The 57,856-nt window shown below is 58.0% G+C and overlaps 1 protein-coding gene across 1 annotated transcript; it reads left to right on the top strand.

The window, feature by feature from the left end:
* Positions 1-13,177: 13,177 nt before the first annotated feature.
* Positions 13,178-47,119, top strand: COTL1 (coactosin like F-actin binding protein 1). Its single transcript, XM_081274868.1, has 4 exons — positions 13,178-13,631; positions 13,884-13,966; positions 31,283-31,440; positions 45,991-47,119. Exons 1-4 carry the CDS (start codon positions 13,555-13,557, stop codon positions 46,099-46,101), a joined length of 429 nt encoding a protein of 142 aa, XP_081130994.1. The 5' UTR covers positions 13,178-13,554; the 3' UTR covers positions 46,102-47,119.
* Positions 47,120-57,856: the final 10,737 nt, after the last annotated feature.

The following is a 57,856-nucleotide window of genomic DNA, read 5'->3' as shown; positions in this document are numbered from 1 at the left end:
GACTCACATAAAGTTATAATTCGGTTTCTCAGCTGCACGAGCCGTGTGTCCTCGGCAGCCACACAGGGCCATGTTGGGTGGTGGAGAACGTAGAGTGTTTTTCTCAGCACAGAACGTTGCGCTGGGCCCCTGCCCTAGGGCAGCTCTAACTAGCCACGTGGCCACGAGCAAGCTACCCACTACTGTGGGCCTCAGTTTCCTCATCTGCAAGATTGGAGTTCAATCAACTCATCAGCAAATGCTGATGAACATGGGCCACGGCCTTGTCCCCTCTCAGAAGTCGAGGACACAACACTGAACGACACGGATTTCAAAACACGGTCCTCGAGGAGCTGACCTTCTAGAGAAAGGATAAGAGCATTTACCTCTGAGGGTGCTTTCCAGGATTGAGTGAGATGGAGCAGGAAAGGCATTCACCACGCCTGGCACATTCGAAGTGCTCAATAAGGAGCAGCTGCTATGGTGACAGCTACTCTGCCCAGCTTCTGAAGACGGAAAACACCTAACATGCGTGCTGCCACTTTCATCCTGGACCCTGGCGGAGATGGCTAATTGGCCACTGCACACTCCCCCTGAGCTCAGAGTCACTATAGCGTTCTAAGGCCAGATCACAGCAGCGTGGGCCAGCAGCACCAACAGACATGTACTCTCAGAGCTCAGTCACGCTTCTCAGCCTCACCTCCCCTGTCCCTGACGAGCTGCGTCCTGCATGATCCCAGAGGCAGGACCCTTAGAGCCTGTCTGGGGGTGCAGCTTAGACTCCTGCCAGAGCGTGCTCAGTACCTGCCACAGCTGAGCAGCTGCTCCTGCAGGAACTGGCTTCTTGCTTGGCTGCCTCCGAAGGGGACTCTGGCCGGGTTCTCACCAGGGCTCCTGCTGCCTCGCGAGTCCTGTCCTCCTCTTTTATTCAGGAAAAACAGGTTGTTTCTAGGCAGACAGCTTTGGCCCAAAAGGTCTGAGTGGAGCCCAGCCCCTGGTCTGAAGTGGGAGAGACATACTCTGAGCCCGTGATTGCAATAGAGTCAGATAAAGAGGGGGCAGAGGCTGGCCTCCAGTGTGGGAACCCAAGGGAGGAAGGAACACAGGGTCCTGGGAGTCTGCTTCCCACGGAGGTGTCCGTCCTGGACCAGGGTCCCTGCCACCCACAGCCAGACCCTTTGAACTGCCTGTCCTAGCCCCTGATTACCCCCACAGAGGGACTGACGCAGAAGTGTCCTCTCTGCATCTTGAATCAACTGGGTTTTGCTTGTTTCGTTCCATCGATCCTTCAGTACAGTGCGCTGAGACAATGCTTGCTGCAAGAACAGTCTGAGTGCAACTCTTGCTTCTGTCACTTATCAGCTGTGCAACTTTGTGTAACTTACATATCCTCTCTGTGCCTCCCTTTCCTCTCTGTGAAAGGAAGGTCACAGTGGAGCCACCCTTAGAGGGAGCGGGGCACCTGACAGAGGCTTACAGCTGCTATCAGCTTCATACACATTTCTGCCTCCCCAGAGGTTTTACTTTTACTCCGTGGGTGTGGCAAATTCCAAGCACTTTGTCTTTTCAAGTGCCTTGGCCCCCTGGGATAAAGCATATTTGCTCATGACACACAACTAGAGGGAGAGGCATTTGGAAGGATGAGTGGGAGCCTGCCAGGCAGGGGAGGGAGGAGAGGAGACTGGGTAGGGAGAACAGTGTGTTCAGGGGCTGGAGGAGGGAGGCTTCGGAGTTCAGGCAGAGCAGGGCTGGCTGGAACGCAGGGTGCCCCAGGGAACAGCAGAGAGGGGGTGGGGGAGACCGAGGACTCCAGGAAGCAGATCCCTTTCCCTGGCTGGGTATCTGGTGTGGGGTGGTGGAAGTAGCGATGTTTTGAATTCCACAAGGAAATCCTTTGTGAAGGTGAAGCTCCGAGCTCCTAACCCTCACCCTCCATGTGACGCTATCGGCCTCGAAGGTTGCTAGAGCTTTCCAGCCCCTTTCCCGTAAGCTGCAGCTCCCTTGAGATGAGGCTGAGCTGGACCCTAGCGGCTTTCCCCGGCCCTGCTCTCCCCTCCTCTCCTTACAGGGGTCCCCTGAGGGTCCTCCCTGAATAAACCACAGTGCGGGGTCCCCATCTCAGACCCTAGGTCTTGGAACCTGACGTCCAAGGCTCTATGGGAGCAAGGAAGTGAATGGGAGGACGGTGGCTGACCGTGGTGGTCTTGGCCTGCAGTGACCCCTGCCCCCACCAAGCCTTCTTTCCTTAGTCTGTGTTACCCCCAAAGCGGATCCTGAGGCGAGGATTCAAGTTCAAGAAGTTAATTTGGGAAGTGCAGGAAGCACTGAGAGGCAGTGGGGCCTACACCTCAGAGCACCCCACGCAAGGCTGGGAGAGTTGGGGTACTGAGCTGTGAACCTGTCGGGGGTTGATTAGTCTCTCTCAGGGTTAATCAGCCTGGACGTCCAGCCCTGGAGCCGACTTCTGTGGGTCTGGGGAGAAGCCCTCAGGCCCAGAGTTCACACGGTTGAGCACCCCAGGTCCAGAGGCCCTGGCCCTGGGAGCTCTTCCTCCCCAGCGTCCTTCCAGAGCTTCTGCCGGCGAAGATGCCCATGTGAACGGAAGGGGGCACGTCTGTGTACTGGCTCCCACCCCTCCGCTGGTCAAGCGTGGCCTGTGGGTGCTACCCCACACTGCCATCCTCTGGGCTGTGCAGAGGGGGGTCCCTAGAGGGCACATCACGGAGTCTGGTGCCCTTCACCAAGCCACCGCCGGAGCGGACTGAAGACCACAGTCCCACCACATATGCACTGCCTCGAATCTGGATCCCTGGAGAGCCGTCCCTCTTCTGGCCTAGATGTCACCTTCTGGACAGTGAGAGAGCTGGCCTGCCCTGGCCTGGGAATGGGCTCCCTGACCCTTCCCTGTCCTTCTGATCATCTTGGCAGGCTGGCACCAGTACCGCCCTGCCATGCCCTCTCCCTGCCCAAGCACACCCTCCCGGGTCAGTCTCAGAGATTCATTTCCTTCTCTTTTCTTTCTTCCTGTTAGAAACTGACCCCAGGGCCCGTGCGTGCTAAGCAGGCGCCCTGCAACAGAGCTACACCTCACCTCCATGAGTTCTTAACATTTTAAAGTAAGGAATAATTCTCACGATGCGATCCTGAATCTGGAGTGTCCCCCAAGGCTCATGTGTTGAAGGTTTGTCCCCAGTGCAGCAGGGGAATTGGGGGAGTGACTGGATTAATCCATCGAGTGGTCCAGGATCACCAGGACTAGCGCCAGGTGGAGGAAACTGCAGGAGGTGGGGCCTGTCCTGTTGGTTTCAGCCAATGGGGGCACCATCAGCAGATGGGGGCGTGGCATTGCCCACGGTATCCCCCTCTCCCTGCCTTGGGCTGAGGTTCTCCAGGTGGCCGGGTCATGCGCGTCCTTCCCTGGCCACAGCTCCTGCTGGGCCGACCTGTAACACAGAAATTATTCTCTAATTAGAGAATAAAGCTGACCCTTCACTCAAGACAATGCAGTAGAGCAGAGAGGCTGAGCTCAGCTCCAAACAGCAGACCAGCCGGGCTTTATAGCTGCAGGCCGAGAGGGGGCTCCCTGGATGGGAAGTTGCTAGGAGGGGAGGCCAAGGGTGGGACTCAAGGCGGCCTTCCCAGGATCCTCTGCTAAATAAAGCTGCCTCAGCAGGCAGAAGCCCAGCCAGGGGCGGAGGTCAAGAGGAAGGCTCAGTGGCCTGAGTGCCCTCTGGCCTGGGGAGGAGACCCTGATGAGGCTCCAGCGGCCTCCTGCCTTCTCAGGCCTGGCGTCCTACCGGTTCCCACCCTTGCTAGCCCCTGGGGGTTCGGTAGCCAGTGGTGACTTCCCAACTCATCCCTCTAAATTAGCCCTGATCTCAATTCCCTTCAGAGTCCCCCTGATGTGCCTCCTCTGTGCTGTCAGTGCCCCCACTCAGACTTCCACTCCATTTATCTGTCATTCTCCCGTCTGCCCGCCGGCTGCTGCTTTGTACCCCCGCCCTGCACTGGAGAGCCTGCTCCCCTGAGGAGCCACCAGTCCCAACCCCAGAGCGCTGCGCAGTAGAGGGCAGGGAGGGTCTACCGTCCGGAGGTCTGGGTCTGAGGCCTGGCTCTCTTGCTTCCCAATGGACACCTGGCTGAGCCTTGGACTCTCCATTCATAAAATGGGCACACTGATACTGGCCCTGCCAATCAACCCGTGTGTGCACTGTGTCTAATTATGACGTGGCTGAAAGAAGGACTGCTGAATGAGAGAGTGAACGGACGACTGGATGAAATCAGGGAATACGTGAAGGAGCTCCCTGACTTCTGGTGTCTAAGCGCGTTTTAATCTTGAAGCACTTCTTTCTTCAGTGCCCTTTAAATGGACCTCCCTTTCATTGGTCGGCTAGGTTAGCAGATTTGTTGGGTCTTGTGTGCGACTCCAGCCAGCCGAGCCCTCTTCTGCACACAGCTGCAGGTGTACCTAGAGTTGTTTACTCCCGGTGCCATTTGTGGCCACTGGGCTTATCACTGTCATTCACTGATTTAATTAATGGCACATACATTGTGTAACATGAGGTTGCAAAGAGAGAGAACATTGTCTTTATGAGGCTCAGAGGAAACGAGAGGGCTTAAAGATGTTTCCTAGACACGCCCCGACGTGGGACTAAGTGGGAACTGGGTGCGAGGTGGGGCTCGAGAATCCTGGGAAGATTCCGTCTTCCTTCACTTGTCCAGCTACTGTAAAGCCTAGGAAAAGAGAGGCAGAGGGTGGTGGGTGTGATCTCTTGGAGAAAAAAGCTAGAAAGCCTGTTTCAGCCAGCCACGCTGTGGGAGGAGTGGACCCTCGGGCACATCAGGGAAAGGGAACAGGTAACCTGTGGAGCAGAGTCGCCTTACGCAGCCACAGACTTAAGCCTTATTATAGTCATTGGATGAACTGGGCGTGTCTTTCAATTAAGGATATTCCTTTATCTACTGTGTACTGCTGTCACAAGCCGCTTAAAGCCCTGGGGTCGTTCACTGGAGCAAAGGTGGCAGGTGGGCGTGGCTCTTTATTTGCATATCGTCCGTATTGATTTCTTTCCCTTCTCTACTAGATAATAGACATTTCAGAGAAAATTATACGTGTCTGAAATTATATTTAAAATGTTCTAGAGAAAATTACTGCTTAAAGGGCTTCTGCAGTAGGTTTTGTTTTTTTGCTTTTCGTTTTTTTTTTTTTTTTTTGGCGGGGGAGTTGTTTGTTGTTGCTTTTTATTTGGTTTTGATAAAAAAAATAAAAACCCAGATTTTCATAGATTGTCTGCTTAAATTCAGGCAGATACACCAACATGTTTCTGCCTGTGAGGAATTCGCAGCCTGTTAAGAGTAAAAGTACAACGGGTGACACAAAACCCTTTGTGTTCCTGGACCTTCTTTGTCACTACCAAAGCAGAAGCTGGTTCAGAATGGCAGCAGACTCTAGGTCAAGAATGGACTCTGCCTCAGAGAGCTTACTGCCTCCCAGTGGAGCCCACGCTCTGGTCACTTGGGAGAACTTTGTACTGAGCCCAGCACATGGCTAGTAGCTGCCACCATCTGTGGAGGCCCCCGTAGGATCACCATCTGCTGCTGCAAGATGGCTCCCTCTGGAATGGAGCAGAAGTTCCCATGACTCAGGTCCCTCTGAAGCCTCTGTCCTGAGCACGGCTGGGCCCAGGGCTTCCTGTCCCCTCCTGGTTTCCTTGGGACGGTGGAGCTCCCAGTTCTCCAGGTAAGAACATACTTTTTATTCCCTTGTTCTGGGTGACCGTCCCCTGGAACCTGCTAGAGCTGTCCCTCCCCTTGCTGTGCCTACTCGGAATTGTGGGGGGCTGGGGTGGGGAGGGGGCTGTGAGGAAAGGCCTGGCCCCTGCAGGCTGCATTTTCCGGGGCTCCCTTCAATGGGAGACCCTGGTGGAGACTTGTGGGAAGGAGGAAGGAAAGGCCAGGGTCTCTACCCTTTTCTGGAGTCAACCTCCATCAGCCACACCTCTGTGCCCAAGCTTCCTCAGGTGACCCAGCCCTGGACTGTGGTGTCCCCTCCTCTTTCCTCCCAGCCGGGCACTGGTGGCTAATCTCTGTGCTGTGGTCCACATGGGGGCAGCTTTCATCAAGCTGCTCTGCTCCTCACCCTCCCACCCTGGGCGGCCAGTGTTCTGCCTTCTGTGCACCCGAATGCCTATCAGTAGCTTGCTTTGCCGTGTGCAGCTCACGCGGGGCGCCACGTCTAGCAGCGCAGTTTCAGGTTGTGCGCAGACATGCGGAGTTGGGGGTCTGGGCTTTTAAAATACCAGTTGCCTGTGTAACTGCCACACGGTCTCCACAGGCGATCCTGAACGCGCTCTCCGTGGGCATGCCGTTCAGAGCAGAGGACAAGCTCAGGAAGGCACAGCAGAGCCAGGGCCTGCCGGGCCCTGGACCATGCTGCCCGTGCGGCCTCTCCTGGCAGCTGGGTCCCAGGTCAGGTGCCAGGGAGCGCCGTCCTGGAGCCCTTCCCCGCCCCGGGTCCAATGCCCACAGCTTTGTCTTTCAAGGAGTCTCCTCGGAGGTGGGCTCTGATTCCACATCAGAGTTTCTATAAATACCCACTCCAGAGGGACACCTGCTCCGGGTGACAGCCACCTTGCTGAGAAAGCGAGTTTCAGGTTATGTTTATTCTATCTCTATTTATAGCTGAGCTGGGATTTTGTTTTGTTTTGTTTTGTTTTTAATTTGTAGCTGCAAGGAAAAGCCAGGAGCCAGGCCAAACCCCTGAGGTGGGCCAGCTGGGCTCAATGGCATCTCCAAGGCGTCCAGCCCCCTGCCTCAGCTCCCTGGTCTGTGTGGTCAGGTGCAGGCTGCCCAGCCGATGCGAGCGTTGATGGCAGTGCTGTACAGAGTGACGAGGCCTTGCTCGATGACACGGTTGTTGCGTGACCCACGCGAGTAGAACAGGCGGCTGCTCTTCATGCCGGGTGGTGTGCCTTGTCCACAGGGGCCATGGGGGCTCCGAGGAGGAGGGCAGTGAGGGGCTCCTGCAAGCTGCCGTCCCGGTCCCTGCTCACTCTTCACTTCCTGGCTCCATAGCAGGTCTAAAAATCCTGGGGGGCTGGGGTGTAGCTCTGGGGTACAGTGTGCCTCGCATCCACAGGGCCTGGGTTCCTCCCCACCATCTCTGTGTCTGTCTCTCTCTCACACACTCTCACACACACTCACTCACACACACATGTAGGCACCATCTTTCACCCCCCAGGCCACTCCCCAGCCCCTCCTCCTCCCGTCCTACCATTGCAGGTCTGGGTCACATTTGACCAATGCTGATGGCTTTCTGGCTTGTCCACTTTCTGTTGCTATAACAACAAATACCTGAGACTGGGCTGTTTACAAAGGAAAGAGGCTCACATAACGGAGCTGGGGGCCAGGAAGTCCAGAGCAGGGCACTGGCACCTGCTCAGCTTCCGCCAGGGCCAGGGCCCAGGGCCTGGAGCTTCAGGTGGTGAGCAGAGGGCAGTGGGCTGGCCGGGAAGAGGCGGGACACTAGGGGCCGCCTTGCCTTATTGTGGCTGCCCTGGTGAGAACTAATCCTGTCCCAGGGGAAGGAGCCTCCTCCTGCCAGCAAGGCCTTAATCCTCTTAGTGACCTAATCACCTCTTAGAGACCCGGCCACCCGGCACCATTATGCTGGGGGCCACATTTCAGCACCAGCCTTGAGGGGGGCAAACCATGTTCAGTCAAAGCAGGGCCCCTCCTGGGTTCCTTCCTCCCTCCCCCTCCTTCACCCAGCAGCCTCTCAGCTGTGCCCATGGCCTGGTCCCACTGCAGACCCTGGCCTCCAACTCGGTCCCTGGGCACAGTCTCTGTCCTGGGTCTCAACCTGCAGGGCTGCTGGACAGGACCACTTCCAGGTCCCCGGAGTGGCTCAAATGCCACCTGTTCACTCTCCGCCTTGCCTCCCTCCCACTCACCAGGTGTTCCGGCCCCCACCCCGGAGCGTGCCTTGATTTTTTTTTCTTTTTAGGTTGAACATTGGTTTTCCAGAGTGCGAAGGAGCATGTTCACAAGGTCACGCAACCAGCACCTCCTCTAACCGCAGGAGGTCCGCATCGACCCAGGGAAACTCCACACTCATCAGAAGTCACTCTGAACCTTCTCCCAGGCAGTGGCAGTGGCCTTCTGTCCCCACAGACCTGCTGGTTTTGGACGTTTCAGATCAACAGACGCACACCGTGGTTTTTGTGTCTGGCTTTAGGTTTTCAAGTTCCTCGGGCCGTAGCCCGGGTCTGCACGTCTTTCCTTTGTGGCCCAATAATACTCCCCTGTGTGGGTGTGTCCCGTTTGGAGTACCTGCTCTTAGCAGATGGCATTGGAGCTTCCCCTGGGGACTCTTATGAGCAGTGTCACTATGAATATTTACATGTGAGACCTTAGTGGATGTGTTTCTGCTTTTCTCGGGTACAAGCCTGGGAATGAACTCATGAGGCACGGGCAGCTCTGATGTTTAATATTCTGAGAAACCTTCAGTCTGTTTCCTCTCTGTCTTTTTTCTCTCTCCTGGGGATCGGACCCAGGCACCTTCCCGTTTGTAAACAGGTTGCTTGCGCCTTCCTGGTTGGGCTCTGCATGGATATGGACAGCGACGCTAGTCAGACACAGGATCTGCCCACTCGGTCCCCGGTCTGAGTGGCCTTTTGACTTTCTTGTGGTGTCCTTCGGATCACACACCTTTTTAACGCTGATGGAGCTCAGTGCCTCTGATTCTTTCGCCGCTTCAGTTTTGGGGTAGAATCTAAATCCTTTCTCAGTCCACAGTGGGGAAGATTCACGCCAGTGTGTCCACAGAAGAGTCACCCCCACATCCGAGCCAGGGCCCGTGACCCGTCTGGATTAACTGGTCTGTGGTGAGAGGGAGGGAGTCCGCCCTCCTCCTTCCCTTGTGACATTCATTTTTCTTGTCAACATTTGTGACGATTCTCGTCCACTGCACTGTCTCGGCACCTCTCTGCTGAAGACCAACTGATCATAAATGTGGGGATCTACCTTGGGCTCCACCCGTTGCTCTCTGCTTTTCACCTCCTTGACTCTTCCTCCTCGTGCTGCATCCAGCTGTTCCACAACAGAGAACTGGGTCTGTGTGGGGTTTGTGTGGCTCATGGAGCCGTGGAGATCAAGAGGGACACTGTCCCTGTCCCCGGGGACCTGATGTTCTTCCAGGAATGGACAGGCAAAGTGCAGAGCAGACGCGTACTAAGAGGTGATTTCAGGTAGTGGTTAGTGGGTGCAGGAAGACAAGACACTATGTGGCAGAGAGGGGCTGGTGGAGAATTACAGGGGGGTCTTTTTCCACAGCGGAGTGCCGAGGAAGGCCACTCTGAGGAGCTAACATTTGAGAAGGAGAAGTCAGCCACACAGATTTGGGGGTAAGGTGTGCCAGGCAGAGGGGCAGAATATGACTGAAGATGAAACTGATCCACTAAGGAGGGCAAACAGAGGCATGCAGAACTGTCAAGCCACAGCCTTGATTAAACTGTGCCTGAATTCCACCTTGGACTTTTTATTCCTTGGGCCTTTGTTTCTCTTATTGCTCAGCAGGTTAGAATTGACTTTTCTGTCCACACTGAAGCACACATTAGACCATAAGCTGTGTGAAGGTTGGGGAATAATTGTCTGGTTCAACTTTGCATGCGCTCAGCTCTTGTAGGTCACATTTTAAGAGGACCACCTCTTTTGCTTTTCGTAAACCACTGGAAGGCTTGGTGCTATTGTGCACAGCAGCCAAGACGGAACTGAATCAGGGTCCCCCTTTGGGTGTGGACGCTGCTCTGAAGAGGAACTGTCCCACGAGGAAGGCAGAACCGAGAGGACCACTTTTTCCAGGAAAATCTTTCTTAGAGCCTGTGTGGCGGGTTCATTTACTTACATGCCTGTCCCTACAGGCGGGTGAGCCTGTGAGGTGTCCTGGACCATCACAGGCCCAGTGCCAGGAAGACAGAAATGAAGGACTGAGTCCACAGATGAGTGTGTTGCCTATTAATTCTCTCTTTTTGAGGTACTAGGGATTGAATATGGGGCCTCATGCATGGTAAGGAAGTGCTCTGCCCCAGACCTTCAAAACTTTTCTAAATTTTGAAAGGGTCTTGCTAAGTTGAGGCTGGACTTGAACTTGTGATCCTCCTCCTGCCTCAGCCTCCCGAGTAGCTGGGGTTACAGGCAAGCGCCACCACGCGCGGCCACAGTATTTATTGCTAGTGTGCGGTTCTTTCCTGACTTCCTTCCTTCCTCCCTCCCTCTCTTGTCCCCTCCCTCCTTCCTTCTCTCTCTCTTCTCTTTCTCTTCTGCCTTAGCTGGGCAAATTGACAGCAAGGTGCTCCAAAGCAGGGTTCCCTTTAAAGTCAATGCTTCTGCGAGACTTGAGAGGCTGAGGCAGGAGGATCACGAGTTTGAGGCCAGCATTGACAACTTAGTGAGGCCCTAAGCAATACCCTGCCTCAAAATTTAAAAAGTAAAATAAAATAAAAAGGGCTGAGGATATAGCTCAGTGGGAAAGCACCCCTGGGTTCCATCCCCAGGACCATTCCTCCCAAACAAAAAATTGATGCTGTTACATCTTGAGTCCAGTAGAGGGCGCCCACAACAACGAGTAGAAAGAACAAGGGACGGTGGGGCAGGAGCAGACTTCCCAGTTGTCCACTGGTCACAGTGCTCTTCCGGGGAAGCTGACCTGCCCAGATACAGGGGGTGTCAAATTCATGATGCCATCCCCTTCTTTTTGGTGGCAACTTAATATTCTTAATAGATAATGCATTCACAAGGTTCCAAATAAAATAAAAAGATAAATAGTAACATTTCTGCCCCCTCCGTGGGCTTTTTGCTTTGCCTCCTCAGCAAGTGCCATTGTGATTGTTCTCTTGAGTGCTTTTTGAGAAGGTTTAATGCACATATCAACAGGTACGAATGTCTATTTACCCGTGCTCCATTTTACCCCAAAGTAGCAGTGTTCTGAACACGCTGTTCTGTACCTGGCATGGTTTATGTGCCAGATCTTGTGGAACATTCCATATTGGCATACGGAGAGGGTCCTTGTTTTTCTTTCACAGCTGCATACTCCTCGTGTCGCACCAGTCTCACCATCCACTCACCCGTCCACCACTGATGGGCAGTTGGGCTATTCCTGTCCTTCTGCTGTTAGAAAGGAACCAATACAAAACCTTGAGTATATATTTTTTAAAATATTTATTTTTTAGTTGTAGTTAGACACAAATACTTTTATTTGTTTTGTTTTTATGCGGTGCTGAGGATCAAATCCAGGGCTTCGGACGTGCTAGGTGAGCACACTACCCCCTGAGCCACAACTCCAGCCCTTGAATATATTTTACATGCGCCCAAAGGTATTTACAGCAGGACTCTCAGCTTCAAGTGTGCGTGAGAATCACCCTTGGGGTTTTCAGAAGTTCCACCACCCAGGGCGTGGCTCAGACCCATGGTCAGAAGCTCTGAGCGTGAGACCAAAGCATCCTGGGGATCCCAGTGTCCAGTCAAGACTGGGTAGCCTGACCCCCCAAGGCCATAGAGATTTAAAGATGTACCAGATATTGCCAAATGGCCTCCACAGGAGGAGGCTTGAGGGGGTGGAGTTTTGTTAACTCACGCTCCTACCAGCAGGGTCCACCAGGGCTGGGTCTTCACAGCCTCTCCTGCTAATGAGACTAGCCAGAGTTTGGTTTTTGCCAACCTTCGTATGATTGATTATTATTTTTATAACTGGGGCTGGAGTTCAGGGCCTCACACATGGAAGGCAAGGGCTTTGAGCTTTTTTTTTTTTTTTTGTGGTGCTGGGGATTGAATCCAGGGCCTTGTGCATGTGAGGCAAGCACTCTACCAACTGAGCCAAATCCCCAGAAGGCAAGTACTCTCCACTGAGCTGCACCCCCAGCCCTAGAATTATCTTCCAGGTATCTCAGTCTTGCTTACTTTTTATTTCTCTTATCAGGGATGAAGCTGAGTATCTTTTCATGTGTTTAAGAGTTGTTTGATCTGCCTGGTCACATCTGGTGCTCATTTTCCTTTTTTAGGTTGATCTCTCTAGATGATAAAAGACCAATAGTGGTGAGCATTTTGCTGCTTTGTCTCCCTCCCTCCCTCTCTTCTCATGGTGTTGGGTAGGCAGGTGATCCACTCCTAGGCTACACCTCCAGTCCTAACAATTCCAATATTAATTTGCATGTTGTCCCTAACCTTCTGGGTTTCTGTTTGGGATTTATTTTAATTACTTAGTAACAATGATTTTTAAATGAATTATAATATATATTCTCCCTGTGTCACTCCACCTAACCCTAAGACTCACCAGTGACAGTGTTCTGCTCTTTTCCCTGTTCCATGAAGGTGCTCAGAGGTCTCAAGCTGGCCCAGTGGCCAGAGTGGGAAAGTGGCAGCACCAGAGCAGTCCAAGAGCCTGGGCTCCAGGTCCAGCCTTTTACCTGCCTGCAGGCTGTGAGTGGACTTCATGGAAGGGCTGGATGAAGGAGGGCATGAAGAGTCCGTGAAGGAACAGCAAGAGAGGATGAGTCAGCTCTTGCTCCCAGGGGGAGGTAAGTCATGAATGCAAATGACCAGAAGACAAAGTCAACAGTGATCCCACCAGCATTTTGGAAGCCGTCCACTTTCTCCCCCACTTTCTCCTATTTAAAATGCTCAATTCTTTCCAATTCCTCCCCACCCAGAATCCACAGCACCAAACACTGGGGTGGGGGCAGCGGCCAGCCTGTCTCCTCTGGTTTGCGGCATTATGTCATCCACTTGGAGGTGTTGGGGGGGGGCGCTCTAAGGCCCTGCAGCCTTGGGGGCAGGGGGTGGGGAGAGGGAGGGAGGAGAGAGCTAGGGAGGAGAGGGCTGGGGAGGAGGGAGGTGAGGGGCGGCCGAGGGGGCGTAGGGTGGGATGAGCTAGGAGGGGAAGGCGGAGAATAAGCGAGGAGGGGCTGCGGAGGAGAAGGGAAGGGAGGAAGAAGGGGAGAGCGAGGGGGGGGAGTAGGAGGAGAGAGAAGGCAGGAGGAGGGAGAAGGGTGAGGGAGGCCGAGAGGTTGGGAGTCGGAAACGGGGAGGAAAAGGAGTCGAGGGAGAGGGAGCTTCGAGGAGTGGTTGGGAGGAAAGGAGGAGAGTGGCGCAGGGGAGGGGAAGAGCCGCGGGAGGGGAGAGGAGAGCGGGTGGGGGAGGACCGGCCGTCGAGAGGCCCCCGCTCCACCCCGCCGCGGGGTTGCGCCACCCACCGTGGCTGGGATTGGCCGCTGAAGACTGAAGGCGCCCCGCCCCTTGGCCGGAAGACCAATGGAGACAAGGGACGGGGCGAGCCGCCGCCCGAGGGGCCAATAGCCAGGGAGGGGCGGGGCGACCGCGGCCGGCGCTCCCAGCGCCCTCACGGTAGGCAGTCCGAGCCGCCTCAGTGCTCGGAGCTCGCAGGCGCTGCGCTGCTGTCGCCGTCGCCGCTGCATCCCTCCAGCCCGCCCTCGGCGCGTTCCCGCCGCGCTCCGATCCCTGCAGCGGGCCCGGGGCGCGCTCGGTCGCTCCGGGCAGTGTTCTGGTTGCAGCCCCGCTGCGATGGCCACCAAGATCGACAAGGAGGCTTGCCGGGCGGCGTATAATCTGGTGCGCGACGACAACTCGGCAGTCATCTGGTGAGGAACTTTTCATTGATCTCCAAGCCCCGCTCCCCGAGCTCTCGAGGGGCCTGGTGCGTCGAACCGTTTTCCAAACGGGACGGATTAAGGGTCATCCCTGGCTGTCTTCTGCATCCTTATTCCAGGACAGCGTGGAAAGCCAGCGCTGGCCCCTTGGCCAGAGCATCTCTTAGATTGGCCTGCTGGAAGCGCTGCACCCTGCAACCGCCAGCGCTGATGTGTGTGTTTTTTTCTTCTCCCAACCCAAAGGGTGACTTTTAAATATGAAGGCTCAACCATCGTCCCCGGGGAGCAGGGAGCCGAGTACCAGCACTTCATCCAACAGTGCACAGGTAGGGAAGCGATTCGCGATCTTTGGGGAGATTGTCAGTTCCTGGGGGAGGATCCGCAAAGGCCCAACTGGGAGGAGCAGGTGGGGGTCCTGGGCGCCTCTGGGGATCTGTTGGAGGCACCGGATCTGAGCTTTTTAAAGCCTCATAAAACCTCTCCCTCTTTGGACCCCGCAGCAGTATGAGTGACCTGCTGGGTATCCTGACTCGGCAGCACCCTCTCCAGGCAGCTCCTCTCCTCTGGAGCAGCTCCTTTGCCCCCTGTGGTTCACTGGTTTTCCAGGGTCAGCTCACACAGTTCCAGACTCCAGTGTCCAACCCAACCCACCATCCTCTTTGTAGGGTTAGTGATCCAAACTCGAAGCCTTCCTGGGGTTTCATGCGCGAGAGAGGAAAGCTACATTGTCCTTTCTCCTACAACCATGTGTCCTGGTTATGTATGAGCTTCTTAACTTGAAGAATATAAAGCCACATTGGAAAGAATGTATGCTATTTGCTTCCATTTATGTAAAATTCTAGAAGAGGTAAATCTAACCCACAGTGGGAAGAATCCAAATAGCCATTACCTTTAGGGTGCAGAGCTACTGAATGGGGCAGGGAGTGGCATGGAGGAGGTGCTGGTAGCTGGAAATGTTTTATATTTTGATCTGGAGGGGGTTACACAGGTGTATACTTAAGTGAACGATCATTAAATCGTATACTTAGGATTTGTGGGTGCCATGTGCTCCCTGTGTGAACCGGGAAAGCAAAGAATAGGTGGTGTGGCTCGCCACAAGCCCCTCAGTAGAGGCGAGAGGCTCAGCCTCACTGGTAATAGGATCCTGAAGGAGCTGGGGGATGTGATTCCCTCCCAGTCATTGGTCTTAAGGTTGGAAACAGGCTTCAGACAAAGGCAGCACAGCCTGGAGGTTGGTTAGGGCCTGGAGGTTGGGACATGAGCTCTGGACCTCGGGGTGTGGGTTTGAATCCCAGAGCTGCTACTTCCTAGCTGTGTAGGTTAGGCAGGTACGTGACCTCTGGGGACCTGGGTTTCCTTATCTGTCATGGGACTGTCATCCAGATGGAGTCAGTGTGTGTGAGATGCTCAGGATGGTGCCTCTGCAAAACTGTAGGGTCATTTGGGAAATAGAGGAAAGTAGCAAATGGTGCCAGGGATCATGTGGCTTCTTCTTTCCTTAGCTACTTTCCTAATTGAAATATTTTGCATTTACTCCAATTCAAAGGGTATTTATGAAGTGTCTACTATGGACAGGGCTTTACTAAGAGTGTGTGTGTGTGTGTGTGTGTGTGTGTGTGTGTGTGGGTGTAACTAAATGTACTGTTTTCTAAAATTTCTCCTTGAGCGTTGTCTCTAGACATTCATTCATTGCTTTTGTAAATAATTTGCTTAAAATATCTGAAGCACAAAGTGCTCACTTGGAGAGAGGGCGGAGCAGGACCAAGGCAGGCCTTTGACTCTCTCCTGTCTCCTTGGTGAATGCTTTCGAAAGTGGACTAAGGGCGAACTCCTTTTCCTCTGCCCTGTGCACTGTCAGCAACTGTTCTGGCCTTTCCTGCTCTGAGGCTGCGTTTTGCTGGCCTCGTCCTAAATCCAGTGGCTTTCCTCCAGCTGCACACCCACCGTCCCCTCTGCCATCGGAGTCCTGCCTCTGAGGATACTGTTTTCTCCACTGAAAGGGAGAAGGTGATAGAGGAAGAAAGCACCTCATCCTGCCCGTGGGTCCCCCGCAGCTGCTCCTGGCCGCTGGGCACCCGGCTTACTCTAGTGGTCAAGGACACTTCCTTCCTCCAGCCGCCTGTGGCTTTCTACTGAGCCCTCTGCTCACACTCTGCAGGGATGGGAGTGGGGAGTGTCTGTCTGGGAGCTAAAAATGCTTTTCCTGCTGCTTGTTGATCCTTGTGAATGGGCTGCAGGATCTGAAGGCTCATCTGCTTCAGCTGGAGTCTGCTCACTCCCCAGCCATCTGTTGGACACAACATAGGCAAGTCCTGGTTGTCCTGTCTACTTTTGTTCCTCTTGAAAAAGCACGTTCCTTCCTGCCACATCCTCATGACCCACTGACTGTGGACTTAGAACTCCAACTGGTAACCTCCCTGGCCCTTGCTATATGCCAGCCACTGCACTTAACTACCTTATCTTGGTTATGCCTCAGATTGGCTCTGTGTGGCCGGTACTACCATAGTTCTCCTTCTCCAGATGCAGGAACTGAGATCACACAGCTAGAAAGTGGCAGGGTTTGGACTTGAATCCGGCTGGGCTGGCTCTGGAACCCATGCTCTTAGCCTTTAGGGAAGAGGCTTAGGTTCTCACCTCTTGAGAGACTGTGATTTACGAAGGACACATTTGCTCCCTTGTGATGCATGGGGAGCCCCACATCCCTGCCAGGTGTCTGGCAGGCCTGAGAAGAAGCGTCCCTCCTGGCACAGGCTCCTGTTTCCCAACACCTCTCCCCAGGTGTGCAGCGGCTGGAGGCTCAGAAGCAGCTTCCCTGGCTTCTCCCTGCTTGAACTGGGCAGGGGCTCTCGGGCTCCCTCCTTCACCAGAAGTATCCTCCCCGGGCTCTTTTCTGGCCTTGGAAGCCAGCGCCCTGCCCTCACCCTCCCGTTTCTTCCTGTAGCAGGACTGGGGGCCTTTTGCCCTGCCGCCTTGACCCTGGTCCAGGGCTGGCCTGGCCCCTCCTTCTGTGCTCTCACCTCCTCTGCCATAGCTCTGTGCCCCAGCCCAGTGCCCGGGAGCCACTGGAAGCCTTGCCAGGGCAGTAGGAGCCTGGCAGAGGAGCGCGGCAGGACGCCCAGCTCTAGCTTTAGCGCTGGGAGCTGCCGGGCACAGGCCGCCTTGGTGAGCCTGCCTCCTCCATCCCTGCAGTCCTCTTTCTTTGTCCCCCTTCCTGGGGGCCACTGGGGTGGGTTCTCCTCGAGTGGTGACACAGATGGCCACCAGCTGCTCCAGCCTCCGCCCCTCGGGCAGAGCCATTGTGGTGGAGCATTAGCGAGCCCTTGCCTGAGTTCAGGGTTCCGGAGGGCCTGTCCTTGGCCTGGCTGAGGTCGTGGCATCCCAACCCACTCCCTGGGACAGCAAGTGGCCACTTGCATCATAAGCCCACCCCTGGGAGGAGCAGCCTCACCCAAACCAGGGGACAGTGGGCGGTGGCTTCAAAGGCAAGAGCAGGCAAACCCCAGCAGGCGCCTGGGCCGGCCCTCCCCCTTCTTCCTCTTTCCTTGCAGCTCTGAACCCTTGACCTTCCGGGACTTGCAGCTCCTCCACCCCATCCCCCCATCGCTGGAGTGAATCTCCCGACAGCACATCCCTGTCAACTCACTCGGTCCTAGACCCCGAGACCCCCTTCTGCCCTCCAGCCTTCTGCCCCGTCCCCAGCAGCACCTCCTGCCCACAGCGCGGCACCCGCCCTGTGCACTTGCACCTGGGCTCCGGACCCCAGCCTGGCTGCCTTGGATCAGGGGGGCTCCTCTGGGTGGAACTCCTCTGCCCTCCCAGCCCATGGATTTAGCCCCACCCCCTTGTGGAGGCCACACCTTTTTTATGTCCAATGCCGACCCAGGTTGGCTCTGCCTCTCCCTTGCTGTGTGGCCTTGGGCAGGTGCATCCTTCCCTGTGCCTCAGGGTTTGTGAGTGAAATGGGGACCCTGAGGGGGACTTCTAACTGTCCTGTGCCATGTGTCAGTTGTCCTTACTGCTGCTTCCTAGAAGTATTTTACTCTGTGGTGCTGTGATGCGTTGTGCTTTCCATCCTGAGGGTTTTGGCCAGTGCCCCCCTCAGTGCACAGGAGGCTGGCATGCCATGGGCCTTTGGCCCCACATGGACAAACTTGGACCCTCAGCCTGGGGCTGTGCAGGCTCTGGGGGAGCAGTTTGCGGGTGGTGATGGTTCCGCTGCACCCGGTACCCTGGAGCAGGTGACTTGTTTACCTTCAGCACTGGGGTTCAGCAGGAGGATCGAGGCAGCAGGTCCACTCCACAAGTGTCACCTACTGTGGTTGTGATCGTATTTGTGGACTTTCAGTGATGTGGAGTAGAGCACAGGGTCAGCGGAACCCAGAAGCAGGGAGGCGAGGAGGTGCTGGGTGGGGCTGGGGGTTCCTGCTGTCAGCAGGCAGGGGGTGAGGGCAGGGCCAGGTGTGGGCTGAGCTGGGCTGGCTGGACGTGGGCTCTGTCAGACTGTCCTGGGAAGGGCTCCCAGGTCATGCCTGGTGGCGAGGTGAGGCTCGGGCTCTGTCTCCGCACTGTCTAGTGCATGTCCCTGTAGAATGCTCAGGGTGAAAACTGCACACAAAGAAGAGAACAACACCAAGATCGGCCCAGCTACGGTTTTGCCACTCAGGTATTTGCGGGCTTGTTCCCTTGCTCCAGGATCCATTCAGTGTGCATCAGTGGCTGCTGGGAGGGGGATCCCTCTAGGCCCCCAGGGTATAGACAGGAGCCCAGAAGAAATGTCCTCAGGAAGCTGAGGGAACTGTGGGTCCCATTTTTATCTATAGTCTTGATATATTTTTCTACATGCATTTTCTGTTACAAAACAGGATCATGGACCTAGGGTCTGGGCCAGTTTCCCTCCCCTGTTAACCCTCCTGTCTTCCTGTGCTCTTCCTTGGAGCCCTCTACAAAGGCTACAAAACGTTCTCTGATCAGTGCAACATTGTTTAACCAGTCCTCTGATGAGGGACCCCGGAAGCCTTTGTTGCAAGCAGTTTTATTTTGGAAAGAAGCCAGGCACCTGGGAAGGAGTCCAGTTTTCTGGTGTAGATTTTGGAGCTGGTTGGTGAAGAGCACCAGTGAAGGAGCCAAAGTGTCGTCCTGGAACTATAGCTTGGCTGTGCTGGGTGACCTTGGCCGGGTCTCCTGCTTCTGTTTCTGCCTCTGTCATAGGGAGGAAGCTTGTGGAGCTCCTCCTGGCTCAAAGGCTCCATAAATGTGGCTTTGAGTGAACGTGGCATCATCAGTGGGTGGGCTGGAGTGAGCTGGAGGAAGGGGGATCCCTGGAAAAGGTTCATCCATCGTGGGTCTTGTCATCAGTGAAGCTCCATCTGGGTAGGTGTCCTGTGGTGGCTGGATGATATCTGGGTGCAGGTGATATTCCCAAGATGCTCTGTTCAGCCAGGAGTGTTCATTCAGCCCAGAGCATCACTTGCGGGGGTGGAGGGATTGAGAGTTTTGTTCACGCAGCATCCTGTCCTTTGGTGGGGGAGGGGGGAGCCTTCCTTCATGTCAAAGCTATCCTGCTCAGCCAAAGTCATTCCAGAGGGCTGAGGCTGCTCCTCTCCTTGGGGAGCATGTGACCTAGACCTGACCAATCAGCAAGCCACACCTCTGCTAACTGTAGTTCAAGGTTGGGCTCAAGTGATTCAAGGCCAGGGGATCATGTTTGGTCCTGGGACTTTGTACAGGATTTTGTCTTTCTCTGGGATATAAACTGGTGAGAATAATGAAGGCTTGGAGCTTACAGGGCCCATCTGTATAGAGAAACTGGCAACTCAGGACACATAGAGCCAAAGGTTGCAGACGGAGACCAGATGACATGGTGACACCCCTGGATTCAGCCACACCTGAAGCTCTTTCTGAACTCTACCTGAAGTAGACTGTTCACTTTCATCAGCCAATGATTATTTTTATTTTAAATCATCCAGCTCGGGTCGGTTCTCTGTTATTTCCATCTAAAAGAGCCCCGCCCATAGTTTCCAGGTGAGACAGCTGGGCATAGACTCAGAGAGGGGGGGATCCTGGAGGAGCAAGGAATTAGAAACCCCTCGTGTGAGCACTGGCGGAGGAAGCTGGGGGTATTTCAGCTGGAGGAGGGAGGCCTCGGGGAGACGTGAGTACTGTCCTCAGGTACTTGAGGGGCTGTTGTTGGAAATCGTGAACTTCCTTGGCGTGCCACCTCCACCCTGGCCCTGTGTGGTCAGGAGTCAAACAGCAGAAATGTCAGGCACAGATTTTAAGAGGATCTGGGGATGAACAGTCACAAATTGGATCGGAAGACCTCAGACAAGGGGTGAGTCCCCTGTGATAGGAGGCATGTCGAGAGAGGCTGCCTAGCCGCCACCTGGCATGGCCGTGGGAAGGGCTTGCTCTTGCACTGTGCCCCCAGCCCCATGCCCTGCTCTCTGTGGCCTGGGAGGAGGGACACCATGTATATGAGCACAGGCCTGGGTGACGTCCCTTGGAGGTGGGGTCAGCCCTATCTGGATGAGAAGGCCCCAGAGTGGTGGGGTGGACCCTGAGGACAGCCTAGAAGGGCCAGGAACGTGAAGGACACACTTTGTACAGTACAACGCAGTACAACGCGTATACAGGTGGCGATCTCTGTTGTGTGGCCTCACACTTGAATATTTTTTTCCCTCTGAGCATGTGGATTTCAGGAATTTAGGTGAAAAGGGAGGAGAGAGTTGGCTCAGGGCCTAAGGGCGCTGGGAGTCTGTGGCAGTGCTTGGGACATTGTGGAGCGCAGGCCCTTCATGGTCTCTGTTGGCACGTGCTCACTGAGCCCCTGCTTCGGTCCAGAAGTGAGGTTGGATTATCATCATTAAATGGAGCCATGAAGGGATGCTGGGTCCTGGCCTTTGCGGTTTGGGGCAGGATTTGGTCTCTGTCCTCTTCCCCACTCACCTGTCTCCGGGATGCGCTGAGCCCCGCGGCGCAATCTCGTTGTGTCACAGACTGTGGGGGCTTTTTGACCGCTCCTGGTCTGTGTTTGTGGCCACGTCTCCTGTGACGTGGTTGGTAGGTGTCCCTCTTCTGATAAGTACAGTGTTCCTTGCCAGAAAAGGAGTCCCATAAAGATGAGCTGAATTGAGTCTTCGTTTCTGGAAGCTTCTCAGGCGTCGCGGGAAGGTGTTGTGTGGACTTCACAGGTGCCGCAGAGGCCCCACCGCCACCCCTCCACCTGCCCGCCCCTCTCTACCTGCCGTGTCCTGGGGCCCCTGGAGCATGGCGCCCCGTGCCCAGCTGTGGCCATCTTCTCATGGCCAAGTCCAGCGGCTCTTTGTCTTTCTTCCACTTTCCTCCCTCCGGCCCCTGTGGGTGACCGTGGTCTGCTGAGGAGATGCCGCCCCCACCCTGCCCCTGTGGCGACTGCTCAGTTCTCCTTTCTTGCCTCTCCTCTCACTTCCTCCTGTCGGTTCTCCTTCCCCTCCCTGGGCTGAAAGTCTGCAGCCTCTGTTTCCTGGGCTCCACCCTTGACCATGGTGTCTCTTCCAGGACTTCTGCCCTGAGCATCCCCCGCTGCCCAGCCCCGTCTCGGCCCGTGAACGGGAGTCCAGGCCAGAGGTGGCTCTCAGAGCTTCACTCCAGTGTGTGCCCAGCCCCCAGAAGCATTCTGTGGCTTACCCCCTTGGGTCCAAGTGCTTAGACACGACGCGGGGTGCCGGCACTGGCCAGCTGGCCCTCCCATGTGTGTCCCCAGCACACACAGCTCTGACCTCACGGTGCCCAGATCCAGGCACCGCGTGGGTGCGTTGCCTGTGCTGATGGGGTTCCCCATCTGTAAGGGAATAACGAGGCCCGGACACGGGGAGCAGGCGTTCTCTCCACCTCACTGAGGGGACCCTGTGTCCCTGGAGAGCCCAAGCCCTTGCTGGAGACTGCAGTTAGGGGAAGGCGGACTTTGCACCCAGACCTGGCCTGCTGTTCTGAGCCGCCCTCCTCTCCCCCTTCCTGTCTTCTGCTGGGGTCCCCTCTCTGCCTGAGGGCTTCCTCCACCACCCTTTCCCCGAGGGCTTCTACCTGTCAAGGCCCAGGGTAAAGGTCCCCTGCTCAGAAGCCCTCATCTTTGTGCGTGTGCAGTGCTGGGCATGGACCCGGCCCTGCGCCGCCTCTGAGCTACATCCTCGGCTCTTTACAGGTTTTTTTTTTTTTTTTTTCGGTAAATTTTGGAGTCTTGCTAAGTTACTCAGGCGGCCCTGGACCTTGTGGTCTTCCTGCCTCAGCTGCTGGGGTGATAGGTGGCCACTGGGGTGAGAGGTGGCCACCGTGCCACCCTCCCCACTGCACTGAAGCCCTCTGTACCTTCATGGTGTTGACCGCATGTGCCTTTGCTGTGCGTGTTCCTCCCTCCGTGGGGAGGTGCTGCGGGGAACCTGGGCCTCCTGGAGGGGGTGTCCTTGGTGGAGAGTCCCTGACCTCTTGGTTAGCGAGCTCCCAGGTTCCTTCCCCCAGGGATGTGTTTGTTGTCCCTTTGAGGGGCCTGAGTCAGGGGCTGTAGCCTGGCAAGGGGCTCTCCCAGCAAGTGCTGGCATGCCATCCTATGTCTGTGTCTCAGGAAGAGACCCGTACTGCCCAGGTCCACTCTCGGTGGGACTACAGGTGAGCTGTGGGACCTGGGGCTAGTCTTCCAGCCTCGTGCCTCAGGGTCCCTGTAGACAGCTCTGGCAGAAAGGCTCTTCCCGAACCCTGGCCACCCTCTGCCCACCTGTCCTGCCCTTCTCACCTTCATTGGCTTTAGGTAGGGGGCCCCCACAGCTGAATCCAAGGCCAGGACTTGGGTGTCAGTGGGGCATTTGGGAGGTGAACCCAAAAGCAGGAGGAAGGGTGCAGGGAGAGCCCTGTGTAAGTTGGCAACTGGGGGTGGGGTAGGGTGTGTGTGCCTGGGAGGACCCACAGGAGGATGGTACCCCGGCCATCCACTCATGTCCCTCACTGGCCCAGGGGCTCCCTCAGGGGCTGCAGGTCTGCGCGGCTCCAGGTGTGTCTGTGGGGTCAGCAGCTGCCAAGGTTTCAGAGACAGGCCCACAGCAGGGCAGAGAGCCCACCGAGGCCGAGGCCTTGTGTGCCCAGCTGCTCTGAAGCCAGGGGAGGGCTGTGCCCAGGGGCCCAGGGTCAGAGGGGGTCCACTTGCAGCACCCTGCAGCACCGAGGTCACAGGTGCACGCTGGCGCCCGGGGGCCTGGGCTCTCTGGGCTGGAACCTGGGCTGTTTTGTTCTTCTGCACCTGGAACAGCCCTGCAGTCTGCACAAGAGATAAGGAGTGACAGTCCCCGAAGTGTTTGAGAGCTGGGTCGCGCCAGAAGGCCCGGCATCCTGTTCCTGTGCAGTGACTGCAGCGTGAGCCTCGTGGCTGCCTTGGGCCTGGCCCAGGTCTCCCCGAGAGCCCGGTTTCGCTGTTCTTCTTTCTGCTTAATTTTATGCGTTTAGCCTCCCCGTCCAGCTCTGCAGCTGGGCAGCAGCGGGGCCCCAGAGGCCTGCTTCTGAAAGCCGGGGTTTTTCTTGCCATTTAAAGTTTCATGTCATCGGTGCAGCTTGAAAGCGACCTGCCACAGATCCCGTTCTCAGTTCCGCACTGAGTGCGGCCATCTCCCTTCCCCCGGGCACTTGTTCTTGTTTGGCCTTGTGTGCGGTGTGGCTTCCTCCCCCGTACGTAATTAACCTGCCAGGGATCACAGGGCGGCCCCGCCAGCCTCCCCGTGCCAGGATCCAGCTGAGGCCTTCGCATCGGGTCCTACTCTGCTGTGACACGTACCCCAAGCCTAGTGACCTGAAACGACACAGAGCGACCACCTCGCGGTTCTGGAGGCCAGGAATCTCTCTGGTCTGGGCTTGGCCAGCTCCTCTGGAGGCCCCAGGGCAGGATCTGCTCAGGGACTTTGCCGGTTCCCAGAGGTCACCTGTGCCTTGGCCTGGCCAGTGGCTGCCCGTCCTCTCGATGCCACCTCCAGGTCCTGACTGTCTGCCTCCCTCTTCCTCACTTGAGGACCTCGTGATGACCCTGGGCCCACAGATAATCCAGGACGGTCTCCCCATCTCAAGATCCTTGACTCAACCACATCCGCAAAGCGCCTTCTGCTAGTGAGGTCACGTTCACAGCTCCAGGGGACGTGGATGTCACTTGCCCACCCCACACGTCTACTCTCGGTTTCATTCAACCTACACCTAGGCCAGTGGGAGGCCCTGCTGTCACCCCCATTTCAGAGACGAGGACACTGAGCTCAGGGATGTGCAGGCACTTTCTGGACAGCACAGAGCTGGGCTCCTGACGCTGCTGTTGCAGACACCTGCAGACGCAGCCCACGAGAGCCAGAGCATGAGGCTCTCTCCTTGAACCCTGAGGGACAGGCCTTGTGCCTGCGCCCCTGGTGGGGTGACTGTGGCACTTTTTCACTGTTTTTTTTTTTTTTTGGTGTCAGTGTCTGGCCCTTGGTGAAGTGGAAGACCCGCGAGGTCCTGGGGCAGTGCTGCTGTTCAACGTCCTGCCGTTCCTGGGCTTGACTTCTGACTGCACCACTCGGGCCTGCAGGGAGCCCCTTGTCATCTGAGCTGACCTGGAAGTCAGGGTCTCCCCTTTTCTGGCTGTAATTGCACCCTGCTCATAAAATGGGGCTTATTATTCCTGAATGGCAAATAAAAGAAGCCGCTGCCCGGGGCAGGCCAGGGCACTGGGGCTTCTGGGGAGCGGGGAAGGAACCTGGCTTCAGGCTGGGCAGCCCTGGGGGGACCCCTGGTTGGCCCCGTAGTCCCAGACCCTCTGGGTCCTCCCAGCAGGGGACAGAGGGGGGCCTGTGCTTACCACGGGGCTCTCATGGCCTGACCTGGGGCGCTGCCCGGTCTGTTCTAGGTTTGGCCAAACCTGGCCGCCCTGCACCACCCCAGGGATGCCGCCCCCTCTGGGCTGTCTCCACGCATTTTCCAACAAGTGTGTGCACCGGAGACCCTCTGGCCACAGCCAGGGACACCGTGAGCTCCATCCAGGCAGGGATTGGTGAGTGCATCACAGAGTGTGACCTCGTGGAGGTACCAGAACCCACTGAGTCCCGGCCCGGCGAGGGCAAGGTTCATGGCGTGTGGAAGGCACCTCAGTTTCACATCTGTAACGGAAACAAGGCGAAGGGTGACTGAGGGGCCAGAAGACGACTCGGAGCAGGGCCCAGTGTGGGGCCGTGGCCCTCGATGAGGGGCTGGGTCTCCTCTTCCTCTGGCCTTTGTTCTACACCCCCTGGTGGCTGACGCCCAGGGGAGGCTCTGCCTCTTCCCAGACCTGCCTTCCCCATGGCCACTCACCAGCCTTGGGCCGCAGTCGTCCCTCTCTGCACCCACTCTGCCTCCCGCTGCCTCCACTGGCCCCACCACAGAGGCCTCCATCTGGCTGGTCTCCTTGTCCTTCTCCTGTTCCTCTTCCTGTCTAACCACTTTCAAGGCATGCTGTGTCCCAGGCCCATCCCGAGGGCTTTACTCTGTCAACTGGCGTTGCCTTTCAGCCCCTGCGTGTCCCCCTAGGATGAGGATGGAGACGCAGCTCCTGCTGCTCGCACCCTGGGTTGACGTCTGGGCCTCACCTAGCGAATAGATACCTCGTTGCGTAGCTGCAGAACCTCGAGGAGAGTGGAGGTTCCCGTGCAGACGTCCGTGTGCGTTAGTGGATGTGGGGATCGTAAGAGCCAGATGAGTCACCTGGGAATGTGCGTGCTGGGGCGGCCAGCTCCAGGGCCAGTGTGTCGTGGACACCAGGGGAGGAAAGCCCTTGGCATATTCTGTCCCCACTATGCGGGGCTCCGAGGCAGAGGTGGAGAGACCTGCCCTTGCCTAGAGAATTGGGCATCAGAGAGGGATGCCACTGGGCCATTTTGCACAGCCGGAGAGAGGAGGAGCTGGACCTGCACTGGGCTCCTGGCTTCACGCTCTTCAGGCTGGGAGCGGCTGTGCCTGAGGGACAATCGTGCGGGCCTTGCTCCGCTAGTTGTGCTACCCGGCCTGGCCTGCCTTCTGTTAAGAGGCAGTCTGGGAAGGCCTGTCATTTGCTCTATCCACACTGGGCCATTTCTGCAGCCTGTTTGCCCCTGCTCCTGGGGGTGGAAGTCACACTTACAACCTCCAGGAGGGGAACGGTTTGGTTCTGATGAAACGTCGCCTCCCACTGAACTGAAATGGAGCCGGGAACTGGGCCTGGAAAGCCCCAGAGAAGCCAGAGACGCTGTGCGAGGGCTGTCTGTTGACTCAGAACTGCTAACTGAGCCTGTGCGGGGTGGGCATGTCTGGGAGCCCAGGAGGTGCGGGGAGCGAGATCCCTGTCCTACCTGAGTGTGCCCGCTGGCCCGTGGCAGGTCAGAACGAGAGGCAGAGCTGGTGGGGCCGCCCCAGCCTGCCTGCGGAAGCCGGCTGGCCTGGGTTCTATCCATCCTCCCCACGCCCACCTGCAGCAACAGGAGCCGCTTGGCCCTTGGCCTGCGGGCCCGTGCCCTCAGAGCCACCCCCTGGGCCCGGGCAGCTGGTTTCCTGCTGTCTTGGCCATCCCCGCAGTGCCCGGTGACCACGGTCCCAGCCTTAGCATCTCTGTGTTCCCTTGCGGCGTTTTTTGGCCTGCTCCTCTGCTTCCTGAGAGTGGGGATTGTCTTATTAGGCAAAGTCCCCGGGTCACAGGTTGTCAGTAAGTGTTTGACACCAAAATTCGCTGACACCAAAACCACAGTCGCCCCCGCAGTCACCCCGACTCCCGTGCGGGTGGCCCTGAGCATCTCGCTGTGGATGTTTCGATGTCGTACTCAGAGTCCCCAGGGAGGGGTTTGAGCCCCTGTGTGCCTTAGTGAGAAGCTGGAGTCGTAGAACACGCTGACTTCCATATTAGGAAGTAAGAGCTAATCGTTTTCTACGAGCCAGCCGTGGGGGAAGCCTGCAGTTCCGGTGTAATCTGGGTATCCAGATCAGCCGGCTCCCCCGGGTCTTGCTGGAGGCCTGCCTTCCTGTCCTCTGGCTCTCCTGCACCCCCCTCCTCGTGCTCTCTGTCAGACTTGCAAAGCTGGGTCATGGGCGTGTAATGAGAACTCAGTTAGTGGGGGTCACTGGCAAGGCTGCTGCTGGGGTGGCAGGACACAGTGGCGGGCTGCAGGAACAGGGCGCCAAGGCGCAGCCCAGGGGTGACCACGTATGCACGTGCAGGACAGAGGGCGGGAACAGTCTCCCTTCACCTCTGCAAGGAGCAGACCTGGGTGAAAACAGAGCTTCTCTCTCTTCACCAGTGGGTTTTCTTTATTTTTTACATTTTTCAATCTCTCAACACTTGGAGGGTGTGTTCTGTTTCATTCTGGATTTTATCCATTGGGGAAACTAAGGGACTGAACAGGGAGAGGGGCAATCGGAGGCCTTTTGGCTCATGTGCGTCCACCCCAGGGAGCCGGACCGGTGCCCACCCAGCCCTGCTTCCTCTGGGGGGAGGGCCTCTTCCCCTTCTCCTTTGCAGGGCAGTGCCCTTGCCCCACAGCCCCCTGGGCAGCCGTCTGGGAGCCGGCCACTGCATGACCACTGTCCAGCCGCCGCCTTGCCCTGGTGGCAGGAAGTCAGAATTCTTCCCATTTTCTTTCCTGCTCGCTGCGGGGAGAGCTGGGTGGACAGAGGCAGGCTTTGTGGTGCATGTGCCTTCCCTTTCCTGAGCTTGTTTGCAGACTCTTAGAGGTTGCAAGAGCAAGGTCAGCTCGGGAGCCGGCTGCAATCTCGTCTGCTCTGGAGCAATTTCCTCCTGGGCCCTTCCTCTTTCCTTTGTCTTGCTCTGAAGCTCAGTGGTGGGTGGAAATTATGAAACTACTCTCTCTTTTCTTTCTGTGGGCCCCAGAAAATTTGTAAGGTGTCTACTGGGTGTCCACCACCGCAAACCGGGCAGAGCAGGGAAAGGGACATCACAAAAAGAGTAACTAAAAAGATAAAAAAAGACTCGAGCCAAAGTTTGTGGGGTACTCAGGCGGTGGGACCCCTGCTTTTGCTTATTTCGAATTATTTTCCGCCTGGTGTGTGCTCTGTGCGGAATGAGGAAAATCATTCAAAGCATTTGCAAAAGCCTGAGAAAGTTGTGCACGGCAGGTTCTCAGTCTCAGGATTGCGTCCCTCTGATAGGACTGGCTGTGGGGACAGCAGCAGAGACTAGAATCTCTTTTGCAAGGAGACAGGGCCCATGGTCAAGTGGACTGGATGCAAGTGCTGAGTGGGACTGGCCGGAAGTTCACCACTTCTGCGACGACTAGTTTGGGGGCTGGGGGTCCTCGGGAGCTTGGTGGTTGTCTTGGGGGAATTTTGTGTAGCGCATCCTGACAGTTGGCTCTGGAGTTCCAGGAACCCTGACCTCCGCACCCTCCCTCCCCTCCTTGGTGGTCCTCCCCACCCTCCCTCCCCTCCTGGGTGGTCCTCCCCACCCTCCCTCCCCTCCTTGGTGGTCCTCCCCACCCTCCCTCCCCTCCTTGGTGGTCCTCCCCACCCTCCCTCCCCTCCTTGGTGGTCCTCCCCACCCTCCCTCCCCTCCTTGGTGGTCCTCCCCCTTCTCCTGTTCCCTTTTCTTGCCGGGCTCAGCTGGGTCCTGCCTGGCCTGCTCTCCTTTGCTTCCTGGCCTTCCCTTGTCATGTCCTGGGTGCTGTAAACCTGGTGGGGTCGGGGTGGCCCAGGGGGCGTGTCACCAAGGTGACCCCTTGTTGGCCCCGGCTGAGGCTTCGTAGACCAGCTGAGGGTCCAGATGCCTACGGAGCCCTTCCTGCCAACCCTGCAGGGTGGCTTCTCGTCAGGTAGGTGGGCGAGAGGCACAGGACGCAGGGAACCCTGCACAGCAGCTCTGTCTCCTGTAGGTCTTGGGTGTGGGAGTCAGTGGGCGGATGGTCCCGTGGCCCTCAAAGGTGTCATGCTCAGGAGCCACCCTCAGGAGCCGCTGTGTCTGCTGGTTCCGTGGGCCATGGTGTTGAGAGGCTGACCCCGGAGCCCCTGCCCGCTCACTCCCTCCCAGGGGAAGGGGTGGGGGAGGGGCTGCACCCTGGGCAGCTCCTTGTCCCCTGGTCCTGGCTCCTCCCCCACCAGCCCTGAAGGGTGGTTCTCACTGCTGGCCCTTCCCATCCTCCCCTTCCTCCTCTTCCTCCTTCTCTAACTCAGGGGCTCTCCAGCTTTGGTGGCATCGGGGTCACCCTGGGGGCTTGTTCCCACATGATTTCCAGTCCCCATCCCCGGTTTCTGAGTCTGTAGGTCTGGTGCCCCTGAGAGTTCACTTTTTCCCATGGAATTTTTGGTGTATCCCCCTCAGGAACCTCTGTTTTAGACTTGACCAGTGCTCCAGGGAAGGGCTGTCTGGTGGCTCATCACTCGGCCCTGGGACCAACAGACAGCCAGGGCCGAACCTCCTGACCAGTTTTGTCCACGCGTGTGCACACACACACGGAAGTTCAGCTGTGCTTTTTGGCTGCCGTCCCACATTTCTCTGTTCACACCGGTGCTGGAGAGTGACCCCCCCTTCCCAGCGCAGTGACCAGGCTGCTGTCTATTCAGGGAAAACAAGGGGTGGTGGCTCTTCCCCTGGCTTCCCGGGGCGGTCCCGATGGGCGGTGAAGCCCCTGCAGGGTGGAGGGAGACAGGCCCAGGGATGCCCCGGCCGCCTGTCCCAGTGGAGCTGAGCGGTGACGATGGCAAGAACTGTGTGACTCTAGCTGCTCAAAAATGTGCCCGTCAGCAGCTTTGTCCACCGGCCATTGTCAGATAAGCCCCCACAGTCACGCGGTAAGCCAGGTCCCTCCGATCATTTACATGACATCAGCCTGTGGTTCTGGAAGGTTCCCAGTGCCCTTGGGGGCAGGGCTGTGACTTACTTCTCGTGTGTCTGTCTTATGCCGGGGCGCGCTGGATCCCCTGGGACTCGGGGTTTCACTGGACGACTCTCATGGTTCTCCACCAAGAACAGGGTGACAGTTGATGGCTGAGGCCTGGTGCTGCCAGGATAGACCTGGAGGGTCTGAGAGAGGCGAGGGAGGGGCTTTGGGACCCAGGACGTCCAGGCCCTGGGCTTCCTCGAACACCTCACGTGGCCCCTGGGCTCTGGTGTTACCTGTCCAAGGGTGACGTGGGTGTGTGGTGACACCCGATGAGATGATGTGTCAGGCTGTTCTGTAAGCCACGGGGCTGTCCCAGCCTGAGGGGTGGTCACGGTCCCTTGCGTTAGCAAGTCGGTGAGGGGGGTCCTCCTTGAGGCGCTGGGCGCCTCCTTTGCCCGGAGGCTGCTGGCTGGGGTCTTGGAGGTGACTCGTGTACTGGGGTGGGACTCAGCAGGAAGGCCCACAAAGACTCCAAGAAGAACGGCGTGATTAAAAACCAGACAGAGGCAGCCCCTCCAGGCCCGAGGCTTGGACCAGCGGAGGCACCAGCGGCCTGGGAGCCTCTCTGCACAGACCCACTGATCCGGGTTAAGGCCCGTCTCCCAGGGATTCTAATCCTTGACAGTGCGGTCGATCCCTGAGAAGTCCTACAGCCACCTCAAGTGGCTGACACAGGACAGGTGACCCCAAACCAGCAGCCCTGCACATGCGACACCCTCCAGTGAGGAGCTGTGGGGAGGATCTCGGCCCCCGGCAGGTGGGCAGCTGCGGCAGGCTGGACTGAGCTGAGCAAGGTGTGCGGCTCCTCAGGGAAGCCCATTGTGGGGGAAGCCCGAGGGTCCCAAGGATTCAGGGACATGCAAGTCTAGTCCAGAGGCTCCCAGCCAGGGATGCTTCTGCCTCCAGGGCACATCAGGCATTTGGGTGGTCACAGTGGGGGGAGGGGTGCTCCTGGGGACTAGTGGGTGGATCCAGGGATGCTGCAGGACACAGGATGGCCCTGGCACAGAGATGCCCCCCCCCCCACACACACACATGTGCCCGCACATGCCCTCTTCAAACACTTGAGAACATGGAGTGACATTTTGGCAGTGGATGGGGGACTTAGCGCAGTGGATGGTGGAAGGGGTTTTGGAGCGACTCTAATGAGAGGAGTGTGGCTCATTGGGTCAGGACCTAATGCAGACCAACGGGACACCCCCGGGTCATTTAATAAGAAGGAGTATGTGACCAGCGTGACACCCAGCGGAGAAGCTCAGGAGCCGCCAGGCCCTGCTTGTCTAGCTGAGCATCCCCAGGGGACCCAGGCCTGGCCCAGGCCCAGGCCAAGGCTCTCCTGCCCCACTGCAGCCGGTGCAGCTGGCTTCCTGACTCCGCAGGGTCTTCCCTGTTCTAGCGGGGACCTTAAAGGTTGAGGGAAGAAGTGCGGGTGAATTTCTGTTCCCCAAATCAGATCCATAATTTGACCTTGACCCTGAGGAGGTTGTGGAGATTGCAGCCCGAGTGACCGCGGGGGTGTCACGTGACTGCTGTGCACCTCCCTCCCCACCATGAACCCACACTGATGTGTGAAGTGGGTGGTGGGGTTAGAGGAGGGTGCTGGCCCAGGCCAGTGGTAAGGTCCCCTCTGCCTCCGCCTCCGCTGCAGGCCTCCATCTGCTCCTGCTCCCCCGCTGCTCCCGGCCCTGTCTGGCGTCTAACCCGGCACCCATGCCCCGGCCCTGTCTGGCGTCTAACCCGGCACCGTTCTCTTTGCCGTTGGCGCAGATGATGTCCGGCTGTTCGCCTTTGTGCGCTTCACCACCGGGGACGCCCTGAGCAAGAGGTCCAAGTTCGCCCTCATCACGTGGATCGGCGAGAATGTCAGCGGGCTGCAGCGCGCCAAGACGGGCACAGACAAGACGCTGGTGAAGGAGGTGGTCCAGGTAACTGTCCTGGGTTCCTTGGGGCCAGCGGGTGGCACCTCACAAGGACAGGGAGTGCGGGTGGGTTCCTGGATCAGACGAGGACGGACCTGGCACAGTCTCCGCCTCTGCTGTTACTGGGCTGATTCAGGAGGCCGAGGGGGCGGTCCCTGATATGCCATCCCAGCCTTCACGACACAGAAACATCAGCCAGCTCACAGAGAAGGGCTACCAACATGGCAGCCACCACCTGGTCACATTGTGGATGACACCCAGCGGTGGCCATGAGCTGTCCTCTCTGGGCAGTGGGCACCTGCTGGCCTTACGAGGGAGAGCCGGAGTTGTGGTCTGGTGTCTAGAACGACAGAGGTGGTGCCTGCTGCACACCCCGGGGCCTGGGCAGCTGGGACGGCCTGTTGGGCTGAGGAAGGGGGCGAGGTGGTGCACCCTTGGCCTGTGCCTGAGCCCTGAGAGCTCTCTTTGTCAGGTTCTGTGTCTTAAGTCTGTTTCATCCTGTCCATTAAAGAAAACGGACACTGTTGGAGCCCCCAGGGTCTCTCCTTGGAGTGAGGGTGTGGGGCAGCCTGAGAAAGGGAGCTGGGTTCCAAGAAGGTGACCCAAGGCATGGACAGGAGGGCAAGAGCACTGCTTCCCAGAGGCTCTCAGGTGCAGGAGGATCCCTTGAAACTTGAGCCAAGGACTCCTTTCCTCCTTCAGTGAGTCTATACTGTGGTTTGCAACTTTTCTGCACATCGACGTAGAGCTCTTCCAAAATTAAACTTTGATTTAGAAAAAAAGGAAAGCAGCAGCAGCAGCACATTCCCGTTGCCTCCGTTGTGCACTGTGCTCTCCCCGCCAGCTCCCCTGCCCTGTGCACCTGCATCCCTGCTGTGACAGCCTGCAGGTCACCACGAGTCTGCAGCCTCTCTTAGGTAACAGAACCCATCAGTCACGTGGCTGTGTGGTCTGCGTAACCCACGTTTTTCTGGTAGCCGGCTGCCTCACTGCCCGAGTGGGCTGTGAGGTACTGGAGGCTGGCTCCCCTCTCTTGGCTCTGGGTCGTTTCCAATTCTTAGTTTTGACCAGCGCTTTAGGACACACAGCACTTTCTCCCTCCTGTGGGTGGTTCAGAACGCGGTCCCAGGAGGGACTCTGGAGTGGGTCCCTGTGCCCACCGTGGTTGTCGGGGCCCCCTGCCTGGGACAGAGGACGTGCTCAGTCGTTTCACTGATCAGCCTTCTGGTTCACACTGGCCCTGGGCCCTGCAGGACCCGGCCCTTTCCATCCCCAGCGAAGAAACCCCGTGCTCCCTGAGCCTCTGCGGAGCCTCCGCTGAACCCGGACTCCTGTCCCTTGGTGAAGTGGCCAGCGACCCAGGTTGATCCCGGGGCTGGAGTCTCTGGTGGGGACCTGCCCGGGGGGGCAGGGCTCGGCGGGGGGTGTGCCAGGGGCCCCGTGTTTCCTGTCTTCCCTTAGGTCAGGTTTCCTCTGGGTTTGACCAGCAGGCTGGGCCTAGCAGAGAACCATCCCGCAGTGGCCGCCCTTCCAGGGCAGGATGGGGGCTCCTCCCTGAGCGCCAGTCAGTGCCTTAAGAGGACCCCATTGGCCCAGCTGGTGTCACGTGCCACCTGTGGGGCTGGGAGAGGGGTTCGTGATAGGCAGCCCCGTGTGATCCTGCTGTTCACAGGGATGCAGGCAGCAGGAGAGGCAGGGTGACCGCCCAGGCAGGGGTGATAGCTCAGAGCAGCCAGGAGGCTGCCCTGAACTACAGCAGTGGCCACTGTCACTGCATGTCTCAGTTCCGCATTTTCAAATGTCAGTTATCTGAGGCGAGGCTCCGGGGCTGTGCCTGGAACCCAGCTGCCCGGAGGAGGGTGGAAAGTCCAAGGCCAACCTGGGCACCAGAGCCAGGCCCTGTCTCAAGGAGGAGCTGTAGCAGGCTTCCCCTTTTATGCTCCAGTCATCAAGGGGACCCTGGGTGGCTGTAGTGGTTCTTTCCACACTTAGTAAACTTGTGCCGGGACTGGCTGGTGTCACACGCCCCTCTGCTTATTTCACAGGGACTCGGATGCTCTCTGAGGGTCCTTCCGGATGGATCCGGGTCTGGGGTGGGTCTCTCCCCTGTGGCGCCAGATGGTGACGAACCTTAACTGCAGCAAAGCCTGACGACACACCGCTGTGCTGTGTGCAAAGCTTGGCCCTGGTCGGGGTTGCTGGAGTCGAGGGCAGGTCTCTGGGCCACTGCCTGTCTGGCTGTGGTTGTCCCTCCTGCCCACGCCTCGGGTCCCCATTGGTAAATTGAGGAGCCGAATGGGTCGACTTGCTGTGCTTGGGTCTACTCTGAATCATTCCAAGTGATTTTCTTTTCTCAAACGTGCTGATTTGTTTTCAGAGGCACTTTCCCTCTAACGGAACCTGGCTTCGCGGTGGCAGAGAGGCAGTGTGGCGCAGTGGCCCCGGGGAGAAATTCAAGCCCCATGGCCTGGGTTCATGTTTGGGCCTCATCACTTACAGTGTGGCCTCAGACACGTGGCTTGCCCTCTCTGAGCCTCAGTCACTTAGTGGGAAGCAGGAGTGAGATGGTAGCTGCCTCTTGGGGTCACAGTCGGGGTTAAACAGGCAGATGGGGGTCAGTGCTCTGGACGGGACTGAACACCTGGAGCAGCAGCTCTTATTCTGGGTTTTCCTGTTTAGACCCCATGGGGAGGGGGCTGGGCAGGAGGTGATTCTGCACCCGGGCCGTTTCCGCAGGAGAGGTGGCTGCGTGTGTTGAGCCCCGGGCTGGGTGTCCTATTGGTCACCCATACTGCCCAGTGTCTTGCCTCAGCGACACAGGAAGGGCCTGGCCCTGCCCCACCCAGCAGTGCCGACTCCAGGCAGGCCCTCCTCCCTCTGTGGCCACCACACAGTGACATCAGCACCTGGGAAACCAAGGCCCAGAGCAGTGGTAGGACCTCCCCAGACCCAGGCGACACTGGACACTCGGCAGAGCTGGGGCCCGATTAGAATTCCAGAGTCCCACCCAGGCCGCTGGCTGAGACACACCTACAGCCGGGAAGACGGGACCGAGCCAGGCAGCTCCCCAAGGCCACCGGAGCAGAGTCCGTGGGAGAGCTGGGCCGGCCAGGGATGCTGGGCGCGAGTCCTGGGAACGGCTGGCTGGCAGCATGCATGGCTGCTTCCAGTGCCATCCGCTGCAAACAAGGGCCCAGTGGTGCCCAGGACAACACTCCCGCCCCATTGTTCTGGGGCTGCCGGACCCTGGGACCATGCGGTGGCCACTGGTGGGGCCTGCCCGCTGCCTGCCGGGCCGTGAGAGCTGAGCCGCCTGCTCGCAGTGATCGTGCCTGTCTGGCCAGCCGGCCTGGCACGGGCGCCTTTTATTTATTTTGAACACATGCTCATTCCTGAGCCCAGTCTCCCTGGGTGAGATCGGGTGCAGGCGGCAGGGACAGCAGGAGGGCCCGGCCGTGGGGCCGGGGCGCGAGCTGCAGGCCAGGGTCTGCTCTGCTGCTTCTGATCCTGCGCAGGACGGGCTTTGTCCAGGATCCTCCCACTCACCTGTGGCCAGATGACCCAGCCTCCCCTCCAGGCCTCCCGTGTCCCAGAGTGGCGATAACATTAGCAACAGTGGCTTATCATGTCCTGTGGCCTCCACTCAGAGCCTTTCCGCCTACTTGTCGCTCGTCCTGTGCAAGGCAGGCTCCATCTTCCCGTCTTGCAGGTGAGGAACTCGAGGCCCGGGAGGTGGAGTAAGGAACTCCAGTCCCAGTGCCAGGACCCAGACTGTCTTGCCCCAGCACAGTCCAGCAGCGTCATCTCAGCGCCAGTCCCCACCGCGCTCCTGCACCAAGAAAACCCTTCCAAGGCCAAGGGCGTGCGCTGCAGGAACTGTGTCTCACAGGCTCGAGTTTTATCGGCAAGTTCAAGGCTCTGAGAAGTCCTGTAGAACAAACCTTTGACGTCTGATTTCAGGCCGACAAGTTTTGATCTTTTGTAAAAGTGAGACATTTTAAAACTGGAAATTGAACACGGTGGCTCACTGTTTAACCTTTTTGATATTTTAGCTCCATTGACTGACCTGTGGCCTCAGGACCCTTGTTTGAGTAATCCTATCTCTGGAATCTCTGTGTTCTCACTTAGGAACAAAGAATGTGAATTTTCATGGAGTTGGTGGAGGGGTTAAAGGAAGATAGTGGCTGTGACAAGAGTCTCTCCATTTTGGGGCCTGGTGAACTCCTATTCATCCCTTAAAACCCTGACTCTTGCCCTGCTCCTCCGCCACCTTGACTGTACAGAACTGACCATCCTGGACTGTTTCTCTTGTGGTTAGGATTCCAGGGATTCTAATTAAGTGACCCTCGGGGCAGGAGCCCTGGCTGCTTTATCCCACAGCACTCTGAGCGCCTGCAGGGTGCCGCGGCGGGCACGGGAGGCCCAGCAAATGAGGCCCTGAATCTGCTCCCGTGGCCTCTCTGTGCCTCTCTCACAGAAGCAGAGAAGCTCAGCGGCTCCTCTTTTTGCTGAGTTGCTCTTTTTGGCTGGAGTTTCCCGAGGCTCTGCTTTTGTTTCGGGAAGCGGAGGTCGAGCTGCAGGGCAGCGGGTGCCCACATCCTCCGCCACCCCGGCAGCTGCTCCGCGCAGGGCCCCAGGGCTGCCGGCTCCTGGGACGTCGGGCTCTTCTCTGCTCCCGCAGGGCTCAGCTGTTTGTTGTCACCGGGGCTGTTGTGCTCCCTCAGGCCGGTCCCTGGAAAGGCCGTGTCCTTTGTGGGCCTCTCCTGGGGCCTGGGCGCAGGCAGGGTGTCTCCTTGCCCCGTAGGTTGTCTTCAAACACAAACTGGCTGACTGGAGGCAGGGAGCGCGGGCAGCCCCGAACAGAGGGCCCGGTGCTGGCCTTGTCACTGGGGGCTCGGTGCTGGCAGTCCCCCCAGGGCACCGATGAAAACGGGAGCTGGGAGAGGACCAGCTCTGGGGCCAGGGGAGTGTCCAGGTGGGGCTGGATGGCGGGGAACAGGGCTTGTTGGGAGCACAGTGGGAGGCCCAGGAAACGTCCCCCCAGAGAGCACACCCGGGTGGACCCCAAACGCACATCCCGTGGCTTTAGACAGCAAAGTGCTGCCCAGGGGGCTGCAGCCAGGCCGCCCCTTGCCCACTGCAACCCCTGGGATGCCCACCTGAAGTGGGGCTGGCCGTGTCACACAGCAGCAGCTGGCCTCCTGACACCATCCAGCGGCACACACCTCGCAAGGAGCACGGGAGCAGAGCCAGGCCTCACCCCACATCCGAGCGCCCAAATGTGAGGTGCAGTGCCCCATGGCAAAGCCTCCGTCCTCTGTCCTCTGTGGGGCTTTCCCCCCTCTTCCTCGTCCCCTTCCTGGTGCACACTTGGGTCCCCCTCTGGTCATCGGCTGTCCCTGTACCTCCCTTCCGGAACAGCCCGGGCCTCCAGGCCTCCTGTGCTGCTCCTCTCCCAGGACTCTGGGCTCCATATCTGTGTGTATTTTGCAGAACTGGGGGGACTCTGGGTTTTAGAAACGCTCAGACAAACGGACGCACTAAAGGACCCCCCAGGGTCTCTGCTCGTTGCTGTGGGGCCCCGGCCATGGGTCGTCCTTGTCATGGCAGAGGCTGTCCCTCCCTTACCCGATGCTGCGCAGGTGCTCAGTGCCTGGTCTTGGTGGCCCACCCGGGTCGTGTGAGTGGACGCAGCGCAGCACCCACCTAGGGCCCTGTAAGGGTGGGTGCGCTCCTCCCCATGAGGACCTTGGCCTGGGTGGTGCCGATGCTCTGCCCCTGTCTCCGGTCTCAGTAGTGGGATGTGACTCTGCCCAGGGATCGTGAGACTTGGGTGGCGCGTGCCTGGTGTGTACGAAGATGGTCACCTGTCTACTCAGGTTGTGTTGACATGGGAAACAGCCTGGCATTTACTGGCAGACGGTGAACATCTTTGAGGATATGTGTTGACATTTAAAAAAATTCTGTTCAGTGATCTGGGAGAAATTCCCAAATGTGGGTGTGGCTAAGGAATAAGAAACGGTAGTGGGCAGGAGTTGGAGACCAAACTGGACTTAGTCTCCAGATCATCAACTGAGCAGCAGCGGGGGGGGGGGGGGGGAGGGGGGAGGGGGCTCTTTGGAGCTCCAAAGGAAGGGTCCTGAGGCCAGGTCTGGACCCTGTGGGTCACGTGGCAGGTCTGATCTCTGCTCCCCGCCATGGGCACAGGAGGAGGGGGTGGAGCCTGCTTCTGGCCCTTCTGCTGTCCGTGTGCCAGGTGGAGTCCAGCTTCTGTGGACATCTGGCTTCAGGAAAGCCAAGGGCTGGGTTCAGGCAGCTGCCCAGAGGCTCAGAGTGCCCTGCTCAGGGGGTGTCACACCTGCCTGCTGCCCTTCGCTGGATCTTACCCTGAGCCCTCAAATTGTGACCCTGTACCTTTGTTCTGTTTTTCTCCCTCCCTAGTGCACAGGGGCATGTCCCTCTGAGCCGTCGGGGCCACGCGGGTGCCTTTGTCCCCAGATCTGTCCATGCTGGTGCGTGCCATTCTGATCTGTTTCCCCCTCATCTGTGGTGACTCATGCTGTTCAAGAACCTGCTCTTTCTCAGCAAATGACACCGTGCTGGTCGGGACTAAAGACCTCAGCCAGTCACCAGGGCACTTTAGAAGAGGGAAGTGGGTGGCGTGGGGCCCGGGGGCTGGGACACTGTGCACTTTCTGGGCTCTGCTCCCGGGGGGTCGGCCTTTCCCTGGCAGGAGGTGGATGCCAGGGACCCACGGCCTTTCTTGGGCACGCCAGGGCCTTGGCAGTCATTCATCTTCCCCACTGGGGGAGAAGGTGTGAGCGGTGGGCAGCCTCTGTGCCTCCTGCCCGTCGCGCTCTGCGGGGAGAGTCCTTTCCTGCACTTCCTTTGCGGGGGCTGGGCTGCAGCCACTCACAGCCTTAGCTTCAGGGCGGTGTTCTGACCCCAGAGCTGACTGTCCCACCTCAGTCCCCCGCTGCCCCTCGGATCCTGGTGTCCATGGTGGACACTTGTCCACATGTCCAGGGGCTTGGGGAAAGGCTGGCCGGCCCTTTCATCTGGACACCGGGGCCCACGGCCACTGAAGGCTTCCTTCAGAGCACCAGAGCCCTTGCTTCTCGTTTCCTGTCTCGGAGACGGCCGACTGTGGCTCGGTTCTGACGAGCTCTGGAGGGTGTAGGTGTTAAAGGGGGGCCGGAGCCCCGCAGGCGGGAGCTGCTCCGTGGAGGGGTTTGGGGGCGAGTGACCTGTGACCTCTCACTGCCCTCGGGTGGGGAGAGGACACTCTCCTCTCAGAGACCCCTGTCCCGCTCCTCCCAGAACTTCCCTACCCCAGGCCCCGCCCACTGCTCAGGAGACCCCAGGGCCCAGGGTGCAGAGGGGAAGACCCAGCGGGGGCCCTGGCGGGTTCCTGCCTGTTCTCCCGTCTGTGCCCTGGGCCCAGCTTTGGGTTTGCAGCTGGATTCTCTCTCCACCAGGGTGGGAGAAGCCAGCATCACTGCCTCGGCCTGCGGAGGAGCTCCGCGGACTGCCCTGTTAAACAGCAGACGTCGGGGTGGAGAGAGAGGAGGCCAGGAGAGAGAGGCCAGGAAAGAGGGGAGGCCGTGCTGCCTGTGCCTCTCTCTGAGCAGTTGGAAGAACTTCTGTTATCTCCAGGTCCCTGCAGACTGGAGGGTGGCGCTGGCTCGCCAGGCCTCATGGGACACCTGCTGTGTACTCCACACTTGACCAGTGCGCAGTCCTGTGCACACTCCTGGGCACACTCCTCAGGCCCTCACACAGCCCTGGGGGCAAGTGCATCACTGTCCCCATTTACAGACGAGGAGACTGAGGACTGGGAAGGTCAAGTCTCTGGGGAGGGCCAGGCTGCAGGGACAGCTGTCCCTGTTTGTATTGGTCCAAAGCCCCCCAGCTCAGCACACTTTGGGACTAAGGCTGGGTTTGAACCCAGCAGTTGGGAGCCCTTTAACAAAGGGATGATTTAAAACCCAGCAGAGGAAAATATTTGTGCCCTGTTTCAAACAGTCTTGCAAATAGATGCTCCGCGTGGCACGGAGCCCTGCTGCCTACCCCGGGTCCTCTGCCAGAATCACCTTCCTTCGGCAGGAAAGGAGCCTGAGGTCTGTTTTGTCACTTTGAGGTGTGAACATGTATGTCCCCGGTGGGGACAAACTTGCCCCAGTGTGGTAGTCCGTGCTTCCGAGCCATTTTGATGGAGGCCTAAGCTGGTGAGTCATGCTTCGCCAGAGGGGCTTCCTCCTTGGAAAAGTCCCCGACTAGAAACTGCAGGCGAGGGTCACAGTGCTCCTGGGCAAGACAAGGAGAGTCCTCCCGGGCCGCAGAGGCAGTGCGCCAGACAGGTCCTGTGGGCCGCCCTGCGGCCTGATGTGGGCAGGAGAGGGGCAGCTGGACCTGCGGAGCACAGTGGATGGCAGAGGAGAGAAGAGCCTGGCTCCTGGGCCTCGTGCCCAGGCCCCTGGCGGGCAGTTGCTGTGTCTTGGGCTCCCTCTCTCTTCCCGTTGACCAACGTGCATTTACTGAGGGGAAACCGCACACATCGCAGGTGCGAGGCTCCGTGGATTTGCATATTTCTGATTTCTCTTGTGAAGAGCCACCCAGAGGAAGCCGCCGCTCTCCCAGCCCCCTGGGCCCTCAGGCCCGCCAGCCCCTGCCTGCCCAGTCCCACCAGCTCCACGCTCAGGGGTGAGAGGCCTTCCCGGTGCTGCTGTGCTTCCCGCTCCTCTGTCCTGCCTGCACCTGGCTGTCAGGATCGGTGACGTCACCCATTGGTCACGTGTTGAAATGAGGACATTTTGGCTGCACCGGGTCAGATACAATGCCATTAAACTCAGTGCCCCCTGTTTCTTTTCCACATTTTTCAATGTGGCCGCCAGGACATTTAAGTCCCCTGTGTGCCTTCAATGCTCTAGACCCCCACGTCCTTCTGAATAAGGACTCGTTCTGGTTCTCGACACCTGCCTCTGGCCCCACAGCTGTTGGTGGCAGGTGGAGGGTGCTGTGGACAGTGGCTATGTGTAAGCAGGTGTGAGCGTGGCCAGAGGTGGCCGTGTTGCCAGACACGTCCTCTGTGGTTTCCGGCCAAGGCACAGGCCCGAGGCTCCCTGCAGGCACCTCTGTCTCCGTGAGGCCCCTCTGGTCTCCATGAGGTCCCTGTGGTCTCCGTGAGGCCCCTTTGTCCCCCGTCAGGCCCCTCTGGTCTCTGTGAAGCCCCCCTGGTCTCCGTCAGGCTCCTCTGGTCTCTGTGAGGCCCCTCTGGTCTCCGTCAGGCTCCTCTGGTCTCTGTCAGGCCCCTCTGGTCTCTGTTAGGCCCCTTTGGTCTCTATCAGGCCCTTTGGTCTCCATCAGGCCCCTCTGGTCTCTGTCAGGGTCCTCTGGACTCTGTGAGGCTCCTCTGGTCTCGGTCAGGCTCTTCTGGTCTCCGTGAGGCCCCTCTGGTCTCCGTGAGGCCCCTTTGTCTCCCGTCAGGCCCCTCTGGTCTCCGTCTGGTCCCTCTGGTCTCTGTGAGGCCCCTCTGGTCTCCGTGAGGCCCCTCTGGTCTCCGTGAGGTCCCTCTGGTCTCTATCAGGCCCCTCTGGTCTCTGTCAGGCCCCTCTGGTCTCTGTGAGGCCCCTCTGGTCTCCGTGAGGCCCCTTTGTCTCCCGTCAGGCCCCTCTGGTCTCCGTCTGGTCCCTCTGGTCTCCGTGAGGCCCCTCTGGTCTCCGTGAGGCCCCTCTGGTCTCCGTGAGGTCCCTCTGGTCTCTATCAGGCCCCTCTGGTCTCTGTCAGGCCCCTCTGGTCTCTGTGAGGCCCCTCTGGTCTCGGTCAGGCTCCTCTGGTCTCTGTGAGGCCCCTCTGGTCTCTATCAGGCCCCTCTGGTCTCTGTCAGGCCCCTCTGGTCTCTGTTAGGCCCCTTTGGTCTCTATCAGGCCCTTTGGTCTCCATCAGGCCCCTCTGGTCTCTGTCAGGGTCCTCTGGACTCTGTGAGGCTCCTCTGGTCTCGGTCAGGCTCTTCTGGTCTCCGTGAGGCCCCTCTCGTCTCCGTGAGGCCCCTTTGTCTCCCGTCAGGCCCCTCTGGTCTCCGTCTGGTCCCTCTGGTCTCCGTGAGGCCCCTCTGGTCTCCGTGAGGCCCCTCTGGTCTCCGTGAGGTCCCTCTGGTCTCTATCAGGCCCCTCTGGTCTCTGTCAGGGTCCTCTGGACTCTGTGAGGCTCCTCTGGTCTCGGTCAGGCTCTTCTGGTCTCCGTGAGGCCCCTCTCGTCTCCGTGAGGCCCCTTTGTCTCCCGTCAGGCCCCTCTGGTCTCCGTCTGGTCCCTCTGGTCTCCGTCTGGTCCCTCTGGTCTCCATGAGGCCCCTCTGGTCTCCGTGAGGTCCCTCTGGTCTCCGTGAGGCCCCTCTGGTCTCTATCAGGCTCCTCTGGTCTCCGTGAGGATCGTCCGCCCTGCGCTGTCGCCTCTCAGCTTCTGCTTCATTTTGGAAACGCACTGGTCAGCCCACTCCCTGGGCGCTGGCCACCCCTCTCTGAGTCCACGTCCAGGCGCAGCAGAGCGGCTAGTGGGAGCGGAGGTGGAGCGCAGGGCCGTTCTGAGCGTTTCTGAGGTCGGTGCCTCCATCAGGCACATTGGGGACGATGTCCAGAGCCACCCTTGAGTGGGAAGCACTGAGTCTGCCTTGTCCACCTCGGGGCCGTGAGCCTCCTGGGCAGGAGAGGCCTGCGCCCCGTGGGAGGAAGAGGAGTGGGCGCCACATCTGGGCCTGGCTCCTAGGCTGTGTCGGGAGCCAAACACTGTTCCTCAAGGGCGCCTCTGGCCTGCTTGTCCCTGTGTGTGGCTGGACCGTGCACTAGGTGACAGTGGGAGCCAGTCCTGAGGGTGGTGGATCAAGATGGAGACACCTTGGTTGAAAGGTGCTGAGGTCACTGCGGGGCACAAAGGGTGGGAAGGGGTGGGCAGTTCACAGAGACGGGGGCGGCTGGAGGGTGCGGGAGGGGAGTGGACTCAGGGGGAAGGAGGGGAGGCAGGTGGGGCCGTTCACCAGCCCCCTGGGAGTGCCATGCAGAGCCCCGGTCCCCTTCTGTGCATCGAGGGGGACAGAAGAGGCCTCCAGGACCTTCCTGCCCTGCTGTCTGTGCTGCTGTTGAGACGGGGGATGTGGAGGAAGCCTATCCCTCTCTGGTCAGCTGCAGGCACCTCCCTGGACCCAGTGTCAGAGCAGCGTGGGCTGCAGTGGGCCCTGGGTCCTGCCCCGTGACAGGGGAGCAGGCCCAGATGCGTCAGCCCAGCTGGGCTGCTGTGCTGACCGGCTCCGGTGTGAGCAGGGTTGGCAGGCCTCCCCTGAGGCAGGGCTGTAGGACTCCCAAAAGAGAATTCTGCTTCCATGGGACCTTGGCCATGGACACAGCCCTTGCCTCAGAGGCGTCTAAATGCCCGCCATGGTCTTTAGAAAACGCTCAGCAGAGCAAGGCCACCCCCTGTCTTTCTTTCTATCTATTTATTTATATTTTTTGTACTGGGGACTGAAACTGGGGTACTTAGCCTCCGAGCCCCAGCCCCAATCCTTTTTATTTTGAGACAGCATCTTGCCAAATTAGGAGGCTGGTCCTGAACCTATAATCTTCCTGCCTCAGCCTCCCAAGCTGCTGGGATTACAGACCGTCACCGTCACCGTCCCTGGCTGGACTCTCTCTCCCATGGCCTCACTCTGGTGTTTCCCTAGGATAATGGAGACCCCAGAGCAGGGGACGCTGGGACCCTTGGTCTGGGCCCTGGAGGATCTGCTCGGCCTCTGTGGTGGTGGCAATAGACACGTGTCTTCTTCAGGCGAATTGTCCTCTGTTCTCTATGGAGAGGACAGCATGGCCCTGGGGCTTTCAGAGCCCAGGGTTGCTTCCTACGCCCTTTTGCTTGTGTAACTTGGAACCTGTCTTTTTAATCTTTTAGATTTAAACCTGTTTTTCTGTCTACGGGGACTGGGTTGCTTTCTGTGTTGTAGTTTGGGGACTTGGTGTTTTTTTAAACGGGAATTTTGTTCCTTTATACTTATTGTTATTCAGTTCTTCTAGACCCCGCTGCTGTTTCCTGCTCACTGTGGTCGCGACCTGGTTTCCCTGTGCTGGGGTTTCAGGGGGAGCCGTGCACAGCTCCAAGCCCGTTTCACTTTATAGGTTTCTTAGACCTTCTTCCTCCCTAATCTAAATCTCTTAATAGTTAACTGCCGCAAACACCCAGCGCTCCTAGTCTTGAGATATCTGGCTGTCTCCAGGAGGGGAACTTTGAACCTCCGTGACCATGGCTGGAGGGGGTGGCTGCCCTCCCTGAGCCGGGCTGGTGGGGAAGAGACTCTCAGGGTCGGTCCTTCCTGGCCCGCAGGCCCCCTTGCCTTCTCTCCTGCTGGTCACAGATGCACACGTAGCAGCATTTTGGTGGGAGGGAGAGGAAAAGGTGTACAGGAAGTTCTGTGGGTAGGGTGAGTCTTGGCTCAGCCCCTGACCCTTATCTTAAAACCGTAAAAGGCTAACAGGGAGGTCAGGTGGCGGAGGTGTGGGGTTGTGGCTGGCACCTGTCGGCACACACTGACCATCCCTCCCTCTCTGTGGGCGCTGAGGCTCTGCTGGGCACATGGTTGGTCTGTAAGCTGTAAAACTTGGGGGTTCTCCTGGCTGGTCTTCTTGGGATGGCAGTGTTTTGTTTTTTAATTGACATGAGATTCACTTATCATAAAATTAACCGTTTTGAAATGTGCCGCCCCGTCCTGTTCCCAGCTGCCTGCACCACCCAGAGGAGCTGGCCGCTCTGCACCCAGCAGACCCTCCGGCTCTGTGACCTCAGCAAGGGGTGCAGCCTTCAGCCTTGGTTTTCGGCCTTTAAATGGAAACAATATTGATCCCTGCAAAGGATATTTTTTAAAATGGCATCGATCATATCGATCATCCCTTTAAAACACTTTAATTTACGTATCACCAAATCAGCTCGTGCTTTTGTGTAATTCAGTGACTCAGAGAATCGCAGAGTTGTGCGGCTCCATCCAGTTTTAGAACATTTCTGTCATTTCCTGTCCCCACCTCCAGCCCCTGTTCACCACCAACTGCTTTCTGTCTCCGTGGATTTGCCTGTTTTGGACAGGGCACGTGAAGGGAACCAGACGGTAGGTGGCCTCGCCCACCTGGTGTGTCACTGGGTGACACCGCGTGTTCTAGGCTCAGCTGCCTTGCGATGGGCTGGGCTTTGTTCCATTCTGTGGCTGAGTGACGCTCCTCCATGTGGACAGGCATGTTTTGCATCTTCTGCAGGCACCGGTTGTCCACTCCCGGGCTGTGCACATCTGGGTACGAGTGTTCCTGCGGCCGTGCACTTTCGCTTCTCCAGGACAGGGCTCCAGGGCCCTTCTGCTGGGTTGCGTCAGGGTTTGAGAATCGCATTGGTGGTGAGGGTCGACCTCGGCCTCCGCACAGCGCACCACACACAGCAAGCCACACACAGTGCCTAGTAATGCTCCTGGCCACTGTTTACGTTCTTTCTTTTTTTATTTTGAGACAGGGTCTCACTAAGTCTGTTAGGGCCTTGCTAAGTGGCTGACGCTGTTCTTGAACTTGCAGTCCTCCTGCCTCAGCCTCCCGAGTCTCTCGGATCTCAAGGGCCACCACACCTAACTACCTCCATTCCTTACAAACAGTTTTATCTGGTGGTTTTCTGACCTGTGGACTTACTTGTATTTTTGATGGCTTTCTCTGTAGTCCTCTATCAGTGTCCTGAGGTTTCCTTTGGTCCCTGAAGTCTTAGGATCCACATATAGAATAAGCTGTGTGTCTGCAGGGCTCGGGGTTACCTGTAGGACAGAATCCTGGCTTCACCTGTGCACATCAGGAGCATCTCTGAGTGCTTCACCTGTGCTAGGCCAGGGGCCAGGGTGACTGTACCCTTTGTCCCCAGGCCCTGTGGCCTGGCCTTGTGTTTGTTGAATGAATGCAAACAAAGCCGCTGCCCTCAAGGAACTGCATGTGGCTGCAGGGCCAGGGCACTCCCAAGTGGGACCCCCAAGACTGGGACCACCAGCCCCTGTGTCACTGTGACTCACAGTGGCCAAAGCCAGCTTTCGAGAGCCAGCCCTGCCGGCCTCTTCCCCGCCCGGTACGAGGCAACGTGATGCTGATGTCACCTAGTGGGCACTGACTCAAGGAGAGGGGCGGCAGCCACAGACCAGCGTGTCCCCTTTCCTCTTCTTCGTCCCTTCCTTCTCTTGGGGAGCCTGGTGCTGGCCGTTGGTAGCACCGCCCGCCTCACCCATCACCCCTGAGCAGCTGGGTCTGTGCAGATGAGGAAGGCCACTCGCAGAGTTGAAGCGACTTGCCCAGGGGGACACAGCCAGGAGTGACAGAGCCTGAAGTCACACCCGTGTGGCCCAGCTCCATGGTCCAGGGGGACGCAGCACCCCTACTTACCCTTCTCTGACCTCCGGCGCAGATTCTGCCTCGTCGTCCCTCTCTGGTCCCCTGTGAGCCACCTGGGGGCAAACTTCCAGCTCCGCACCTGACCCGAGCTCTGTGTTTTTATCTGTCTCTGCAGAATTTTGCAAAAGAGTTTGTGATCAGCGATCGGAAGGAGCTGGAGGAAGATTTCATCAAGGGTGAGCTGAAGAAGGCGGGGGGCGCCAACTATGACGCCCAGGCCGAGTAGCCCTGCCCGCTGCGCCCCTGCCAAAGCCACCCGCCTGCTGCCGGGGAGGGGACGGCGGCCTCACCCCCCCACTGCCCGCCAGGAGAGGAGAAGGATGCGAGGCCCCGCCCGCTGCCCCACCTGCCAAGCCCCCGCCCGCCCTTCCGCCCCGTGTCCTCTTGGAGCTCATGGATCATTCCGTCTTCGATTCTCTTTTTCTTGTTTCCCCTCTTTCTCCTTCTAAAGAAAGACCATTTTGAGAAAGGTCACGCAGGTCATCAGACCTGAGGAGTGCCCGTGGTGGCCCCCTCCCTGGTGTCCCTCCCCCGCTCCCTGGCGGGCACCGTCTTGGTTTGCCTTGGTGGCTCCTGCTTGCCATCCAGCTGGCCGCCGTGCCTGGGCCGACCGCAGCCTTCAGGAGCACACACCTTCGCCATCCGCAGGCTCAGGCCTCCCGGGACGTGCGCTGGGCCCTCATCCCACCACCATCCAGAGTCTCACGGAGACTGCATGCGTAGCTCCATGGTGAGGCGTTTAGGTCTGGCTCGGACCGAACTAGAAGTGATAGAATTTGCCTTAAAACTTGCCTGGCGGTGACTTGGCCATGTGGTCTGACCCGACCTGGTCCCACTCTTTTGACTAAAATGCCTTCACGGCATGGGAAAGGTCTGAGTCCAGGGAGGGAGCTCTCCGGGGCTCCCAGAATGACCAGGACTCAGGGAGAGAGGCCCGGAGTGCAGCACGGGGACCCGGGGAGAGCCTGCTCTGCAGCCTGGCTGGGGTGCGCCCAGGGCTCGCCCACCCGCCCCCCTCCAGGAAGGCTGTTGGCGTCCTAGGTCCACCCTGCAGATTCAGGATGGCTCTGCTTTGTTCTGAGGAAAGACGAGATTGGCTTGGTTCTTCATGAGCACATTTTATACCGTAGCTCCTTTTCCTTTTTTCCTTGCTCCTTTCGTTTTGGGGAAGAAAACTGTACTGGACTGGGGTTGTGAAGACGCCCCCGGCACTCAGTTTACAGAAATAAATGCGTTGTGTTTTTCAAAAAGAGTTCCATTTTCCGATTTGTCTTACCGTCTCAGCGACCTCAGCCTTTATCCCAAAGAAGTAGAGTCAGCGTAGGATAGCGACACGTGCACAGCCGTGTTTACCGCAGCACACTCACAACAGCCCAGCTGTGCAGCCAGCCCCGGTGGCCGTCAGTGGGTGGGTGGCCATCAGTGGGCGAACGGATACCGAAAACGTGGTATAAACACACAATGGAGTCTCACCAGCCATAAAGAAAAATGAAATTAAGTCATTTGCAGGAAAATGGGTGGAACTCGAGACCATCATGTGAAACAAGCCAAACTCAGAGGGTCAAGAGCGTATGTTTCCTCTCATCTGTGGAAGCTCGAGAGGAAAAGGAATAGGAAGGTGGGGGTGGGGGGAGATCAGTGGAGTGAAGGAGGGGGACTAAGGGCTGGGAGGGAGGAGGAGGGGGAGAGGGAACAGCGCAGGGTGATATCAGCCAAACTGCTGCCCGTGTGCGTGGTGGATATGTGACAGCTGCCCCCTGTGTGCAGCTACAATGTACAGTGAAGGATGTGGGGACATGAAGCTGACGTTGTCATCCGGGATTTAATAGGCATCCAGGGATCTACTGGGGCTGGACATGTCCGAGTTTAGTAGCTTATTTAATTCTCAACAAGCATAGAAATGGGTGCTGCCAAATGACCAGGGCATGGACACGGACTGGGTGTGTCCCTGGCGGTGGGTGAGGGTCCCTGAGGGATTCGGAAGCCCATGGGAGGCCTCTGTCCCACCAAGGGACAAGGGCCCAGGCTCAGGCACCTGCTTCTGCCACCTTTTTGGGGGTTGCAGAGGGGGCTGGGGTCCGGGCAGGCCGAGCAGGAGGGGCTGGTCTGCCTCCAGCAGCCTCCTCCTGTGAGCAGGACCAGAGGTGGCTCACAGAGGTTCTGGAACACCCGCTCCGTGTCAGCCCTGGCCGGTGGGCGGCCAGCAACAAGTGCACACAGTGCCTGCCCTCAGGAAGGCCAAGCCCAGCAGGCAGCTGTCCCTTCCGTGGAGAAGTCCCCTCTGGAGAAGGCTGGTCCTTTGGGAAGGTGGCAGGACCCTGCTTGGGGCCGGAGGTCAGGAGAGCCTCCCTGTGTAGGGGCCACCTGGGCTGGGCACCTGGGGAGGGCCGGGTGGTGGCGGGGTGGACACTGGCCCCTGGACGGTTTGCAGAGGTGAGCGCCCGGTGGCCAGTCTGTAGCCGCTGGATCCCGTGTCAAGGAAGCTACAGCTTGGGCCTTGCTGAAGGGGTCGGGGGCTCCTCAGAGCCAGAGAGGTGCCCCTGGTCTTGTCCCCAGTGCCTCTCACGGGTGCCTGGAGCTGCCCACCTGCTCCTGCGGCATAGGGTCTCTGGCCCCATGGAGCCTGGGTCCGTGTGTGGGCAGAGCCCCCAGCGCTCTTTGCTCTTGGTCACTTGGCATATGCTGAGCTGGGACCTGGCTGTCCCCTGCTGGGTAGAACACCACCCCCCAAACACCGCCCTGTGTCGCAGCAAGCATTTGATTTTGCCCTTGGTTTGGGGACAGGGAGAGAAGGACAGGGAGACAGGTGGGCAGACCACCCGCCCACACATCCAGGCCCCCTCTGGGGCTGGGGGCTGCAGCCGGCTGTGGGTCAGAGCCCACCTGTGGCCCGTCTGGCTTGGGCCTGAGGGCTAGGGACTTCTTACATAGCCTCAGTGTCCCTCAGAGTGTGCCAAGAGGACCAGGTGGAGGCTGTGTGGCCCCCTCCCTACTGTACTCCCCTCTCCCCTGGGACAGTGGTCCTGTGTCCCCAGGTTCAAGGGCAGGAGGTGACCCCACCCCAGAGTGGCCTTTTGAAAAGTGGCTCAGAGCTCCGTTCTGACCTGCTGCTTCTAGAAGATCATCCCCACCCAGTAAAGTGGCCGACTGGTGTCCCAGGGCCTCTGCATTGTGACCTTGAAATGGATCTTGCTGCTATAATCAGTCGAAGTTCATCCTGGAGGGGGGCTGGGCCTTCAGTCCCACAGCAGGAATGAGGGGATCTGGGGACCCACGAGAGAAAAGGGAGAGCCACGTGGAGGGGGACCCTGGGAGCGTCCAGAGCTGGGAAGGCAGGCAGGCGCCACCCCAGGGCTCCAGAGGGGTGGGGCCTGCTGTGCCAGGTCAGGCCCTGTCCCCGGGCCAGGCACAGGATGATCTGACATGTCGGGGGCACAGCTGTGGCAGTGCGCTGTGGCCACGGACCGGAACTCACCCCTCGCCCCTCTTATGGCTCCCCCCCCCACTGCCTACGCTCCTGCAGGGTGATGTCACCTTCCTGCCACTGTGAGGGGCCCAAGGAAGTCCCTCGAGGCAGCGGCCTCTCCTCGGAGCTTCCAGGCTCTTGAGGACACCCCAGAAGAGGATCGAAGACGGGTCAGGTTTTGGCAAAGAGGCTCACATCTCGCCCTGTCCCTGGGCTGGGCCTCGCCCGTGGCAGAAGCTCAAACAAATGGCTGGGGCGGGTCTCCCTGGAGGTCCCACCTGCAGGGACCAGGCAGGCCCCCCCACCCAGCTCCCCAAGCCACACAGACCCTGGGCCTGCTCAGGCCGGGTCAGGTCCACACGGCCTCGAAATGGGTCTTTGCTGACATAATAAGTTAAAGTTCATCCTGGAATTGGGCTTGGAGGGTGACCAGCCCCCGCCCCGCCCTGAGTGGCAACTGTCCTGTGCACCTGCCCCGCTCCTCCACCCCCGGCCCCCTATATGGTCTCTGAGGAGTCTGGAGGTACCTTGGGAGGGCTGTGGAGGGGGCGGCTGGGCTCCAGGGCTGGGCTGGACCAGGCTCTCCCCAGGGCAGGTCGAGTCAGGAGAGAACCCTTCCCACCGAGGAGCCCGGAGGGAGCTGTTCCTTCTGCCCCGCCAAGAACCGTCCAGGAGAGCTGCCCTGCAGGGGCGGGGGCAGGGAGGAGAGGGGCCCTTTATGGTAACTCGGGCAGAACTCGAGCAGACATTATGTGTCTTTCTTTGCTCCTTGGTGTGTCCCCAGCAGTTCCCATGTCTGATGTCACCCCGAGGGTGTACCCAGCCACCTGTGGGGCACTCAGGCGAGATGCAGTGATTCTTCTGTAAACCTGAAGCATTAAGGCGGCTCACTGAGCAGGTGGCTGAACGTGTGTATCTGAGCACAAGTACAGTGGAGGCCCGCTGTGCCTCCTGGGAGGCTGCAGAGGCAGCGAGGGTCCTGCCTGGGGGGTGGGGGCTCTGCTTGAGCCTGTCGGGCTTCGCTCCTGTGTAAAGGAGCCAACAGGGGCACGTGCGGTGGATCCTTGGCGTTGTGATGTCATGGGAGGGAGTTTGCTGGGTCTCCTTCTGTTTTCCCGTGGTGAGGAACTCAGAGGTGTCGAGGTGCTTTTTTAAACAAACACCCAGCTACCAGAGGGAGGCACGTCCCGTTGCTCACCTGGGATGGGAACTTGGTGTTTTACCTGTTCTGCTGGGCGTGGAGGCACCCTACCCAGGAGGCGGAGGCTGAGGCAGGAGGACTGCTGGCACAGGAGTCCAGGGCCGTCCCTGGACGTGATGAAACCACATCTCAAAATAAAAAGGGCTGGAGATGTTAGTGATAGAGCACCCTGGGGTCCAATCTCCAGCACCAAAAAAAAAAAAAAAAAAAAAGAAAGAAAGAAAGAAAGAAAGAAAGCACAGATGGCCAAAGAGTCAGCCAAAAGTCAGGCAGGAACGGAGTCAGGACTGTACATGTGAGCTGCACAGCGTCATGCAGGACAACTGACACGAAACTGGTGTCCCGAAGTACTGCAGGGTACCACCTGTGGAGCTGTGCCCGGAGGCCCCACCTCAAATTTTGAATTGGTTCTAGATGTTTAAAAATGGAAAGTTTTCACATAAAAATCTAGTTCTCAACTTTTTTTGGTGTCTATGTGGCAAATGTGAAGACCTCAATAACAGGGAGTTTATGTTCCTGCAGAGTACCCCGAGGCCAGGCCTGAGTTATGGCTGCCTGAACAGATGGGGTGCCCCAGGGATCCACTGAGCTGACTCCATCCTTCCGCTGGGTCACTGGGTCCTGAAAGCATCTGACTGGGTCCCCGCTGGATGATGCTTTTCATATCTGTTGAATGGGTGGAGAGGAGGCTCTTCCAAATCACAATAGTTAGAGACAGAAGCTGGTTCCTGCATCCCGACCAGATGGGGGTTGCTATGGCAACTCCAGCACGTGCTCTCGCCTGCTTCAGGGCCAGTCACAGAGCCTCCCCCCAGAGGCACTCTGGGTCCCAGGTGCTGGTGAGTGAACGTGAACGCGGAGGTGGCTGGAGAACAGCTCGTGCACACAGGAGGCGTGAGTTCTGAGACTCGGTCTCCCCAGGAAGGATGCCTCCTATTATCCACCTCCCCGTGGAGTCCACATGGTGAACAATTGCAAACTAGCTGCGTTTAGGACGCAGAGATGTGTTTTCTCATTTACAAGAAAACCAAAACGAGTAGCGGCAGCCAGTGCGGCGTAGCGGTTGAGCGAATGGGTTCTAAGCCTGGCTCTGCCGCTCCCTTGCTGTGTGACCTCAGACAGACCATGAAACCCCTCTGAGCCTCGGTTTCATAATAATAATGCAGTACCAACAGCCTGCCTCTCGTAAGATTGCTGTAGAACGTGTGGTGTGTGCAGGGCGTGGCTGGGCGCTCGTGACCACCAGCGGCTCAGCAGTGGCTTACATGCAAACACAGAGACATCTAAGTTGCTTCGGGCCTTGCTAGCTTGCTGAGCCTGGCTTTGAACTTGTGAACCTCCTGCCTCAGCCTCCTGAGTTGCTGGGGTTACAAGCATGCGCACCACCATGCCCAGCTGCCATGCTGACCGGGTCTAACTGGAACCTGCTCTCACAGATGTTCTGGTTGGGGAATCGTCCCTGTCTCCCTGGGCTCTGGGATCTGGTCAGTGTGAGGGTCAACCTCCCCCCTCCGGAGTCAGATCTGCATTTTGGTCCTTAGCTGAGGAACGCATCAGACCCTGCGGACTTGAGCCAGGCAGGCTGCAAGTGAAGTGCTTTTTAAAGAAAAAGGCACGTGGAGTGGGCATGGTGGACCCCATTCACAGTCCTTCCCTTCACCTCGTGTGCCCACTGCTCACGCCTGTCTGTGCCATCACTGTGGTAGGCAGACCTCTGTCATACCCCATAGTGACAACCGCCTTGTGTGGGTCAATGCCCTCCCCTTGGGTGTACAGGGAGCCTTTGACATGATGGGCATCCCCTGTGCTGGGTCATGCTGCGTGGCCTTGACTTGAAGAAAGGGGGATTATCCTTGGTGGGCCTGACTTAATCAGGGGAATTCAAGGAGGGAGCCGACCAGGGGGATCCTCTGCTGCTGTGGTGGGGACCACAAGGAAAGGGCCCAGGAGTGGCCTCCAGGGGCTGAGGGCGACTCCTGGCCAAGTGGTCACACGACTGCCAGGAAATGAATTCTGCCCACAGTCTGGGTGAGCTGGGAGGAGGTCCGGGGCCCCAGGTGAGGACACACCTGATGACCTCCTGGGCCTGTCCTCTCCATGCCCTGAGCAGAGACCCCGTGTGTCTTCCCGGACTTCTGACCACAGAACTGTGGCCTCCCGAGGGGCAGGTGCTGGTGATTAGGGGAGATGGAGTTTTAGGCATCAAGTTTGTGAATATTTCTTATGCAACAATAGAAAACTAACAGGGCATCTGGATTGTTTCCAGAATTTGTTTACTTTTAATTTGCATCTTTGCTTGGACCCTGCCGGCAGGCACGTTCTCATTCCAGTTTCTGTGGATGGACTTCTGATACATTCAGGGCTGACCATTCAAATCAGAAATCTGACCTGCCAAACTGCCCTCCCGGGGGCCAGGCTCTGAAGGGTGCTGCACAGTGTCCCCAGGCCTGCCCTGGGCTGGAGATCAGCAACCTTTTTTAAACATTTTATTGTGATAAAATACGTGTCACTTGCAGGGAAATGGATGGCACTAGAGCAGATTATGCTAAGTGAAGGTAGCCAATCCCTAAAAAACAAATGCCAAATGTCATCTTTTTTTTTTTTTTTTTTAAAGAGAGAGTGAGAGAGGAGAGAGAGTGAGAGAGAGAGAGAGAGAATTTTTAATATTTATTTTTTTTAGTTCTCGGCGGACACAACATCTTTGTTGGTATGTGGTGCTGAGGATCGAACCCGGGCCGCACGCATGCGAGGTGAGCGCGCTACCGCTTGAGCCACATCCCCAGCCCCCAAATGTCATCTTTGATATAAGGAGACCAACTAAGAACAGAATAGAGAGGAAGAGCATGAGAAGAAGATTAACATTAAACAGGGTCGAGAGGGGGGAGGGAAAGAGAGAGAGAAGGGAAATTGCATGGAAATGGAAGGAGACCCTCATGGTTATACACAATTACATATAAGAGGAGGTGAGGGGAAAGGGGGAAAAAAAACAAGAGAGAGAAATGGATTACAGTAGATGGGGTAGGGAGAGAAGATGGGAGGGGAGGGGAGGGGAGGGGAGGGGAGATAGTAGAGGATAGGAAGGGCAGCAGAATACAACAGACACTAGTATGGCAGTATGTAAAAAAGTGGATGTGGAACCGATGTGAATCTACAATCTGTATACGGGGTAAAAATGGGAGTTCATAATCCACCTGAATCAAATGTATGAAATATGATATGTCAAGAGCTTTGTGATGTTTTGAACAACTAATAATAATAAATAAATAAATAAATAAAATACAAGTCACACAAATTTGCCCTTTGACCATCTGAGGTGGGTGTGAGTGGCATTTGGTCCATGCACAACCCTGAGCAGCCACCACCAATTTCTGGTTCCAGAACTTTCCCTTAATCCCAAAGGAAGCCTAGTGCCGCCAGCCGTCCCCCCACTGGCCGCCCTGGCCCTGGCAGTCATAGCCGCGGTCTGTTGCTGGTCACCGTCATTTTACTCCCTGCTGGTGGACGGGCTGGGTATCTGGAGGACAGCACCCGGCTTTCTCCGCAGCTCAGCCCTGGCTCCGGGATGCCTGCTCCCCTGGTGGGACTCGTGCCCATTGCCTCACGGGACGCATCTCAGCCCCCCAAGTCCCACTGTCACCCCAATCTTTCTGGCTTGAGACCTGCATGTGTCCTGCCCCCTTCCCTGTTTCTGCCTCCCCTGCAGAGTTGAGGCCTGCCCTGCCCTGCCCTGTGCTGGCCTCCCAGGGCCTCTAGGTCTGGCAAGTAGGGAAGGGGGTGCCAAGGAGAGAGTGGGGGGACGTGGGGACTGCGGCCCAGGGAGGGGCAAGTGCTTCTGAGGCTGGCAGCTGCTGTGGCCGGGTGTTCCCAAGAAAATCCCAGGTTGGGGTATCTATGGGAGGTGAGTGGCATCTCATCCCGTATGCTCCCTTGTTCTGCTGAGCAGAGGAGGGGTGTGGGGAGCAGGGCCCCGCCCCACGCTGGCCGCTTTGCTGGGGAAACAAGGTGCGTGAGAGGCAGCCGGGCTCCAGGTGGCTGCAGGAGACCTGTGCACCCAGCTGTCTCCAGGCCTCTCCCTCCTGCCAGGCCCTTGGCAGAGTCCAGAACATTCCCTCCAGCCGCCCGGGTCCCTGTGACTGTTTCCGTGGTACCATGAGCCTCTGAGCGAGCTCGGGGTTGTCCTCCTGGGCCCCGCGAAGCCCCTTCCAGCTGAGCACCCCACCCGTGTGATGGAGGCGCCCTGGGCCTGGGGCCAGCCTGGACTGCTGAGCACCCTGAGCAGAAGCTGGGAGAGGCCCTGACCGTCCAGCCAGGGCGCTGGGGGCTGGGCAGCCGCTGGATGAGAGGGAGAGAGAGAAAGAACCCCCACCCCAAAGCCCGGTCTTGGGGACGGCTGGCCACACCTGCTGTTAGGGCGGACCTGGTGCCAGGGGAGTGAGTGTCGCAGGGAGCCCTGGCCGGAGGCTCATGGCCCTCACCAGGACAGCACCCCTTGTCCCTCAGCTTGTTCTTTCGTGGCACTTATCGCCACTTGACACCATGGGCTTATTTGCTTGTTCACTTCCTGTCTTTCCTGTCTTTTCCTCTGGGAGAGCAGGAGTTTTGTTCGATGTATCTCCCCAGCTCCCAGACCAGCTGCAGGCCTGGGGTAGGTCCTCAAACCTCCGGGCAGGCGGTGCATGTCTGTGATCCCAGCAATGTGGGAGGCTGAGACAGGAGGATCACTCACGAGTTAGAGGCCAGCCTCAGCAATTTAGCAAGTCCTTTCTCTAAATGAAAAAAAAAAAAAAAGAAAGAAAAAGGGCTGGGGATGTGGCTCAGTGGTAAAGTGCCCCTGGGTTCAGTCCAGGCATGGAGTAGGTACTCAGTTAAACCATGGAGTGCATCTCTATGCCAAGAAATAGCTTAGCATTTGCAAAACAAAACACATCAGGATGCACACCTTCCCGCCATCTTCCTCACTGGTGTGTCTGGGGAGCCCCAGCACCACCACCAGGGGGTCTCAGCCCTGGCAGTCTCACCCCCTGGGAGCCCTGGGCAATGTTTGGACACATTTGTGACAGTCACACCTAGGGCTGAGGGGCTGCTGGCCTCTGGGAGGGAGAGGTCAGGGATGCTGCTGGCCGGCCTACAGAGCTGAGGATGCCCCCAGAGTATCCAAGTTCCTGTGCCAATGTCGAGAAAACCCGACAGACACGGCATCCTCTGTGCCGTCTCCTCACCCTGCTTCACAGCAAGTTCAGATCCTGGCTCTGCCACTTCCAGTCCTGAGGGTTTTACCCTCCAGAGCCTCATATTCTCCATCTGTGAAATCAGCCAACGATGGCGCCCAGCCCAAGAGTCACTCCTGTCAAGCCCCTGGGAGCTGAGCGATCGGTGGCCCTGGGCTCCTGCGTGGAGTCGGTGTGGAGAGCCGAGCCCATCCTCACCTGGGGAAGCCCAGGATCCGCTGCAAGGGCAGCGCGGGGCTTTACGGCTCACTCCCCGCGTTTCAAAAGTGATTCCAGCACCAGGCCTGGGGTCAGCCAGGAGGGGAGGGGAGGGAGAGCAGCCCTGATGGAGGCCAAGTCTGGAGTTGGCCTGGACACAGCCCCAGGGAGGCTTTTAAGCCAGGACCATTATCCTGGAGTGGCACGGTCAGGGGTTTCCTTTTATTTATCTATCTGTCTATCTATCTATTTATTTATTTGTAGTTGTAAGTGGGCAAAATGCCTTTACTTGTTTATTTATTTATCTTATGTGGTGCTGAGGATCAGACCCAGTGCCTTGCACACGCTAGACGAGCGCGCTGCCACCGAGCTGTAGCCCTGACCCCAGTTAGGAGTTTTCTACCATCTCCAAGAAGAAGGGGCGCAGTTAGGGAGAGACCAAATTTTGTTTTGGCACATTTAAAGCAAAATCCTCCCGTGGACTCAGCAGTTGGAAGGAAATGCAGAGACAGGTAGTGGAAGGAGGGGGGCAGCTGCTGGCCCGCGACAGGCCCGCGCCAGGCTCCGCCCCGCGCCAGGCCCCGCCCTGCCAGGCCCCGCCCTGCCAGGCCCCGCCCCCGCCAGGCCCCGCCCCACGCCAGGCCCCGCCCCCGCCAGGCCCCGCCCCACGCCGCCCAGGCTCCCTGTCCTGGTCGGGGGAGGTTAATTTTCCTTGCTGGCTGTGGTTGGATGGTTTCCTTCTGTGCGCACAGGCCGGTGTCCCCGCCACCGGGTCTGGGGCACTGGGGTCACAGGCAGTGTGCAGTAAATCAGTGCTCCTCCCACTTTTGCCACCAAGTAGTGGCAGTGTGACAGTGCCGGGGAGGGAGTGTGGAGACAGCTTCAGGGGCGTTCTGCGTGGGCTTTGTAACATCAAAACTGGGGAACATGGGATGGGTGGTCCGGGCTTCTCCAAGGCCAAACTGGCAGTCTTACCTGTTACTTCAGTGAAAGTAGAAAGAGTGTTTAATGAGCCCATGAAGGGTGGCCAGGGACTGCAGGCGGAAGGGCCAGGTCTGCAGGACCTGTTTGTGCTCTGTGTCCTCCTGGGCAGGCGGCAGCAGGACCCATGTCTCAGGGGTGCCCAGCAGCCAGGACCCATGCCGCAATTTCTTTTCTTTTCTTTCTTTTTTTTTTTTAAGAGAGAGTGAGAGAGGGAAGGGAGAGACAGAGAGAATTTTTAGTATTTATTTTTTAGTTTTCAGTGGACACAACATCTTTGTTGGTATGTGGTGCTGAGGATCGAACCCGGGCCGCACGCATGCCAGGTGAGCGCGCTACCGCTTGAGCCACATCCCCAGCCCTCCATGCCGCAATTTCAGAGTGCTCTGGGGGCCCCTGGGAGCCCAGGCCAGGAAGGACAAGGTGGCTGGTCAATTATTCACGACTCACCCTTTTCCCCAGGTTTTTAAAAAGTGAATGCCAGCGGCTATGGGCCCTGTGTCCTCGGGTTTCACTCTGCGTCAGCAGCTGGGCCCCAGATTCAGTTTCCGATCCCACCCCAGGGATGACCTCGTGGCCCCTTTGCCTCTGGATGCCAGGTGTCCACACCGCCCTGTGGGGTCACAGAGGAGGGCCTTTGCACGTTGCCACTGCCCTGTCCCACCGCAGCCTCCTGGTTCTTCCTGGGGAGCGCCCACTCCCTGGGCGCTGGTGAAGATTCCTCCCTCCAGACCCGGGCTCCTCGTGGCAGGGAGGCCTGGGCCCGCTGTCCCTAGAACCCAGCACACAGTAGGGCTCGTCCACTGTGGTTGAACCTGACAGCGGCTCTCAATAAGACCCAGAGGATGCCGAGGCCCCATGACTCCAGGCATGGAGCTGCCGGCTCTCTCTGGTCATCTCCAAAGTC

The sequence above is a fragment of the Spermophilus citellus genome, assembly GCF_964194105.1.
Source record: "Spermophilus citellus genome assembly, chromosome: 18".
Classification (NCBI taxonomy): Eukaryota; Metazoa; Chordata; class Mammalia; order Rodentia; family Sciuridae; genus Spermophilus; species Spermophilus citellus.
Note: the sequence above shows the minus strand (reverse complement) of the source record. Positions and strands in the feature narration are given on the sequence as shown.

Coding starts and splice junctions, on each gene's coding strand:
- COTL1 (XM_081274868.1), top strand. CDS start 13,555: ATGGCCACCAAGATCGACAAGGAGGCTTGCCGGGCGGCGTATAATCTG. Junction 13,967..31,282: donor CTTCATCCAACAGTGCACAG/GTAGGGAAGCGA, acceptor CCGTTGGCGCAG/ATGATGTCCGGCTGTTCGCC. Junction 31,441..45,990: donor TGGTGAAGGAGGTGGTCCAG/GTAACTGTCCTG, acceptor CTGTCTCTGCAG/AATTTTGCAAAAGAGTTTGT.